This window comes from Corylus avellana, chromosome 8 (assembly GCF_965113065.1).
Source record: "Corylus avellana chromosome 8, dhCorAvel1.hap1.2, whole genome shotgun sequence".
In the NCBI taxonomy this organism is placed as follows: domain Eukaryota; kingdom Viridiplantae; phylum Streptophyta; class Magnoliopsida; order Fagales; family Betulaceae; genus Corylus; species Corylus avellana.
Genome location: NC_142497.1, coordinates 1339158 through 1409549, shown reverse-complemented (window position 1 = coordinate 1409549; position 70392 = coordinate 1339158). Strand labels below are relative to the sequence as shown.

The following is a 70392-nucleotide window of genomic DNA, read 5'->3' as shown; positions in this document are numbered from 1 at the left end:
CCAGCAATGATCCGGCTGAAATCACCAAGATGGACACCAGCACCTATTGAAATTAGTTGTGGGTCTGAAACTGGGTTGATGGCTCTGATAGAACAATGCTTGCCTATTTTTGCACCCGAAAGGCGTAAGTACATGCAGAACGCCTCTGTTCCAGATAGGAGCTTGGTAAATCTGAGGTGGCAGGCTATGGTAATTCGGTGGCGAAGCCAAGTTATCAAGTGGGACTGTTTTGTTTCTTGTTTACAACTTAGCAACCGAGTTAAAGCACTTGTGAGCAGGCTGAGTATCATGCCATGAACTAAGTAAGCACCGGCTATTGTGACAGCAAAGTTAGTCGAGTTTGAAGGGACCTGAGCAAAAATCGAGCAGTATGCAGTGATGGTGAATGGAATCCAGTGGAAGCTTCCAGCTATGCAAAGAAATGTGAAGGATTGAAGAGAAAGAGGCTGTTGAGATAGACAAATGTAGACAAAGTAGATGATAGCTGCTGAGAGAGAGCTGAGAAAACCAACTAAATAGATACCGATAAAGTGGTAAATGGCCTCAGTTTGAGTTTTACTGGCAACATTTGATGGTACTGGACCCTGAAATTATGTTCAAAGAACATGAGTTTAGATCATCTCTTAGTTGTATGAAAATGGTTATTAAACTTGAAAGCAATGCTTGATAACAATGTATTGATGTTGAATATGTAAGTATGAGCATCAGCAGCTTCTTTAGTTTAACATGTTAAAGGAGAAAAGAATTGGAAAAGACCATTAATTGGAATTTATTTATTTGAAAAACTATAGTGTTTAATTATACTCTTAGAAGTAGACAAAATGCCAATGCAAGGTTTTATAATCTAAAAGCACGAAACAGAAAAAGATATACAGTGGATAAAACATGCCAAATTTTTAGATAGCTGCGTATGTTCATGTTTACCACATGTTCGTGCCTTCAAATTGAAAGATTTCGTAGCAAGATAAAAAAGTGAAGGAATGAAGAAAGTAGAAGTCTGTTGCTCTAACATTTCATGTTCTTCGCTTAAGATGCCCCTGTAATGGTGTGATGAACGATTTCATATTTTGCTTATTCATACTTTGTTGAGGTGCCTTATTGGTGAAAAGGAAAAAAAAAAGAAAATATATCTAGTAATACATACAGATTTGAGAAGAAAAACAATGACAAAGTGCGTGTATACAATATTTGCTATGTATGAGAAGTCACTGGAAAAGTAATTAAAACCTAGAACAATTATATTACATGCAGCCAACTGACATGAAAACAAAGAGATGAAGATTATCAGATTATTTAAAACATATGCATCTAGTGTAATATAGCATGTGTTGTCATCTACTTGGCTACCACAAGTCTTTAACCTTTTAGAATAATCTACAGTAGTTAACGCATATTTTTTGAAGTCTATGCTAATGTCAGATGGAGAATCCAAAATAGCACTTACCTTCTGAACATTGTTAGCTTTAGCAGATTTAAATAGAGGTTTGCCTCCTTCAATCTTTTGCAAAGGTTGTACCTCAGCCTCTTCTCCCAAAACACTTCCTTTCTGGATAACAGCATAAGGGCCAATCGAAGAATTTCGGCCAATTCTGATTGGGAGGAAGCTCAAGACTCCATTCTTTACCTCATGGCTTTGAACCAAAGCCCCTTCTGCAATCACAACCCCATCTCCAATGGAAACCAAAGATGGGTCTGTGATGTCAACAGTATCAAGCAACACTGAGGATCCAATTCTTGCTCCAAGCATCTCAAACCAGTAATTGAGAAACACTGTTCCTCTCAGATGTACTGCCAGAACTTTGGAAGAAACTTCTTGGGCCTTGTAAAGTGCCCACCACTTAACAAAATCCATTGAGCAGATGGGAATTTCAGGGGTCAAGGCATAGTTTGGTCTTAAGAAAGAATTTCCAAAGAAGGCAATGCAAATGCAGGTGGATAATATGCAGAGGATCCAAGCAAGAGGAGCTAAAGTCAGGGAAATCAAACAATGCAACCAGGGAATTCCATCTATTGCTATATGGATCGCTGAAATGGAGCTTATAAAGGCAGATATTGATAAATAAGCAGGAAAGATCAGCATGGCAGAGACATATATAAGAGCCAGAAGTTGGAAACACCAAATACCCAATTGCCGGGACTTCGATATCTCCATCACAAGCTCGGTGGAATCAATCTCAGTTTCTGGAGTCTGAGATGGACAGCTCATGAGTTGTGGTTGAGACTTAATTAGTAAATTTTCTGAGAAGCTTGCCAAGTCTGAAATGCAGGTTGCAGTGAAGATATCTATAGCCCCAACTGGCACTCCTAGAAAATCTGAAAGTTTTTGAGCTGCTCTGACCACTCCAACCGAATCAATTCCATAAGACACCAGATTCTCAGTGGCAGAGATTTTCTTAATTGGAATACCAGTTTGCTCGGAAACTAAGCCTTGCAGGAACTCCACTATCTCCTTGTTACAAAGCTTTGGGGGGCATGGTAGAAGAGAACTCCTCACTAGCTCAGGCCGAGGTGTTTTTCCCTCCTTACAAGTTCCTGTAGTGAAGGAGCGAACCAACGTTCTTTTTGACAATATTGGTTCTGGTACTAGGTTTAGAGTTCCATCAGCAAACTGTTTCAGACACTCAAACCTCTTGATTTTTCCAGATGTTGTTTTACTAATGGTTCTGGGCATGATCAGCTTGACTGAGGCAACACTGATTCCATGTTCTTCTGCAACACGAGCTTGAACTTGTTCCAAAACTTCCTTGCTGACAGGTTTACCATCCTTAACCTCTGCAATCACAACTAAACCAACCTGGTCAGACCCATCAGGAACTGAAATCCCTTTTGCCACTAGGATTTCCTCAGGAACGCCAATGACAGCGCAACAACCTGGGCGTATAAGTTCAGATGAGCTTTCAACTGTCTTTTCTACATCTACTGAGTAAATGTTTCTTCCAGCTACAATGATAAGATCCTTGATTCTTCCAGTGATGAACAACTTTCTGTCAATGATTCGTCCCAAGTCTCCCGTTCTAGTGTATTTACGTCCGGGATGATTCTGAAGCTCATTTCTGAAAGTTATGTGGCTCAGTTCTTCCCTACCCCAGTAGCCAATTCCAGCACTTGGACTACTAATCCATATCTCTCCTTCATTTCCATCTTCTTCAAGTTCGTCACCGGTCTCCGCATTGACTATTCTGATGTCAACATCTACATCATTTGGATCCACATACCCACAACAAACTCTTCCTTGCCAGTCTATGAAAATGGATTTCCCTACCCCAAATGCACAACTTACAAAAACACAATTTTCTGCCAAGCCATACCCAGGAGCCATCACCTCTTGAGAGAGGCCAAAAGGACGGGTAAGTTCAACAAATCTTTTCAGGGTTTTCTGCCTCACTGGTTCAGCAGCAACCATGAGAAAAATCATGGAAGAAAGGTCATATTTTCGAACCTTATCTTTGTCGGAGTACTCCAGTCTTCGAATCACTAGCTCGAAAGCAAAATTGGGGCCAGCAGTGTGAGTAGCATGATATTTGCTAATGGTTTCAAGCCATAAGAGTGGGTTCTTGATAAATGTCAATGGTGAAAATAGAATTGCACATCCGCCACTAACAAGAGCTGTAAATAGTCCTCCAATCAATCCCATGTCATGGTATTGGGGAAGCCAGCTTACTAGTACAGTCTTGGAGGTGCTCTTATATCTCTTTCGCATCAACTTCACATTATGAATAAGCCCACCATGAGTTATCATGACTCCTTTGGCATCATCAGTTGAACCTGAAGTGAATTGAAGAAAACATAGATCACTTGGCTGAGGTTCAGATTGATCAGCTAGATCTTCTGAAACCAGGTTCTTGGAGTTTTTAGTCCAAGAATCTGTGTGCAACCATGGAAGATTAGGCCAGCGAGCTGTGGATTTCCCATTCTTTCCTGTCAAAGAGATCAGATTCTTCACAGAACCTGCCCGAACTGCTGAGTGATAACCAATGGTTGACAGAATTGCCACTGCACCACATGATTTGGCAATGTTTTCAATTTTCAAAAGCGCTTGGCCGCCTCTTTGCAACGGATCCGGGGGAAGAACTGGGATTGGTAAGATTTTAGCTCTTAGGCATCCAAAGAAGGCATCAATGAAGTCCAGACCTGGGACATGGATTAGGAGAACTCTGTCACCAGGCTTGATAACTGGTTTTCGACTTGTCAAGAGCTTCTGAGCAATGCAAGAAGCATTGGCATGAAGTTCTCCATAAGTCCTTTGGCACACCACCGCCCCTTCTTCATTAATCCAGGTATAGAGGGTTTTGTTTTGAGTGACTCCATGAGTTCCCCAGTGCTTCAAATAGCCGTCAAGAGAAGGCAAATCAGGAAATTTTACTCCTGGAAATTCTTCTAATTCAATTGGACTCTTCAAGCATTTTTCTTGCAAGGGTAAGAGAGACTGCAAAAAAAAAAAAAAGAGAAATGCTTCAATTCATCATATTTGGATTGTTAGAAATTTATTGATCAATTCAATTATTTGGAATGTCAAACTACCTTAACATAAGGAAACATTGGCAAGGGATTGTTATTTGCAAAGTGCTTGCAGATTAAAGCCATGGCATATGATGAATTTCTCTCTGTAAGCTCAAATGCCATGAGCCCACCTACATAGTATGTGTTCTTCAATCCCTGAAGTTCAGATTCCAGTTTCTCATAAAACCCATCCTTCATATCTGCATTTGAATTTTATATTTAAATTTTAGAAATTATTCCAATTTGCAGGGACAAACTACATAAAAGCAAGTCATTGTCATACCTTGGCTGCAAACATGAGGAAAGTATTTAAATCGCCTTTGTAGAACCACCTTCTCTACTTCTCCCCCCATATTTTTAACTGCATTGATTGCAAGCTCAGTGACCATTGGCCCCATAATATCAACGGAGTTGCCATAAGACCAGAACAAAAATATATCAGTGTCAGCATAGAATCTCTGCATTGCAACCGGATGGCCAATTGTTGCAGGGTCATCCATATATTCACCAAAGTAATAAAACCCGAGAGGCATGTGTTCTAGCCCTTTTATCTTCAAAACAGTAGTGTAGTAGTCAATTGTCTGTACTTTACTGAACAACTCCTTTTCAAGATCACCCATATCCATTACTTCTGTTTCATATTCTGCTATAAGATAACATAATTAGCATCTCCCCACCTCAAAAAAAAAAAAAAAAAAAAAGGAATAAAATCAACAGACCTGTAATATTTGAGATTGGTGATCTGTAAGTGCTTCCATTTTTCCAAGGAAAAGAACCAGAGATGATGATCTTATCAAACTCCATCCTTTTGACTTCTCCACAATTTTTAACATTAACAATGACACCATTAGAGTGGCGTCTGACTTCCAATACTTCAGTGTTGCAGTAAACTTCTATTGGAAGTGATTCACTGATCTTCTCCCACAGACTTGTATATCCATGTTTGAATCGCCTAATCTTCCCAGCCATGGAAGTACGAGTGAACTCATGAATGTAGGCATAAGGCATGTCCTGAACAAATCCATACCCAGAAGCAGTGTATCCATAAGCCACAGATTTAGGAACAGATTTGAGTCCATGACCCTCCAGGTATGCAGGGGTTAACTCTGAAGCAAATTCACTCACAGCATGAACACCAATTCGACCAGAGTCCTTTGCCTTTTCCTATTGACAGAAAAATGGAGATTCAATGATTGCCAAGCAGGAAAATCAAGAAATAATGTATACACAAAGCAATAAAGACACTGACCTGAAGTTCCAAGGTCAGTGTAATCACAGATACGTAATCATCTGCCACTTTAATATCTTTAAACTCCCCTGTAGAGCTGTCAATGAGGGCAAGCTTGTGAGAATCCATTTCTTCTAGTTCTGAACCCGTCTCTTTCCCCAAGTGAAAGATGAAAGGGGAGCTGTTTGCAGCAAGAACTTGACCACCCAGATCATAGATTTTTCCTGTAAGAATAGTATATGTATATTTAACCTTAATCCATGACATAAGAAGCCAGGTTTAGAAGACAGTACATACAATTCTGAACTTTTTTACCTTCAATCTTCACTGATTCACACATGCCTCCAACATTATGGTACTTCTCTAGCACAGTCACATTATTGTAACCAAGCTTGGCCAGTGCATAAGCAGCTGATATGCCACTTGGACCAGCACCCACAATCCCAATTCTTGTGTTGACAGGCAGGCATGGATGCAGCTTGAAGAATTGATCTTCTATCAAATTTTTTGGGTCCATCTTCTCTCTCTCTCTGTACTTCAGTACTCCTACTAGAAGTACCTGCTTAATTAGATCAACTAAGAAAGTAAGTTCAAGTTCCATCAATTATGACTACGAGTAATTCAAGCCTTGAATTCAGAATTCCAAACCAAACCCAAGTGTAAGATTATGCAACCAAACTCTTGCATGTCTTATTGCCCCTTATTATATAGAGAAAGGATTTCTAAAAAGTGAAAAGTTTAGTCAAGCCAAGAAGAACAGCAAAACCAGACACTGATATAACAGAAACATACCTTATACCAAACATACCAAACATGAAATACACATCAAAAGAAAGGGAAAAAATTTCAGAGCTACTCTCTCTTATACCAAAGAAATTAATCAAGTATATCAAAGAATATGAATTCCCCCCACCTTCCAACACAAAAATTAACAAATCTTTCTCTCTCTAGCTCCCTCTCTTAACTTTAGCTAGCTGGTTATACAGGGACAATGAAAGACTAACCTGAGAGCTGAAATGGGCAAATTTGTCGGATTGGACGCCAAGTGGCGAAAAAGAAAAGAGAAAAGCGTCAGTGAGGCCGTTCTCTGCACTCTGAACTGGGAGCTGCTGATCTTCTTATGTTTAAACAATAAGTAGACGACAAGTCCACACTGTTCCTTAAACAATCAGAAGACACTCTGTCGCATCCTTGGTGGCTCCGAGCATTTCCTATCCAATATCCCAGATATTCCCTTTTAACCTCGGCCTCGAAAACTTCGTTTTTGCCTTGACAACGTGGGATTTCGGCAAATCTTATACAATTTTTACATTCGCACAAGGTAAAGAAAGACAATCACAGATTGTTTATAAAAACGAAGATGAAAAGGCATATTTTGGATTATGCATTGATAACTGGGGTCTTGGATCCAGGGATTTGCCGTGGCGACACGAGCAACGGTGGTTGGGTTTTCAGGGGAAAACATTTGGATTCATGCTGGACATACATAGCAAGCTACGACGGTTTTGTTTCGTTGTTTTTTTGTTTTTGTTTGTACTATTTGAAATATATATAGGTGCGCGGGAGACAGCCTTCAAGGCTGGACTCTTACAAACGGCCACGAAGTTATTTAATATTCCTTATTAAAACAAATGGACAATAGATTGACCACTACACTAATTATTTATTTACTTTTTTGAGAAGAATCAATACACTAATTACTATATAACTATATACAGAATCAACTAATAGAAAAAAAAAATACTCCATTATTAAAATAAGTACTCCACTAGAAAATTTCTAAACAAGACAAATGAAGCAAAATTATATATATATATATATATATATATATATATATATATATATATATAAAAGTTATAAATCACATTTTTATCGCATAATTATTCCATAAAATTAATATTTAACTATATATATTGGCAAAATAGTGGCATGTGGAATGTGACATTTTAAGCTCAAAAAACGTCTCTATTTAGTTAGGGACGTTCGAATGGTGATATTTTACAAATGTCTTTAAGCATAGTGACTAGAATAAAAATTAGAGGCATTTGAACAGCGAAAATGTCACTTTGAAAGGTGACACTTTGCATTGTTTAAATATAGCTACTCTTTAAAAAAATTAAAATAAAATAATTTTTCCCAAAAAAATATTTATAATAAAATATATATAAAAAAAAATCAAATTATTATTTTTAAATAAAACAAATTCAATTAATTTTCTTTTCTTTTTTTTTTAAAAAATAAAATCCCAAGGAACATCTGGGGTGGCCTGCGGGCTGCGAGGCACCCTAGACAGGGGTGGAACTAGACTTTTAGGTTTGGGAGGCAAAACTATTAAAAAAAAATCGGAGGGCAAAAAAAAAATGTTTTTAAAGGTATATTTTTTAAAAACAAAAAATTATGTGGGTTTTACAATTTTGGAAGGGTTGTGGCCCCCCCCAAAGCTTGCCCAGGGTCCGCCCCTGACCTTAGAGGTGCCGCCGTCACCTCTGGCCACCTCTAGGGTGGCTTGCAGGCCACCCCCTCCCCTAGGAGTGGCTGCTGGTTTGGCAACAAACCGGCAACCACCCAACCTTTTTCAGAAAAAAAAAAAAAAAAAACAGTTTTATGTGTGGGTGAAAGAGGAGCAATTTTAAAGTTTTTGGGTGTGGGTGATTGTTATAAACGCAAACTTTAAACCCCCAATATTTTCAAAATTAGAGACGTTTGAATAGTAACATACTATTTCAACGTCCCTATTCATAAAATAAAGGTGTGAATAGTGTTACTATTCACGCGTCGTTATTCAAGCACGAAAGACGACGTGTGAATAGCATTACTGTCCATGCATGAATAGTGATGTGTGAATAGTAGTAACACTAGGTGGATATTATTTTCGAGAAATGGAAAAAAATAAAAATAAAAGTTGCTCTTATATATATCTCTCACTTGGTATTTAGAAAATAATATCCACATAAGAGTAGGAGAGAACCTAGCATTTTTCCTATTCAAATGTTACTATTTTATTAATATAGACTTTTGAACGGTAAAACGTCTCAAATTAGTGACATACGAATCCCAAAAATGTCACTAATTGGACTTTTTTGTAGTGTATATTTATTTATAAATATTTTAATCATATATATATTTATAACTAGAAGGCGAGCCTTCGCCGGCCCCTCTAGTTCCGTCCCTAATAGATGACATAATTTAAAGAAAAATAAATAAATATAAGTCAAATTACGGGAATTAGTAATGTTGTGTTGGATGCTTGCCATGCCATGAGTTACTTGATGAAATTTAATTACGGGGTTATGGCCTAGTTGTCAACGCTTATTACAGTACGTCAATTTTACTTTAAAATAAAAAGAGAAACTTTTTATTGAAAATGGCATTCCTATTCCTATACAAGTGATATCAAAATTGGTATATATTATTGGTTTAATCTGTAAAATAATAACGGATATGTCATGTTATTTTCAGTCACCAAGGTTTTGCCAAATGTCATTATGCTTCTTGCTCGATCCGCATGTATTTGAACAAAGTTACTGTTGGTGTTATCGTCTACTTCCAACCTAAAATGAAACCAAAATAGTATTAGAACTTAGGATCTTCATAGGAAGGCATACATTTTAAAACATAAATTAAGCAGACATATAATTATATTGCATTGAGCATGTTTTTAGACAAGAAGAATCATGTAATGGTAGCCTAGATATATAAAGGAAGAATTAGATGATAAAGAACAATGGAAATTGCTTTTAGAGATAAACCTCCCAAACTAAATACAATAAGCAATGGGAAATATATGGCATTTGTTTAACCACATATATAGGAAGTAGTGGTGTGATGTTAATTCGTGTTTGTGTGTATGTTTCACGTCGTATTGACATATAAAACAAATGGGTTTGATAATGTTAATTGAGAATATGACCTAATTAAACAAGTGATATACCCTAGTATATGACCTAATTGATAGTTTTACTTGACAAATTCGAATGATGTTCAAACGGATTTTCTCGTTATTTTGAGTCTTGTTCGAATACGGTTTGGGTCGTTTAAAGTACCTAATTTAAAATTCTAAATGTTTTAAACCCCTTTTTTCTTACATTCCAACCACATCTCATCTAATCCTTTTTTAATTTGTTAAAATGTTCTTAATTTATTTATGATTGCCAGGGCGAAGTGTTAAACTAATATTGTGACATTAACCCTAAAAAATAAAATATATTATGTATTATCTCATCAAAATCTATATATTCAAAATGAATAGTGATTTTTGGCATACCGGCGTGCTTGAACAGTAAGCACGCCGGTGTTAAAATATTATAAAATATTATTAAAATAATATTTGAACAATAAAAATAAATAAATAAATAATATTTTAACACCAGCGTGTTTATTGTTCAAGCACGCCGGTGTGCCAAAAATCACTACTCATTCAAAATATTTAAGGTTTGGAATACAGCGATGCAAGTAACATGTGAAGTAGGTAGAATGGTTGCAAACTTTGGTTTCAAATGATTGTCTATGTGCTTACTACATCTCTTATTTCGTAGATCGCTTGCAATTAGCATTAGTGGTAACATCAAAAGAAGTTAAGAAGTTATCCTCATTCATCTATTCTTTTTTTCTTTTTCTTTTTTTTTTTAAAAAAGGACTTCTATTGTCAATATGTTTATGCTTCAAGCAAGCTTAATGAAGAATTGAAGTTTGCTCAATCTCTTACATTGACATGCAACATTCTTATATCTTTCCTAGGGTGATATTCGATTGAAGGATCTTCAAGCTTCAGTACCTGCTCTTCAAGTTTATTTTGACAACTTTCTAAGTCTACCCCTTTTCTATGCATGAAAATTGGGATATATAAAGTTAGCATTATATGCATATTTATAATGCTATCAATATATCAGCATATATAAAGTTTATACAAAAAGAACCAAATCTTTGTCGGCAATACAAAACTATATATGCAGAATCAGCAAAAAAAAAAAAAGTATTTTCCGTTTGTAGATTCTCTATGCTCAATATTAACATGACATTCTTAGCTGTTTCTTTTTTGCCGGCAACAACGCATGTGATAAACATATGTTTCTTTTGTTTCTTTTGCTTTTTTTCATTTTAGCTTTTAATTGCTTTAATTTAACACATAATATATTCTATTTGTTTAACTAATGATTTAATCAACTAGCATATGCTATTGTTACAAGTAACATAAAAGTAATCGAAGATTCTCCCTCACCCCCATCTAATTCCCTCCACTTTTACCATCCCTCCTCTCCCATTGTTAGATTTTCTCACTTATAAATTTCAACGGACAAAAGTTTTATTAAAAGAGAGAAAATTGAGAAACTCCTTTAACCCAGTTTGAAAGAGAACTCAGTCCAATTCAAAATCATTGCGAACAAAAACATTATAAAGACTAAAAAAGCTCCAAAGGAAAATGGCGACAGATTTTACATATTGCAAGAGATAATAGTTTAGATGACAATCTGGAGGGAAAAAAAAACATATTGTAAGGGCCATAAACCTGCACCAACTAAAATTAATGAAACAAAGATCTACTTGAGGCGGCTCTTGCTGCAGCAACATCTGCAGAACCATGGCATATAGGGAAAATGATAGGGAGGAGTCAGCAGCAGCTATGAAGGCCATACTTGCTTACAACATGCTGTCTGATCTTGCAGGCAACCTTCTAAAGAAGTTGAGTGGAACTGGGGGAAGTTTGTGACGGAACCTGGGGTGCCTTAAAACATAAATTCCTGTGAGAAGGGCCACAACTTGGAAAGGGGTAACATAGGTATGGCTGCTGGTTTGGCAACAAACCGGCAGCCACCCAGTCGTTTTTTAAAAAAATAAAAAATAAAAAATAGTTTTATGTGCGGGTGAAAGATGAGCAATTTTAAAGTTTTTGGATGTGGGTGGTTGTTATAAACTCAAACTTTGAGCCCAAATATTTTTAAAATTAGAGACGTTTGAATAGTAACATACTATTCCAACGTCCCTATTCATAGGTGTGAATAGTGTTACTATTCACGCATCGTTATTCATACACGAAAGATGACGTGTGAATAGTATTACTATTCATGCGTGAATAGTGATGTGTGAATAGTAACACTATTCAAAGGTATCCTGGTATTCTTCTAGTGTTTTCCTAGTCCTAGATAGATATTATTTTCAAAAAAAAAAAAAAAAGTTGCTCTTATATATATCTCTCACTTGGTATTTAGAAAATAATATCCACGTAAGATTAGGAGAACACAAAGAGAGCACCTATGATTTTTCCTATTCAAATGTCCCTATTTTATTAATATGAACTTTTGAACAATAAAACGTCTCAAATTATTGACATACGATTTTCAAAAATGTCACTAATTGGACTTTTTTGTAATGTAGATTTATTTATAAATATTTTAATCATATATATTTTATAACTAGAAGGCAAGCCTTTGCCGGCCCCTCTAGTTCCGTCCTAATAGATGACATAATTTAAAGAAAAATAAATAAATATAAGTCAAATTACGGGAATTAGTAATGTAATTGTGTTGCATGCTTGCCATGCCATGAGTTACTTGAGGAAATTTAATTAAGGGGTTATGGCCTAGTTGTCAACGCTTATTACAGTACGTCAGTTTTACTTTAAAATAAAAAGAGAAACTTTTTATTGAAAATGACATTCCTATTCCTATACAAGTGATATCAAAATTGGTATATATTATTGGTTTAATCTGTAAAATAATAACGGATATGTCATGTTATTTTCAGTCACCAAGGTTTTGCCAAATGTCAGTATACTTCTAGCTCCGTATGTATTTGAACAAAGTTAATGTTGGTGTTATCGTCTACTTCCAACCTAAAATGAAACCAAAATAGTATTAGAACTTGGGATCTTCATAGGAAGGCATAAATTTTAAAACAGAAATTAAGCAGACATGTTGCATTGATAATGTTTTTAGACAAGAAGAATCATGTAATGGTAGCCTAGATATAAAGAAAGAATTAGATGATGAAGAACAATGGAAATTGCTTTTAGAGATAAACCTCCCAAACTAAATACAATAAGGAATGGGAAATATATTGTGACGTCCCACATTGCTTGAGCATAAAAAAGATGATATGTTTATATAGAATATACTATCTTTAAATGGTATGAGGTCTTTTAAGGGTAAACCCAATAATAAAACCATGCGGGCTTGACCCAAAGCGGACAATATCATACCACTTGAAACATAGGTGTTACATATATGGCATTTGTTTAACCACATATATAGGAAGTAGTGGTGTGATGTTAATTCGTATTTGTGTGTTTGTTTCAAGTACAATATATATATAGTTTAGGGTAGGATGTTTAAATTTTTTACTATGGAAACAAACGGGGTCGTATTATTTGAGTTTACTTTGTGGTCATAACTGGTGCAAGAGTATAACTATCTATTAGAACAAAACAAATGGATTTAATAATGTTAATTGAGAATATGACCTAACTATCTATCAACTATAACCTAACTCATTTAATTAAGCAGGTTAAACCCCTCAATTCTAACCCGCTAATTTCATGCAGGGTTCAAAAGTCGTGTCAAAAATTGACAATCTTAAGAAAAAGTAAGGATAAAGATTAATATTCCGTTATTTCTTATAACTTTTTTCTAGCATAGAAAGCATTTTATCAAATGACAAACTAGACAATCTTAAAGTAGAGAGCAGCATTGTACCTGGGAATTGAAGTAGAAAAAGAAAAAGAAAATGTTAATATTTGGTCTTCCTGAAAATTTCCAATCAATAGAAACATATATCCTTTTGTTTAACCTAATATACTATTTTACCTTCCCTATACTAATGTATCTTATTCAAAAAAAATAAAGGGTAATATTATTCTACTCATGCAATGCATCTAGACCCCATTTATACAGAGATGGAGTGTTTGCTGAAATGCAACCGAAGGTTGATCAATTCAAACATATATAAAACGAACGGGATCGTATTATTTTAATATACTTTGTGGGTGTCAGAATAAAACAAATGGGTTTGATAATGGTAATTGAGAATATGACCCAATTAAACAAGTTATATACATAAATATCTATGGATTCTGAATTAATCTAGGAAAAGGATATGCGGGGGCGTTTGGTACGCGGATGGCTATTTCATTACGGAAAAAAATAACTATAACTTGGAGTTAAAAAGCTAGAAATATTGAATAGCTATTTCTATTCGTTAGTATGGTTTTAGTATTAGAATGGAACCTTAAATATGTATTCAACTGTTTGACATAGAACAGTACACTGGTGAATTGAATTATATTTTAATCAAATTTCGTAGAACACCCATATAAAAAGCTTGCCTCTGTACAGTGCCAAACCCAGTTGGGAGCCCAAACCCCACAAAAGTTCCACATTTTCTCTTAAAGTTTGGGTTTTTCTTTGTAAAAAAGCCCCCCCTCATTTCTTCCATTTTCCCCCTTCAAACAACCAAAACTCAAAATTCTAGTTATTTCGAGTCTTGTTCGAATACGGCTGGGGTCGTTTAAAGTACCTAATTCCAAATTCTAAGAGTTTTAAACCCCTTTTTTGTTACATTCCAACCACATCTCATCTAATCCTTTTTTAATTTGTTAAAAGTTCTTAATTTATTTATGATTGCCAGGGAGAAGTGTTAAACTAATATTGCAGCATTAATCCTAAAAAATAAAATATATTATGTATTATCTCATCAAAATCTATATATTTAAAACGAGTAGTGATTTTTGGCACACTGGTGTGCTTGATCAACAGTAAACACTCCGGTGTTAAAATATTATAAAATATTATTAAAATAATATTTGAACAGTAAAAAAAATAAAATAAAATAATATTTTAACATCGGCCTGCTTACTGTTCAAGCACGCCGGTGTACCAAAAATCACCACTCATTCAAAACATCTAAGGTTAGGAATACGGCGATGCAAGTAACATGTGAAGTAGGTAGACTGGTTGCGAGCTTTGGTTTCAAATGATTGTCTATGTGCTTACTACATCTGTTATTTCGTAGATCGTTTGCAATTGGTATTAGTTCTATTGTCAATATTGTTTATGCTTCAAGCAAGCTTAATGAAGAATTGAAGTTTGCTCAATCTCTTACATTGACATGCAACATTCTTATATCTTTCCTAGGGTGATATTCGATTGAAGGCTCTTCAAGTTTCATTATTTTGACAACTTTCTAAGTCTACCCCTTTTCTATGCATGAAAATTGGGATATACAAAGTTAGCATTATATGCATATTTATAAGGCCAGCAAATTTATCAGCATATATAAAGTTTATACAAAAAGAACCAAATCTTTGTCAGCAATACAAAACTATATATGCAGAATCAGCCAAAAAAAAAGTATTTTCCGTTTGTAGATTCTCTATGCTCAATATTAACATGACATTCTTAGCTATTTCTTTTTTGCCGGCAACAATGCATGTGATAAACATATGTTTCTTTTGTTTCTTTTGCTTTTTTTCATTTTAGCTTTTAATTGCTTTAATTTAACACATAATATATTCTATTTGTTTAACTAATGATTTAATCAACTAGCATATGCTATGTTACAAGTAACATAAAAGTACTAGAAGATTCTCCCTCACCCCCATCTAATTCCCTCCACTTTTACCATCCCACCTCTCCCATTGTTAGATTTTCTCACTTACAAATTGTATAGGACAGAAGTTTTAATAGACTAGGTTGAAGGAAAGGAAATTGAGAAATTCCATCAACCCAGTTTGAAAAAGAACTCGGTCCAATTCAAAATCATTGCGAATAAAAACATTATAAAGACTAAAAAAGCTCCAAAGGAAAATGGCGACAGATTTTACATATTGCAAGAGATAATAGTTTAGATGACAATCTGGAGGAAAAAAAAAAAAAAAACATATTGTAAGGGCCATAAACCTGCACCAACTAAAATTAATGAAACAAAGATCTACTTGAGGCGGTTCTTGCTGCAGCAACATCTGCAGAACTATGGCATATAGAGAAAATGAAAGGAAGGAGTCAGCAGCAGCTATGAAGGCCATACTTGCTTACAACATGCTGTCTGATCTTGCAGGCAACCTTCTAAAGAAGTTGAGTGGAACTGAGGGAAGTTTGTGGCGGAACCTGGGGTGCCTTAACACATAAATTCCTATGAGAAGGGCCACAACTTGGAAAGGAGTAACATAGAGGACAAGGGCAGCAATGAAACAAAAGGTAACGAACAGAGTGGTTGCTCTTGGGTCTCTCCAGCTCAGAAGAGACTGAAACCTTTCCCCTTGAGTAGCCATGTCACCAACCACAGTCTGAACCCTCCCTCCAATACTTCTCAGTCGATCGTATCTCATCCTAACCATATCAGACGACTTGGAAGTAGGGAATGTATCAAACTCTTCATCTAGTTCATCAGGATGAGCAGCATCAGCATGGGACAGCCGGGTGTCCATGTGAGGAGGGTGTCGTGATCGCCATCGGTAGTTCCAAATTCCAATCAAGAAAAGGTACAGAAAGATAGTTGGAAGTATAAGCTCAGGATAAAGGACCAATATAATGAAAAGGATGTGAATCAAAATGGTTGTGAGAGGATTCTTCCAATTGCAGATAGAATCAAACCATTTTCCAACTGCAATCAACCCACTTAGAACTCCCATGATTCTGAAAAAGTTTGCTTTGCTCCTCCTCATACTCCACATATGTGAATCCACATCCAGCATATATGACACCACCTCTTTCCTCAAAGGCGGTTCTGCACGGCTCAGCCTCATGGAGACAATTTGCATAGCCTGGTGCCTCAAGCTATCAAGCTGAATTACAGACAGGGGATGAATGTAGTGCATTTTTGGCAACAATGGGTGTGAATACAGATGCAACATGTTAATCAAAGATGAACACGTGAATCTCACTGCCAACTGAATTTCACCCGTTTTCTTCACCCCTGAAGATTGTAGGACCAGAAGGGGATATGCATGCGTGTAAACTCTATCGGTTTCAAGGGTTGATAGCCGAATCCTTACCTTCCCAATTTTTGAATCTTTCCCCCCTCCAGCTTTATCTCCCCCATGTATATGACCATTATCAAAAACTCCAATTGTAATGACAGTACATGGGTCGTAAACCTCCCAAATGTATTGTTCATTCCACTTTGGCAAAAAGCTATCCACAATTGTCCTTGTTCGGACCCATTTCTGCCCATATTTAGCTACACAATAAGCATCTGTGGTTCCTCGACCATCTTTTGTCTTCATTGGCATCAACCCATGAGCGCTAATAACCCCCAGTTCCAAAATTCCAATGTTGGACTTCCACAATTGCTTTGCTGTTGGCCTAAGATCACTACTGTAGTGTGTAGATTCATCCAAAACATGGTACCCACCATCCAAGGAGATCCTCAAATGAATCCTACTGGCAAATTTAGTCTCCTTTTTCAGCTCCCCTTCTACAACCACATGCTTCTCAAGATTAAACCACCTAGTGTTTACAGGCTTATGGTCTAACCTCCTCTGTACATTCTGTAAAGGAATCATACACTTCCCCAAGGTCTCATCCTTGTTTGATCCCACCCTATCTTCCACAGTCAGAATCAAGGGTTCCTCAAACGGTTCCGCAACAACAAACAACAAGTCCTCATTCCACATGGGATTGATACTCTTACTTTGTGATGTCCTAGTCCTCAATGCCTGGTTTCCAAGTATAACCTTCACATAAACTTCTGGGTACCTAGTTTTATCGTTAGGTACCAAGTCCTGAGCTTCAATCACATTGACCCTCACATACCAAAGCTTCGGGGAAAGATACACCTTTGATCTAATGTTTGCAACACCATCAGGGCCAACAGTTGCAGCATCTGAATGCCATGCATCAGGAAATGCCTCATCCGCTTGAGTTCCCATCCAAACAGCAAGCATCAGCTCTCCCTTAGCCTTATCCGCCCTCCGGTCCTCCAGTCTATACCACTGTGGCGCCAATGGACTATCCGGTGGAAAACGTTTTGGGATGTCAATGATATCAAACATAACCCTGCCTATTAAATCATCTAGCACAACATCCTTATCTTTCACCACCACTTCCAAAACCGAAGCTTGAATTCGTTCTTTCGAGAAGGCAAAAACCTGATTCCATTCAGGGTTGGACTTCTTCTCAAAATGTTTTGTAACTCCCTTGTAATTTCCAAGTTTCACTTCAACATAGGGATCACAACTACCAGTAACATCCTTTCCAGGTAATTCCTTCGCTTTGACAACACGGACATAAAGGTACTGCATTTGCTCAACAAGGTCATAGGCGCAAGAGAGCTTATCACCCGTGATTGAACCTGCGCCAATCTTGGGTGAGGTCTCCTTAAGAGCAAAGTCTTGAGGTTGCGGAGGCTTCTGCATTTTTCTAGTTCACACTATAGAACCAGGCGGGATGCCAAAAGACTGAAGTGTAGAAGACAGAAAATGGATTTTGAAACCAAACTTTCGAAACAAAATAAGGATTTACAGAGGTGATATCACTACTACTGAAAACGTCAACTTTTTCTTCATAGACCCAAAACCCGATTGTTAAAAGCAATCTTTAGTCCTTTCACACAAGGGTGACTTCAAAAAAGATGCCCGAGAGCTATGAAAAGAAAGGAAGGAGAAAAGAACCTAATCAATTCTAGCACACAAGAAGTAGAAGAGAAACACTTGGCACGCTTCCGTGAAAGATTTAAACCAGAAAGCGCAACCACCTGCAAAATCAAAGCAAGAAATGATAAGTTACTATAATTACTCCTCCCTCCATTTGATTGCTGCTAGGGGGCCAAAGAAAAGCCTGATATTAAATCACTTTTTCCTTTCAATTTTTTGATTCACCATAAGACAATCACGGCAGCTTAATAGGTAGTATATAGGTTCAGCCAAGAGTTGGGGTTAAGCTCTATCAAGTGGAAATCCAGTATTATGACAGATACCAGTATCAATGTTTGTATATTTTTTTTTTCCCTATTCATGCATTTTCTTGGCAACCAAACAGAGAATAAAAGAAAAGAAAGCATACATTTGTTAGGATGTACTCTGAGACAACAGGGTGAGTAGCTGATATTTGACAACACAGATCTAGCTCAAAACCCACCATTAAAGATACCAACTTGAAGAAGTAAGCTCAACGTACAAAAGTAAACTTGCCCATTAGCTTCAACAACTACTTACTCTGAAACAAACAGAGTTTTTCAACAACTACTCCAACCAACTTGAAACAATATCTATTACATCATTTACATGCATTGCTGATTGCTGAACAGGTCAAAGAAATGCAAAGTACTTCTGGTTCACACGCACAAACACTCACACTCACACACCAGTTAACCACTGACCTGAAGCACAGTTGGCGACAAAGAGCTTTCTTTAATGTGCTGCAATGAAAAATTTAATTTTTTTTACACAAAAATTATGTAAAGAAAGATGAAAAGTGAAGGTAAGGAAGCTGAAGAGTGAACTACTATAGAAAGTGGGTGTCTATGTATATGGGGCTTGGGGGCTGAGAGATCTGTGAATCTCCATAAAGGCATAAAGAAGACAGACGACCACCAACAAGGTTCCAACTTTTTCATCTTTTTTTCTCTTTGGTATTGGGGAAACTAAGCCAGGATTTATGTATGTGATTTTGTTTAATTTTTTAATTTGGTAAATTCGAGACTCGATTTTTCTTCTTGTTTTTTTTAACGTTCAATTTTGTAAATTTGAGACTCGAATATATATATATATATATATATATATATATAAGCATATGAAAAGACAATTATACCCTTTAGATAATTTCTTTTTAAAAAAATGACAATAAAACGTTAGACAAGTTCACATGTCCAACTTCAATTGAGCTACCCACAAATTAGGACGCGATCGTAAGTCATCCCTTACCAATGAGGTGTTGTGGCCACCTCAAGTTAGAGGCCACCCCTTAACACATTGGGTGGGTCTTGGTTACGCCCAATGTGTTAATAAAGGAGTGGTCGCGACACGCCGACACCCATGTTATTAGTGATTGGATCATGTCACCTACAACAACCGTTGTCGTTTAGCCGAATGAGCTTGTCTAAAGACTTTTTTTTGTTTTATTTTTTTTTTTTATAATGTTTTGTCAAGGGCATAATTATCCTTTTAAGTACATTTTTTTTTTGTTTTTTTTTTTTTTTTTATCAATTTGACAAAAATGTTAACAGAGGTTTTCACGAATTCATCAAATTAAGAATTAGGATATTAAAATCAAAATCAAAATGACATAAAGCATAAGAGATCCTAAAATTGGAAACTCATTTTGCACAAGCAACCGAGGCACACGTGCGAGGATTGTAGCCGGTTTTGGCACATGCTGGGACGGTTGGTTTGGTTGGAGACCGGTGATTCTTGGAGATGAGAAATTATTTTTATCTTCTTGGTTTTCCCAAAGTTATATTATGAAGCATTTGAATTTACTTCACAGTGGGTGGTTCCCCAATCTAGCACGCAAAGACTATCATAGTAATATTTGGAATCTTAAAAGTTTAGGCACACCCAATAATAATAGATGTCCTTTTTTATTTTTATTTTGTCTTAAATATTTATTTAGAGCAGATACACACCTATAAAGTGACAACTAGCCCCTTCCACAATTGATGTGGGATAACCTACATAATCTTCCTCTCATACATCGAGTCCTAGGTCGGAGCAGCGACAATCCGTTTCTCCCGTGAACTATTTGGGCGAAACTTGTTGGTAAACTTGGGCTCTAATACTAATGTTGGATGGTCTTTGGCCTATCTTAACCCCAAAAGTTAGCTCAAGACGTGAGGCTTTTCCTCACACTTATAAAGTGACCACCAGCCCTTTCTGTAACCGATATTGGATAATCCCAACACTTTTTACTCTCATTTTAACATTCCAATCAGCCAAATAACTAGCCAAAAGAGAATGCTCTAATAACAAAAAAATAATTCTTACCTTCATGGCACATATTCAAAACTTCTTTTCAAATAAAATAAATGAATTAAATGTTAACTGCATTAAGCGGGCAGTCTCAACTAAAAAATTAAAAATTAAAAATTAAAAATTAAAGACCGATGAACATTGCCACATCAGCTTGATAAAACCAAAATTGAGTAAATTGTTGCAGTGAAACTGAAAGCGTACCAAGAAGGCTTATATATATTCTTTTGCATGATGCATATGGCATCTCTCTCTTTAATTCTACTTGTGCATGTGACTATGTCATAATGTCTTGCATGAGTGTGTTTTTCTTTTTCTTTGTTTTTGCTAAAATGTCTTGCACGAGTATTTTGTAAGCCCAATGGAAATCAACAACTTGTATGATTGGCAATATTTGTGGTAGATTTGGACCATTTGGTACCATTATTGTGTTGAAAGTTGATTTGGTAGGTTGACTCCCGGTAACTCGGCTGAGTTAACAACACGACGAGAGAGTGACAGAGTCATGGGGGGCCATTCTCTAAAATAACATGTAACGTCTTCTACACGTATATCATCAATGGTATTTATTCGTTGATAGCAAAATTGCCTCTCTTTGGTCCATGCTGCTGCTTTCAATGGCGGTTGAGAAAATAATGAGAAAGAATTGGTGTTAGGTATGGTTGGTTTGGAACCAAGCCATCCTCTAGAAAGAATTATTTTTTTATTTTTGTTGTCTGAAACTTTGTTATAATTTCCGAAGAAAGGCCATTAATGGTCCTTGTGCGCCGCAGTGAAGCATTTCCAGAAGTTTGGTCGGCCGTAGGAATTTTCAGAAAGTATTGCAGTAAAACTTCATTGAAAATAGCCTGATTTATTTATGATCAATTCATCAAATGTCCTTTTGTGGCTTTATTAATGTTGTTTCATTAAACCACTAAAAGATCCTGAAAGAGAAGGAATGCCCTCCCGACCAAGAGAACAACTTTTATCCATTTTCTTACATGGCATTTAATGTGTGTGTATACCTTAATTGAGATTTTTGTTTGGTTCTACATCTAAGCTTGCCTAGAATTAATGCATGGTTCCACATCAATGTGCATAATTGAACTGAAACTCACTAGTCTCATAGGGAAAATAATTCATCGGGGAATTGAGATCCAATGGTATTGTGCTGGTGTGACGGGTCTCAAACCGTTTCGTTTTGAGTTAATATAAAATGAACGGCCCAAATAAGAGTATTTTACGCCGAATATTAACTCGTTTTGTTTTTGAGTTTAAGTTGTAAGTTCAAACTCTCGCTAATATATAGGACAAAGCGAAAATAATTGAGAATGGGCTAAATGAATGATCCGGCCCATTGAATTGGCTGCCAGAACTGACGGCTTGAAAAGGCAAAGCTGAAGCAGATCTATCGACACAACACCTACTGCAGCAGCCGAAGAAAGAGAATCACAGCAGGAAATTAATAACTTAATGTCCAAGTATAGTGACATCAAGAAACCAAATACAGACCAAGTTTTCTTACTGTTAATGACTTTCCATGACTTTCCAACATCCAACTAAGTTGACTGAATTGGAGATAGCAAGTTGCAGAAGGTCGTTTGGGTAATAATGGATTCCTAGCTGCTTTTTGTGAGGTGCCATGCTACTATTTAATGCCTACATGTGAAGGGTTTGTCATCAAAATCGCCCAGGAAACGGATCCTTTCCATTTCAAAATCACTCAATTTCCTCTATTTAGTGCATTTTGAAGGGTAGTATTGTCTAAATATTTTAATGATGGTAATGCATTAAATGCAATACTCTTCAAAATACACTAAATTGAGGAAATAGAGAGATTTTGAAATGAAGGGGATCCTTTTCCAATGGCCCATACACCCTAATTGGCTCTGACAGACTATCCAGTGAGGTTTTTGGTGAAATTGAACTCCACAGGAGACAAATATAGAGTTCAAAAATATCATCACAATTTTTATTGATTTAATTCAATTACAATGGAATGAAATGGTCCCTAGATCCCTTGAATACTCCCACATGCATATCCCTGGACTATTTATTTTGACTTAAATCTGTTTAATATGAAAATGTCACAACAAAACGATCATGTCACTGAAGAAGAAATCCCATCAGAAAGCTAAAAAATTTTCACTTTAACTAGGGCCCCTTGTTTTGTTCCAGATTCAATCATTGCCTCTAGAACCGCAACGTCTCTAGCACCTTCTAGATAAGAGAGGCGAGGATCAGCTTCGTAGCCGCTCCCCTTCTGCAAAATAATAAATAGGAGGAGTTACAGATCAGTCGCTGCAGCACATTGGATTTTGTTTTATTATTGTTTAATTGCAAAGATTTCTCAAATGAAGTTACGAAAACCAATATAAGTTTTCCAACAGCTGGTCTCCAGAAAGTCCAAATAATTGAATGAGAGAATAGACAGAATTATGCAAAAGAAAGCTATGAAAATGCTGTCTAGCCAGTGCAATTGAGAGGTAAGTTTAAGAATGAGAAGATGTTGCAACAAATTGAATGCCATCAAGATTTGTGAACTCGTTTTCTTTGCAGGAACCAGAAATATATAGCCTCCATAGTCAATACATTAACAATGCCAATATCACCATATTATAGAATATTGAAACCAACCATGTATACATGCTTGAGAAGTAACATATTCGACTACCTTAAGCGTCGCCAGCGATATGTCATGTATAAAAGTTTTTAATTCGTCATTTACTCCACTGAAGGTGAAAAAGGAGCTTTTGCTTTGCCCGTCGGAATTATAGAAGGAAACCTGTAATGCATGATTGGACATAATAATAGGTTGCTACTATCACAAGCTAATATAGTAAGTCAAATTGCGAGTCAAGATAATAATCAAGTATTTTTAGTCTCTAAAATTTAAATACATGAGTTTACAAAGAACACCAGGCTAGTAATTATATGTGAATATCTATACTACAATAAAAATTTGATTCTCAATATACCAGGTAACCATGTCGTCCATCTATATTTCCACGCTCAATTTGCAGTGTTCCCTTAAAGCCAACAACTCGCCAGAATATCTAAAACACAGCAACTACAATGATTAAAGTATCTTCATATGTGCATAAGATTACAGTAAATCTATCATTTACCACATGCCTTGGGAGATCTTGAAGAGACAACCATCACAAAAACTCCGGAACATCCATTCTCCAGTTGACTAAGGCAAGGAAATTCCAAAAATTCACCTTCAGTCTTCCAATTGTGTCAGGAAAGAAAGAGTAAAAAAAAAGGACTTGAGATTCTTGGAAAGTAAATTCCATGCACGCAAACTTACAAGAGAGAGGATATGTTATCTGGTGGGGGTAAGGTTGCATCCACATGAGAAGTCATAGCAGACACTGAGACTATCTCACTGTCTACAAGCTGTTCAAATGAAAACAAGAAAATCACATTTATTAGATAGTGTACTAGAAAAAACACACTCCATGTTTATAAGGCATCTTTGAGTTGATAAGGCAATGTTTTAATACAAATTCACATGGTAAGTGTTCAAGGATGTTTCTTACAAAGAAAAATCAAGTCAGCTGTTTCAATCATTTTAAGACAATTCGTAAAGAGTCAACCATATTAAGAGCTATCACAAAATTCTTGTCCCTTTTTTGGTAATCCTTTTGGGAAAAAGGACTTCTGTGAAACTTTTTGAAAGAATAAGCAACTTTAAGAGATGTAAAAAACTCCCTTTTTTTTTTTTTTTGAAAAAAAAGGCATCGAGAAAGTAATACCAGCCAATGGCATAAGAAAGAAGACAAGAGTTTGCTAATGCAATGTTCGTCACTGCAGAGTTAGCAAAAATGAACAACGAAAAAAAAAAAAAATCCTTTCGAAAGCCATGCTAAAAACCATATTCAAAAGATTTGTTAAACTACCCTATTCAGGATATGTCAACAATATAATATTCTAGGTCATGTTATTAACCCCTAAAATAATTAAAAACCAAGATGTTCACTGCCATAATGCAACAGCTTGGGAGGAATCACACTTTCATTTCTGCTAACAAATGAACCCAACACTTTCTGCTTTTAGTATCAAAATTGGGCAGCATTATCACCAAAGCGCCTTTTGGTTGTTTCTGCATCATGTTTGTACCATATTATCTTATTCTTGCCCGCCACTCACAAGGCAGTAGGGGACGCTCTTTCACAAGAAGTGGGAAAACGTTTATTCATCAACATAAACACAAATGGTGCTGCAAGCATGCAGAAAGAGTTATCATGGTTTATTTGTGGTTAGTATTACACCTCTCTTTTTCCCCAATCCCAAATCAAAAGATAAATAATATCTCTTAAAACTCTGTTTGATGCGCAACCTGCTTCATAATACATATGTGCCCAAACAGAGCACTTCCCAGTTTACCAAACATGACTTCAGTAATTCTGATCTTAGATACTGAAACAGCCCCAAAAGTGGTAAGACTTTATGTTAATCGTCAGTTTAGCAATACTGCTACAATATAATGAAATTTCTTAAATTTAAATTTTATTTTTTTCTCAATAAATACAAATGGGACTCTGGAAAGCCGGAGTCCAATAGTCTTAAATTCCATATACAACAAAGAGAGTAGTCAAACATGAAAAGGAGGTTCAAATGAGAGTCTAAAGAACACAATTGAATATTAGTATGACTATAATTCTAACACAGAATTCTCTCTTTTTCTTTTCTTTTGATAGGTAAAGTAAATTATGTAAGGGAAAAAAGGGGAGGAGGAGGTCCAAGTACAGGTAGACCATTCTAACATATGGAATTCAAATAACAATATTTCTTTAAGTTGATTAGGAGAATAAAATCCTTCACAAAAAAAAGGTGGACATGGTTTTTAAGCAACACTTCTGCCATTAATTAATAGGAAGTTTGAGATTACCATCCTCAGTCCTGCAATGAAATGGACCCCCATATCCAGGATGAAACCTCCCTGCCATAAGAATATAAACTTGTTAGAACTAGACATTAAAGGACTAATTTAAGTGTGATAATATGGGAAGAGCGCTGGCTACGTTAACAATCAAGCATGGCATCACTGAAAATCCAGAATTCATAAACAAGTAAATCCTTTACATTTTCTCTAAGGATGAGAAGAATGAAGTCTTGCTATTTAACATCGCATCATGTTGTATAGGCACCTGAGAATCTTTTGACCTCAAACTTCAATGGCATATTGAGAACTAGCTTACACTAAAGGTTATGCAAAGCATATGTTTGATGCCAAGTGCTCTTGTGAATAAGAAAAAGTAATGTTTGTTATTCAGCTTTATTATGGAACACATACAGTAAAGTTTCGCCTCCAAGTGCTTGAGAAGTATGGGTTTGAACTACTCATTGATCCTTCAACAATAACTTGGACACTCATCATATCCCCAATGTCAGCCATTAGTTTCTTGCACTGTGAAAGCAACAATCAGTGTCTGCCAAGCCAAAGCAATGGAAACCATTTCAAATATGACAGAAACAAGTACCTCAAGAAAAGCAGGTTCAAATCGATAGTTTTCTGCCACAGCCCAAATAGGATGGCTAGGGAGATTGGCACAAATAGATTTGTAGCTTGAGAGTGCAGTTTCCAGTTCATTAGTAGCTGCAATATTAAATTCTTAACAATTAAGTTACCCAAACACACCTTTGATATCAAATTCTGCTGATACCAGATTGAATGCTTCCACATGATATCAATCCAAAGAAAGAAGACCAGAAATTTCATTTCAATTTCATAATGAGAAAGATTGATTGACATGTTAAAATAATTAGTGAAATACACTCACACACCCATATATAAGAGCCAAATGAGACTCTTGACTGCAAGGTTGAGGTTTGATGAATACTCAGATACAGAGATACACTCTTCCCTCCAGATGAAAGCTGACTCACTAATATAGTTTGATAATGGTTATAATTAGGTGGCATTGGCACACTGGCCTTTACCTTCTGTTACCACCCAACCTCCAACGCAAAACTGTGGCTACATTGACACTCTCAACAGATTCAAAATCAGGTGACAATGCCTAAATTGATAACAAGTTTCTACCAGCAGCACACTTTAAATTTGGGAGAGAAGGGCCAGAAATTCTAGAGAATTAATTATTTTTTTCATATATTATGGAGTTTTGGGAAAAAAGAAAAGGACATGTGTTTGACAATGATATAACTTGGGCCAAGTTACAGAAGACGTGGGGAAGCTCAGAGATATTATACTTTTAGCTTCATTTTGGCGTTCTTCCCACTGAGAACATTTCTGGAGTCCACGCAGTTGATTCCATTGACAAGTGAGACTTAATGTTTATATGCACGCAACCTTGTCCTCATCAATATGGCTCTGATACACCTTTACTCTAGCCCCTTTCTGTAAATTTAAACTTGCTATTTCTTGTACTTATCTAAAAGAGTTTAATTGAAGTAACTATATAAGTTTTCAAGTGGACAAATCAAACTTTACAAAGAGAATTTGGGTTACAAAGAAAGAATATGGAAGACATTACCTAAAAACTGTTCTACAAATAAATATCAGCTCCTGGCATGATTTGATTATAGGTATAGTTGGTAACCCATGAACAGATTTAACCGAAAACGAACAAGAAACAACTAGTAGGAAATGACCACAATATATGTCATTAATCAGTTATACAGAATGATATGATAATGCTTGATTTGATTGAAAATGCATCATACTTACAAGCTGCTGCCGGTTTCTCTTCAGATTCATCAAGTTAGCCGAGCAACACATATGGCATGTCCAAAAAGGGAAATTTTAGTGCATTGTACAGAACAATAAGCATATATTATTTCCTACTATAATAGATTCAGTTAAACTGCCATCAGTTTATGGTTATTTTGAAACATAAGTTACCTTGAAGGACGTGCTTCCCTGCCTCTAGCAGCCTCAGTGAAATATCAACCTGAGCAAATTGCTTCACATGTAAGACACATCTAACCAATAATTACAAAGTTTAAAGCCATTAGCCTTCACACCTTGGACAATACAGAAACTGAACAGGGACATGTGAAATGGCGTGCAGAAATTTTCTCTAGAGTTAGATTAAACAACTTAAAGAATTTCAATGTCTATATATTTGATTTACTGATCTTTTCCGTAGTCAACTAACTATGCTTCTTACTTGTCATTATATTTAGTCTACTTTTCATTTTCTACTAAGCAAAATTTAATCTTCCTAACATAATTCATTGAAGATAATTTTGAGATTTACTTTAGCAATTCAGAGGATAGAGGAGAACGGCGATTAAAACAATGGTTAAGAAAGAAAAGAAATATATTTCTATCTTGTATGTACCAGAACATATGTTAACACTAAAACGAAATACTTCAGAGCTATTTCTTCTCTTGTATGCACATATCACCAAATGATTGTAAAACCAATAAAGCAGACAAACTTGAATTTACAGTGAAAATCAGCATCCTAGAATTTCTAAAAATTTACTTGAAACGGAAAGAGTGCAACTTTAAATCACCTCAGCACCAAAATAAAACCCAAAAGAAAAAAAAAATAATCAAAGAAAGGAATCTATAAGTCATAAGCAAAGATATTAATTACATGAGAATTGATTGATGAGCCAAATTGTATATACGGAAGAGAGGACAAAAAAAAAAAAGGGAATGATACCTGAGCTTGTCCGGCCAAAACGACCGCAACGCCAATTATTGAATCATCATGGATGATCTCATCAAGACCTTTATCACCCCACTTACACACCACTCCTGGAAAATATTTTTGAGCTATCTCAACGGCACCTCTTGCCGATTCCTGCATATGAACACACATGAAAACACAGAATACCCAATAAAATCTTTCTTTTCCCCAAGTCCTGTTTGTTTATAAAGAGAAGTGGAAAAAAAAAAAAAACAGACAACGCAGATATCCCACTACTATATTGTTTTTCCCCAACGTCCACTTGTTTCTACAGGAGAAAATACAATCCACAAGAATTTTCGCACACGTACACACAAATAGACACGCAGATATTGCATTGTTGCCTTCCTTATCCCCAAGTTTCTTTTTATTTATTCCCAAGATTGAGCATTTTCTCATATAATGTACTTCTTAATTCAAACATTCAACTCCTAATTAGAATGTAAAATTGGCTCCAAAGACTATGGCTTTGCATTGTGATGGCAGTTTCCTTATATGCTAGATCTTTACTAGAAAAGTTAATTAATTCACCAAGTATTAAACTGTAACTTAATCATAGTATTCTAAAAAGAAAGCATAATAAAAAGAACAAAAAATTGTAAGCACCTCAGAACGGCTCCAAATGGCTTTGAGAGTAAAGAGCTCGGAGATCTCAGCGAGCCTGGGAATGTACTGAGTCCTCACGAAGATCCCAGCTCCAATTATGGCAATCTGGGTCGCCTCCTTTTCCATTCCTGAAGTTCCTGCAATTGGGTTCTTCAACCTCCCTGCACTTCCTCAAGTCCCAAGTGGGTTTCCTTTTTTTTTTTCTTTTTTTTTTTTCTGTTTTTCCCTGTGTCTCCTTGCTTGTTTTGGAAGTAATACAATAAATCAGCAGTAATACATAAGATTGGGCAATGGGGATTGTTTTACATGTGCTCACTGCTCAGATGGAGAGGGACGGAGATTGATGGTTAGGTTGATGGAGCTTGGCCCTGGTGTCGATGTTTTCTTTTTCTTTTTCTTTTTTTTCTTTTTTTCTTTTTTTTTTTCTTTTTTTGTTTAAATAGAAGAACTTTTATTTCTTAATAAAAACAATGGAAATTGATAATTTTTTTATAAAAGAATATTTGACATCGATTAAGATTTGGTCATTGGGGGATTGTTTTACATGTGCCCCAAGAAGGATGGAGACGGGGTTTTTTTATATATACATTTTGTCGAAAATAGAGGAACTTATATATATATAATGAGAAATTGATAATTTTTTGATAAAAAAATATTTTGGTAGAAAGAAAATGGATTTGACTTAGGTGTGTGCAATAATTTTTTTTAACTGTCTAAATTTAATTTTACTCTTTTTTATTTTTTATAAAAAATTTCAAATTAAATTTGAACCATATCATATGAGTAATTTTGTTTTTAACCTAAACCGAATTCTAAAGAAACTTCACAATGCCCCAATTGCATAAAATTTGGACAGTTTCATGTAGAGCGGCCACGTGACTTACATGTTTTATAGGTTTTTAACTGTTAATTTCAAGTTGAATTTGTTTCCGTTCGTGAGTCGTATGAGGCGGAGCCCAACTAGTGCAATCCAAGCTTGGCACTAAGTAAAGAGATTATGAACACAATTTTTCTCTAAACTAGTTTAAAAGAATTTCATTCAATCTAATTTATTAAATTGATGTGTTCAAAATGTATGTGATTCACACTCACATGCATTCTTAACAATGCATGCGAGAGTCACACATTCTTACATGTATTTTGAGCACATATCAATTTAAAAGATTAAGCTAAAAGCCCAAAAGAATTTTCTCTGCCTAATTTGGAAGAAACCTATGTTGATAGGTTATACTCCTGTGTCTAGTAAGAACGATATTAGGCTACATGTATTTTCAAACCAAAGATTGAGCGAAAGTGTTGTTCTTCTCCTCCTTTCTGCTCAAGTACAACAGAAGATATACGTAAGTAGGATGACTGGATTCCACTGTAGGAGGCGCTATAAGAAGATTGACCAAACCAAACATTTACAAGCTGAATAAACTCAGAGCTTCCCCATTTTGTCTGTGTTTGTATTTGACAGGGAAAAAGGAAAAAAGAAAAAAGAAAAAAAAAAGTTGCAAAAAATTGCCCTCTAGTTAATGGCTAAGGTGATCCCTGGCAGTGGCTCCAAAAATTTGTCTATCTGCTGCCTCCTGAAGCAGTTGTTTCTCCTCAATTGACTTCTACCATGCCTTGATTTATTTCTAGTGCGCCCCTGTTGAAACAGTCAGATGCCTGTGATGTTGACCCATGTCTTTGTTATCTATAGCTCTGTCTATTGGCTTTGATTCCTCCCACATCCTTGAGCAACCCTTAACCTTTAGAAGATCCTGTTTCATTTGGTGACTATGCAGTATCTTTCATGCCCTGAGGGAGCCATCTAAAGCAAATAAAAATAGGCTTGGTCTCCTCTCATGTAAAAGCCCATGCATCTCATCATTCCATTGAACACATTGCTCTTTGTCGTCAACCCGCTATGCAAAAGGATACTGCCACATTCACAAAGAAAGCACGGTTGTATTACCAACTCAAATTGTGCACCTTTTCAGCAGAAAAATAGCTGACAGAATGTAATGCAGAGGAGCCAAATTCTTGAAGATTTGGCAGGAAAGGAGGAAAACTTGCAATTTGAGATCAGCTTCGATTCATCACAAAGCAATCTTCATTCTACCAGTAGTCTTTACAAGAACAGATTCCATTTTTAAAATGGTGATACCTAATCCTGTCCCTGACAATAATCTCTCGATCATAAACCTTGGAGATGAACTTTGTTGCTTGGTGGCAATCCCCACAAACTCTTAAGTTCTTCACAATTCGAATTGGGGTTCCAGGTGCTGTGTTCATCAAACCAAAAGCAATGGCTAGCTTCTCACTATGCATTGACAGGGCTGTCTCTTTATCTTCCTCGTCATCAATATCAAGCAGAACTTCTCCAAATTCTGGAAAATACCCAGCAATTTTCAACTTAGCTGTCATCTCATCCAAGAACAGGTAGAGCTGCTTAGTTTGGGGATGTGATCTATCTCCAACAAGGAATTGATGGAACATACCCTTTAATTCGATGGAGCTGCAACCTGGGATTTTCTTTCTTCCATTTAATTTGATATTCTCTCTTACCATCTTTGCTTCATTCCATCTCCTGGAAGCAGAATAAATATTAGCCAATAGAACATGACAACCGATATGGTTAGGATCCAGTTCTTTCACTATCTTTCCTATTCGCTCTGCCCTTTTCATATCCTTATGAATTCTACAAGCACCAAGTAATGCTCCCCAAATGGCAGCATCTGGAGCCATTGGCATACTAGATATGATCTCTTCAGCTTCCTTCAAGAATCCAGCACGGCCCAGTAGATCTACCATACACCCATAATGCTCTATCTCTGGCTCAATTCCATAAGAAGTTGCCATGGACTCAAAATAACCTCTTCCCTCATCAATCATATTTCCATGGCTGCAAGCATTTAATAAGGCAACAAATGTGACTTTGTTCGGAGAAACTTTTTCAATCTTCATTTGTTCAAAAATATCAATCGCTTCCTTGGATTTTCCGTGCATTGCAAAACCACCAATCATGGCATTCCAAGGCCAAACCTTCCTCCTCAGACCACGTTCGTTGAAGAAAACCTTTGATGCAGATTCTATCTGTCCACACTTTGCATACATGTCTATGAGGCTAGCTAGTAGTTTCTCATTCATCTTGATGTCACATTTATCAATGTAAACATGGATCCACCTTCCTTGATCCAATGCCGCTAGATTTGCACAAGCAACAAGAGCACTTACCAGGGTAAACTCATTAGGTTTAGGACCTGCTTGCAGCATCTTATGGAAGAGATCCAAGGCCTCCATGAAACAACTCACCTACAGATAATAAACAATTCCTTTTTTTCATAAAGCCATCAGGCACAAAAATACTATATCAAAAGGAAATTTTGGACTGATAACTCCGTTTGCTAATTCGAAAATAATGGCATAATAATGACCGATATATTTTTTTGAATGAAAGGGAAACAATGCCTTGCCACAACATTCTTGACTGGAGATTGAAGAGTAAAACAAAAAAGCAATTGAAATGTACACAAATGTCATATTCATACTTTTATATACACTTTTACCTGAACGTAACCAGCTATTACAGTAGTCCATGATACAACATCACGTTCACGCATTAGGTCAAAAACCTCCATAGCTCGATCCATATCACCAGTCCCCACATACCCACTGACCAAAATATTCCATGAATACATATCCCGATTCACGCTCGTATCAAACACCCTTCTAGCCTCCTCAATGAAATCCCAATTGACATACATCCCAATCAACGCATTCGTAACAAACACATTGCTCTCCAACCCAGCTTTTATCGCGTGAACCCGAACTTGCTCGCCCTCCAATACCACCAACCCGTTACCACATGCTTTAAACACAAACACAAAAGTGTACCGATTAGGCAAAAGCCTCAAACCCCGGATCATTGACCGAAATATAATAAGAGAATTACGGGAAGAAGTGGGTGAGAGTGAATGAGCTTTGATCATGGTGTTGTGGAGGAAAAGGTCAGGATAGGGAATTTGATCAAACACTTGATGGGCATAATGGACAGAAGCAAAGCTTGAGAAAGTGAGCTTCTCGAGGAGTTTATTCGCTGGGATAGGTTGTTGGATGAGGCCGGTGGTGATCAGTTGGGCATGAGCTTGCTTGGCTTGCTCCATTGATTTGCATGAATCAAGAAGAGAGAAGGGTTCGTGAATTGAATTTAAGGGCTTTCTGAAGGTGGAGTAACAACGTCTCATTTTAACGGTCAAAATTTCAGAAGCGGCGGGTGCTTTTGGCTAATGCCACTCCTGAGAAAGTACTCTTTGATTGTATTAAGCGCGGGAAATTGGACTTAATAGGCCAACGCGATTGTTTTTGTTTTTCTCAGATAAAAGAAAAGAATATAAGATCCTGTTGAAAAAAATATATATTTGTTTTCTATTTTCAAATATATATATATATATATATATATATATATAAACGCAAACACTCCTAAAAAAAAAAAAAAAAATTACATTTATATCACATCAAAACATTTAAAAAAAAAAAAAAAAATTACATTTATATCACATCAAAACATTTAAAAAAAAAAAAAAAAAAAAACACTGTCAATGCAACTTAGTGTTTTTTTTAAAAAAAAAAAATATTTTGATGTGATATAAATGTGAATCTTTTGTTTTTTTTTTAAGAGTGTTTGCGTTTATATATATATATATATATATATATATATATATAAACGCAAACACTCCTAAAAAAAACAAAAGATTCACATTTATATCACATCAAAACATTTTCTTTTCGTTTTTTTTTTTTTATATAAAAAAAGCCCTAAGTTGCATTGACAAAAAGAGCCAATGATCGGGGGCATATCTCTTTGCTATTAAAAAACAAAACGACAAGTGACCATGGCATTAGGACGAGAATTCAACTTTTCACAATGGAGAATCACTTACACAAGCCTAATTAGTATTAGCTGCATAGATAGACTTAAGTCAAACTATGATTCAATTGGTAAGGCTTCAATTTAATCTATGGTGTTATAATTTCGACAACATTTACTTCCAATATGTACCTGTTTTTCAACTCTTAAAAAGCATTTTCACTTCAATCTTTAAATGGTATAAGAACTTAATTATTGTACCAATTATCGACGGTCCCGTTAAGCTTGCAAGAGAATTGTAATAAAAGTTGTAATACAAATGAGCTGATCCCACATTTATGACCTACCTCATTTTTATTTAGCTAGACCTACGTCGGTTAGTTGCCAAAAGTTATAATCGTTTTACTGCACACACTGTGTCATTGCCCCAATTAAGTCTAATCATGCCAATTCTTGTCATCATCTCCATCAAAGTATACCGGCGCCCTCAGCTTCCCAGCATTAGCCAACTCAGCATCAGCTATGGCTCCTGCATCACAAAAACATGAAGTCTAAATAATAAACAAATAACTTGAATGCACTAATTTACATTATTTCATAAACCGTTAGATGCAACAACATTAAATTATGACCATGAAATCGTTCATCTCCATTTCAATTAAAATCGAGAAGATCCTTGTCCCCAATTCAAATATGTGCTTGCATTTGAAAATGTTCATGTAAGAGAAGATGTGAGCCGCATAAAATAAGAGAGAAATTAGCTGAATGTAACTTAAAAAGAATGGTAGAATGTAAGTCATTAACTAGTTTGGCACAAACTTCAGAAGTCAACTAAATGTCAGATAGATGAGGATGCCTAAAGACCGCAGAGGCATGATATTGGAATAAGCTACATACACAAATATCTAAGTGAGCAAAGAATGATGCAACGTAGGCCATTTAAGTTGGTTGTGAAACATATGCATAAGCCTTTTATTGTATTAGTAAACATACTGCATAAGGTATCAATAATAGAAAAACAAATCCAAACAAATGATAAATCCATATGCATGATTCTTGAACCTAACTAGACCAAGATCTATGTTGAGAAGAAAAACCTAAGGTATCACAGTCCTCTCTATAGTCACTTTGTCCAAGAAGAATTGGAAGTAACAGGGTGAAAGATGGCTTCCAAGTACAGGAACACTACTAGTAAGGATCATATTTACGCGATTAACATACCTGCAAGGAGGATGTGGTCAACAGTGAAAGTTGTGTTAGGCACTAGAACTTAAGGTCCAAAATTTCAAATTTCTGTGCTTACTCACGGTCAAGGGTACTCCATGGAACATGTGTCATTGCAGCCATTTCAGCATCAAATTTACTTTCCAGGCCATGCATTAGGGTTGCCAATTCATCCTGCACAATAGAATTACTTCTCTAAACATGAAGAGAAGAATAGCCATGGCATGATTTATTTATGAGGTAGTCAGTGCCTGCACTTTGACTAGTGCATATTTATTATCAAGCATCTCCTCGAGCTGTTTCCTGGAAAGACAAGACCATTATATCACAATCTCAGGTTCTACACAATATTATCCAATATGTGTAGAACCTAAGAGTAAAGCATTACACCTTATTTTCACCCTTTCTCTACTTTTCCAAGAATATTAAGGAAACGAAATTTGAAGATAAAAATTAAAAAGGAACAATGAAATCGAGAAAGATGCAGACTGCATTGTAATTAAAAAAAAAAAAATGTGAACCAAGTGTGAACCATTTGGATTTGGTTCCTCGAATAGAATTCCTATTATACCAAGCGTGAACCATTCTTAATCCTTTACCACATTAAAACAAACCACTTATTTCTAATACTATGCTAAGATTCATATATCCTGAGTCAGATCAGAAGAAAAGATGTCCTGCATCATATAGTCTGTTACAGATTGATGACAAAACCAAAAGATCGATAATCATAATTCCATTTCCAATTGTATAAAGGAAACCTGAAAGTGTTGGCATTCAAGAGCCGCAAAAGACTTGGGCCATTAGAGAGTAAAAAACAACAGGAGTGACTACATATGATCTACTAACAGATAAGCTACCTATAGCTGTGCATCTGCCTTGTTATGTTGTCGTTTTGAAGCCATAACTTGAAGCTGCTCAACAGCAGAGACTGACATAGCATGGAAAAGGGTGTTAAAGTGAGAATTTACATATGAAGATCACCATCATAAGTACCCCAAATCCATGATAAATAGCTAAGATGATTGTATGCACATTAAAATGTTATATTTCAATGCTAATTCAGGGTATATATATATATATATATATATATATATATATATAAAATGATAAAGAGCAGAAGCAAAGAGTGATTTAAAGTCTAATACCAAGAGTTAATTTAATCACTTCAAGAGGATCCTTGCTTCCAATTAGATGAAAGGTAAATTTTCATTCATTCCTTGATGAGCCATACGGCATCTACAAGCTTTTAACAAGACACAGGAAATAGAAAATGGGAGCTTAACAATCTCCATTGTTTTCGACACTAGAATATCAGACTCGGCACGACTAGTACAAAAGCAGGAAAGCATGAAATTGATGACAAATAAATAAAAACTTAAAATTAGGATCATATCAATGCGCTTAATCTTTACTTTTTTCCCTTTTTTTTCCCCTGTACAGTAGTAGCTGTTCTCACTCTTCGTTTCCGTGTCAAAGCAAACTCTCCAAATTTATGACCAACCTTTTCTTCAGTGATCTTACAACGAATATGATTTTTTCCATTGTAAACTCGGAAGACGCAACCAACGAATTCCGGCAAAATAGAAGATCTACGGGACCAAACTTTCCTGTTCATAAGAAGATCTTTCTTCTTCTTATTTTTCAGCAGAAATGCATCAACAAAAGCGGGCTTCCATATGGATGATCGTCCTAGCTTGTTGTTAAGGACCTCTCTTACAGCCTTTTCATCGGGCAAAAATCCCTCATTCTTCATCTCCTCCAGAAATTCCCTTGCCTCTTCCAGCTTCTTCTCCTTGGACAAGGCCTCAAGCACGGCCGTGTAGGTCGCCGCATTGGGCGTCATCCCTTTGCCCAACATTTCCATCACATACTTCTTGGCGTCCCCAGTGTATTTAGAATCCGTAGTTAGCCCCTTAATAAGAGCCGTGTAAGTGTAGGCATTGGGGGCAATCCCTGAGGCCAGCATGCGCAAATACACCCTGAGAGCCTCATTGGGCTGGCCGGCATTGACATAAGCCTCCATGACGGAGGTGTGTGCCACCACGTCGGGTATGGGACCATTGTCCTTGATCAGAGCGGAGAGTTCCGAGGCCTCATGGGTGAATCCATCTTTGGACAAACCGTCGAACATCTTGAGGGCATTGCTGAGCATGCCTTCTTTGGTCCTCGCGTTGCTGAAAATTTTCAGTAAGTCTTTTGGGTCCTCGGTACTGATCTCAGTGATTGCTTTTGGGGTGGATAATCTGGTTTGTACGCTGATCTCGGCGGTTACTTGGGCGGAAAATAATCTGGCTTGTCTGTGAATCGAAGGAAATGTTATTGGAAGCACTGCTCCAGAATGCCCTCTGCTTGGAAAAGCGGAGCTTATGCTGCGTGCTGATGCTGGCAATAGGGATGCCGATGGACATGGAGGTGAGGCATGGAATGTTGAGAGGCGCCTACAAAAGATCAGAGGGAGAGAGGGAGTAGTGTTTGACGCCCGCAAAAAGGCCCGAGTCCGACGAGATATCAATGTTGTGCCCGCCATTGAGAATCCTACCTCACTGTTGTAGCAGTAGAAACAAAAGTTTGCAGAAACAAATATTGCAAAAAAAAAAAAAAATTATGATCTTGAAGATGGGGGGAATTAGGAGTGTACTGGGGAAGTGCGCGTAGCGGCGGCCGGCGACGAGACGAGGGAGAGAATAGATGGATGAAGCAGACGGCTGAGATTTCTCCGAGGTATTTTAAGGGAAAAATTGCTTGGTACACGTGGTTTGGCACATGACAACTAAGTGTCTTAACCATTTCCATTACGAATGGAAATGGTTTAATTAAGAGAATTTAAACATCCGGTTTAATTAATTAGAAAAAAAAAATCCGGTTTAATAAATTTATTTTTATTTTAGTTACCTTTTTTATTTTTATTTTTTTGTAAAAAAGAGCTCTTACATCTCCCAGCCTATTTTAGCTATTTACTTTTACTATTTTATTTAAATATTATTTTTAATAATTTCTTTATTCTTTATTGAGAGAAAAAAAAAAATGTTAGAGATTAACAAATGCTTTGTTTTTACATTTAGTAAATAAAGCAGCTCACAAAATATTTTTTAAAAATTGTTGAGCCTAATAATCTTACTTTACTTTCATTTTAACATTCCAACTTGCCAAAATAACATTTGACTAGCCGGATGATAATGGTCTAATCTACGGGGTAGCAAATTATCCAAAATAATAAGCAGTTGCAACCTTCTCAGAATCATAAATCAAAACCTGCTTTTGCTTAAAAATGGAAACAATCAAAACATTTTCTGGTTCTTGATACAATACAGATTTACAATCAGTCTCCAACATTTAATTCTATTTCTTTTAATAATTTGATACAAGAAAAATAGTTGATGAGAGTAACCTGTATGAAGACAATAATGAATTTTCTTTGGCTACCTTACAGAACTAAAAAAAGGTTAAAGGTTAGCAGGAAATGACTACTGGAAGAGTCTAAAAACAAAGATGGGACTATGTAAGTCAATGAACTTATTTTCAGCTTCCAGTGACTGTATATACATAGCTTCTCTGGGTTCTTCACTCACTCCACTCTGTGTAGCATACTCCAATGCCATCTCATAGTCCACCTGCAAATATAAGTGAAAATGTCACTCCAGAACACATCATTGGATAGGTTTCCAGAAAACCCAATTCTCATACAAGTTGAGAGCTCACCTGCTCAACATGTTGAGCGAGCTTTTCCCTTAATGTTTCTTTTGTAATCAAACGAGAAGAGACTTTCTTTAATAGTTCAGCATCCTCATCATCATAACGCTTCTTCTTTGATACATGAGACTGTGCCATATCTTTCAAAACATCATACACAGCACCTGTAGCATCAGGGATATACCTGCCAACACATAGAAATTTGATTTCGGTTCATGCAAACAGGAAGAATAAAATCATTTAGTAGACTCATGCATAGAGGACAGACAAGTATTGGATTTACCTGTTTAAATTTCGTTTTCTCTCCTGCTGCTCCCGTGCCTGCATCTTCTTCATTATTTTGGATTTTAGCTGGATGCAACATTGCTGAATAGCAGACTGGAGAAACGCTGCTGTTAGTTTACTTGATCTTTTGTTTTTTCTCTGGAGATACATGAAAACAGAAAAATCCCCACCTTGACAGCAGTAGCTATTTCACTTATGTCATCTCCAATATACTCTTTCCCTGTGCCTTTAAAGGGGATTTTTGTGCTCACAACGCTCACAAAAACACCAATTTTATCCTGTGTATGATTGATCTTGTAACTACTCCAACTGAAAAAAGATATTTCAGTGAAATTCTGCAACTTTTCTCATTGCCAGACGTATCATGACAAAAACTGACCCCCACATCTCATTCCCCGCCACACACACACAAAAAAAAAAAAAAAAAGGAAGCAAAGAAATTATTCATTCAACTGCTGAGTACATCTTACTTGATTCTCTTAAGGGCAGTCCTGGTGACAACATCAGCACCTTGCTCAAAAAGAAGTGGAATGCGGTTTGCAAATCGGAATATGTTCAAACCCTGCAATTAAAACTGGCATTATATGCTTCATAAATATTGAGTCATTGATCGAATGACTAGAGAATAAAGAGTATAACCGTCTGACTAGCTTTTCATTGGACCAAATTAATGGTTAAGCAACATACCATGCTCAAGATAATAGCAAGAGTTAGGATACACTTCCATATTTTTAGTTAATCACGTCCCACAGTTACTGTCAATATGTGCAAGTGTGTGTGAGTAAAGTCTTACACTTTTTATTGCTTCTCCTGCCGCTTACATTGTCCACTGCTAACAACAGATTAACTATACATCATAATAAAGTTCTAAGAAGCTTGCCAGAAGAATGGTATTCTATGTGCTATTCTTACTAGGATCATAAACATTCCTCAATTGGTTAAGCTTCATGTAGGTAAATAGCAAAGGATGGGTGCAGACCTGTAATCCAAGTGAATTTGTACAAGGACCTTCTCCACATACGAATTATTGTCAACTTGAATTATATACGCATACAGTAAAACGGTAGACTGTATTCACACACGTTTAAGGGCAGAGTACATGCCGCATCAACAAATAGAACCTTGTTGTCAAGAGTATACCAAAAATTCTACATTTATACACTACACCAACAACTCCTTTATTGTCGTCTGAAAAAAAAAAAAGCCTTTAGGAATCATAATAGAGGCAAAAAAGAGAACAGTGCCTCCTTTTCCTCTATTTTTATCAATTAACTTTTTTACTTACTTAGTTCAACTAGTGTCTTTAAGAAAGCAACACACCGAAGAATAATATCATATCTAAAACTCTTGCAGCTTCTGTAATTTATTTAGCTATTTGTGTAGAGTGTCTCACGCACATGCTTAACATCTTTTCCTCCCACACTGACACCAGCTTCCACAATGAATGGGTGGCCTTCAAATACTTGAGCACTGTATGTAACAGTAAACGAGAAAAGTCACATTTATGAAAAAAAAAACAATTAAAAAACTAAAAATAATTAGCAGAAGAACGATCTGACTCTAACAACATATATTTTACTTCAACTAGAAAAGAAATATACTAGCATACTATTTGTACAATTCATTTTCACAGAAGAATGAAAAAGAAGCAGATCTAAAAAACATTCAAACACAACCTGCCTGAATAAGTTGCAACAATGTCTGGATGCAGCTCCTTTATAATGCCAAGACGAAGATTGTATTCGCCTGCAGGACTAAGACACTGAAAAAAGGTTGTAAGCAATGTGCCAAACTAGAAAAATAACATGTGAAGGACTATGAATGAGAAAGATACGTAGAAATCAAAACAAACTTGAAAATGAAAATGACATGGAAATGAAACGAACAGAATAACTTAGGACCATAGACCAAGAGCTTACATCACCACTAGGGTCATCAAACTTAGCTTGACGAAACAACTGATGGATGCGAACTATTTGTTGAGATGTCAGAGACTTGGCAGCCATTTTTGGGCTAAACTCTGGGCCCATTTCTCCTACAAAAGTCAATAGAGCATCACTACCATGAATCAACTTCAGCGTCTAAGAAGGAAACCAACAATAACAGAGGACACAATCAAATGTATTCAAAATTTGATGGAATGACTGTTCAGATTTAAGCAACATCTCAACAGTTCAAACTATCAAAATGAAGCTTCAAACTTGTCCATAGCAAGATACATATCACTGTAACATGCTATGGAGGGAAAGAACATTAGCTTTCTTTTTCCCTTTTTTTTTTTTTTTTTTGTTGGTTTGTATGGGGGGACAGACGACATAAAGCTGAATGACACTTTTAGCACTACATTTTAGGGGTGAAAAACTTGTGTCAAACAAACTAATGATACATATGATACGGAAGTTGAAGAGTCGTGAAGACATGAAACAATTTTAGGAAATATGAAATTTCTAAAATGAAATTCACTTCTATCAACAATTTTAGGAAATATCCCACATATTCTCACTTCATTGTGTGAAATCTGGTATAGGGAAGCCATGTAAGTTTGCATGACACTTTCAAAATTGAACTAAGAAAGTGAACCTTTATGTGGTAATTTCCATATAAACATTTGTGACAGTCCGCCATTTGGTTCCATGTTATCCAGCAGCCTACCCTTTTAAGGGTTTATAGAGTAAATTCTCTGATTTTGGTTGAACTCATAGCAACTTAAAGTGGTACGGCAGCAAAGCGTTTTATCAGCTAGGCTTAAGATCTAAAATCTAGATGGTTGTTTTCTTGTACAAAAGAGAAGATCCATACTGAATTTGATCTCAATCTGGATGACCCGGAAAACAGCAAAAGGTAAGTGACTATCATGAAGTAGTACATGAATGGAAAGTTTGGAAAAGGTATTCACATTCTTGTCACCCTAAATAGATAGAAGGTGGTCAACATCTTGGCTTCCCCGCAAAGAACCACTCAGACAATTATTTGGGATGATGATATTCCTGAATTAGATGCATAAAAGTGAGGCTCTTATTAATCTGTACGACTATATAAGAGTTGGCAGTAATGAACTTCTAAAATATTGATTTCCAGCGTCTACTATCAATCATGTTTAGCAGGTGGGGTTGATCATTATGCCACATCCAATATTATCTCTTTTCCCTTTTCCCAATCAAAATTGGAATATACTCAAAAAGCTCCTTCAGTGCACGTAGAAAAGAATAACAAGAAAGATGAACTTGAATCTAGTAGCGAAGGCAACAGAAAAGGCATCATTTGTTTTTGATAAGCAGAAAAAAGCATCATCTGTTCGTTTCACCAGCAAGGTAAATTATTGAAGCATAAGATGATTATTGTTCGATATCTTTTTTCAAAAGCAACACACAAATTTCTTTATCATGCCAAGGCATATGTGATCCTGCCTGAGGGGTTGTATTATTTTATGACTTTTAACGTGGGGAACTGGTATGTATTAAATGAGTGTTGCTCACTGAATTTTTTTCACACTTATAATCCTTATGTTGTTATATTAATGACTGTTTCAAGTTCTCCTGCCACTTTGCCAACTATCAGTTTCTCCAACATACAATTATACAGAATATGCTCCTCTCCACATTCATCATAAAAGTTGGACACTATGAAGTTCTATTCTAACTGATTATAGAAACAAAAGGGTATCTTTTTCATAACTTGTTTGATTATCAATGTAACCATAACAATACAGCAGTGGGCATTATATGCTAACTTGCTTAACTGCTTGACTGATAAAATTTAGTTGCCAATTCTTACCAATCAATCGTTCAGCATATGATTTAGGTATATTCACAAACTCATGCTGCAGAAACTGCAAAAGGTTCTGTTTGGAAGTTTCTGTGATCAGGCGTTTGATTAGCAGCAAATCAACAGAGGAGGGATGGTGCTTTGTTTCGAGAGGAACTGGAGGCATTACATCTGTTCTCCTGGCAAATCTTATTGTGACATTCTTCCTACACAAAAAGCAACATGGCAAGTAGAACCCAAAGAGGTGAAGACAATTATGTGCATCTGTGATGGTTTTGGGGAGAGAGAGAGAGAGACATACTCGGGTACATCTGAGACAAATTTAAAAAGGAATTGGGCATAAGGGGTTATGACAGCTATTTGTCGCATGTAATGCAAGATCTTGGACTGCACAAGCCCAAAGAAAACTTTTTAGTTAACAAAACATACCCCCATCAGTTTGTTCTCATGTATCATTTCAAACATGATGAAAATGTGGTGCAAAACTTTAAAGCGTTACAGCAGTTCCGGAGCTGCAATGATTGATTACATACGCGGTAAGTTGTCCAATTTCCCTCAATGACTACTTGAATTTCAGCTCCATGCCACCGAACCTTGCTGTCCCGTTTTTCATGTACATGAATGTGAGGAATATTCCTGAATATTTAAATGAAGCTATCTTTATGAGTATGAACAAAAGTCAAACCCTAGAGCACAATTCTGTAATGGTTAAAGCTTATAAAATGTTCCAGAAATCATTCATAAAGAGTAGAAAAAAAATTCCAGAAACAATACATAAAACTTCATATAAAATATCAAGATGCCCTATAAAACATATCTATATATACACATAAAAATATGAAAATTTGTATATGCATATGTGGAATACATATATACTTTGCAAAAGCTTTGTGTCCTTTAAAATAATCAAGTCATACCGATGAATATCTATATCCAGTCTGCAGAATGAAACATAATTTTGGCCCTTCATTGATGACAAGATCTCTATAGGAAGTCCTGTACTCATCTTAGACCAAATCAATGCCTGCATAAGTGAATACGAGTCCAATTACATTACATTCTGCACTTCGATTATCAGGAGGACAAGCATAGAAACTACATTATGCAAATAAGCTTCTGTTTGTGGGGCTCTGTAAGCTAGAAGGTTCCTTCACATTGCATTCTGTACGGGCACATTTGGATGTCCTATAAATAGTCTATCAACCCTAATATCATTTTATGTAGAAAATTTCATCTTCATAGGGACATTAGAGAAATGCACTTATATAACTGGTATTAAAAAATAATAAAAGTTGGAATTTTTTGATATCCTAAAACAGAACATATACCCAGATTTGGTGAAGACTTAATTTTTATCAAGGTCCCATTCAAGGTGATTTATCCATACCTTGAAATTCTATGAAAAACACAGTGCAGTTATTCAATTTCCATAGGTTCATGTGTATAACAAATACAACTAGAAAAGATGCAGAGCCATGCATGTTGGCAAGATAATGTCAAAATATTACCATCTTTGCACCAAGACCAAACTTTCCCCGCGTTTGCTTTAAGCCATATTTTGTCCCAGACAGAACTGCATGAATAAATATGCCATACCGTTGCAACTAGCTTTAAGAAGTCTAAAGAAGTGTATATGCTCATCTATTTAAGAAAACTATTCAAATCCATTTGTAGACAAATCTGTAATCAAATGGAAACTGGAGCTAGCAAGAGTGGAACCTCGTCCAAACATATTTGGGATGTCATCGTGTGGCATTCCTCTCCCATTATCCTACAGTTAAAATCATTTACGGACATTTAAGACTTCAGAGACAAGTTTGAAATTGGTCCATAGATCAGACCAATATAATCAGCAAATCAAGACAGTGAAAATTACAAACATGGTAGAAGGTCAAGATGGAAAGTTGGCACACCTTGCATGTCACCTTGTAAAATGAAGCCTCAGCTCGACCCTTCATACCCTTTGATACTGGAGGTTCTTTGACTTTCTTCCCAAGGGAAGCATTCTTTGTTTGTATTTCTTGAGCTCGAGCTTGCTTGGACAGTCGTTTCTGATGCCAGAAAACAAATGACAACATAGTAAATACATAGGATTAAGGACCAAAAAAAAAAAAAAATTGAAGAAGAAGAAGAAGAAGAAAGAAAAAAAAAAGACAGAAACAAATTGTTCACATTTTCCTACTTATTTTCACAAAATTTAACAAAAACGAACACCAAAACAAATTCACATCAGACGCATACATACCTCTCGAGCCTTAGCTGTTTCATAGTCATCATATAATGCCTCATCAACACGTTCACGATCAACAAGACCAATCATAGAATTATACTTGCTTTTCCCTATCTCTTCGCTGCAAGGGCCAAACCAATTTGAAAAACAACATTACATAGATCCATGCTTACGTATTACTGTCTGGAACAACACCCCACTGAAAGCCACACTTCTTATGCATATCATTTATCCTTGACAAAGTGAATATACATTCCCAAGTATTATGTATGCATAATCATATGGTTTTGCATGCTCTCTGTTCATAAACATACTTACATTGTTACTTCCACCACAGGAAGCTCAGATATGGACTCTGCAGAATCAAGTGAGTTCTCAACAAGTTCTCTAACAGTAGTGTAAAGGCATTTCCCAGGCTGAAATCCAAAAAATTACAATGCGAAACTTCAAAAATCCGAAACAGAATTGGAGGAAACAAACCAAAATAACATAAGAAACAATAGAAACGCATTACTTCAAATTCCACATTTCTTAAATAGAAATGTAAATGCAGAATTATTCACGAACCCCATCCAATTCGCCCAAATCTCTGAACACTTGGCTGTTAAGAAACTACAATCTCAAACTGTTTTTTTCTTTTGGCTAAAAATTTAGTAAATTCTCAACTGAATTATTGAGAAACTATCAAAATTCGGATTCTGAATTTCCCACCTTCATAATTGAAATTTGTTTCGAGCAAAATTCACCTCAACTCAATTGCCACAAATCCGATCGACATAGAGAAAAACCAATTTCCATCTTTACATCACTCTTAGCACAAAAATTGCTTAACATCTATTAAAAAGCAAAAGAAACTGCAAAATTATTCAAAAATTAAGTAAATAAAACTCACATTATCAAACCCAGCAATGTTCTTGTTCTCTGCGAAGAACTCAGCTGGGGACTCTGCAAACAGAAAAAACAAAAAATCATTCCTATATATACATACACTAATACATATATATATATATATATATATATATAGAGAGAGAGAGAGAGAGAGAGAGAGAGAGAAAGACTGACTCTGCTTGAGAAGGCTTTCCTTAGCTTTTCTAGGGGTTTTCGATTTGCCTTTCTTCGGCTCCGGTGGACTCTCGCTGCTACCTCCGGTGGTCTCCATGGAAATGCCGCCAAAAATTTCAGCTCCGAGAGCTTTGAAACGAAGAAGAAGTAGAGCACGCAAACGGAACCGTAGCTAGGGCTTGTACTGGCGAGTTTCGCTTGGGTGTTCTCCTTCGCGTACCGGATGATTTTGTTGCTGGTCAGCTTTAGGCGATTTGTTTCTATCGGACGGTCAGGATTTCTCCTAACGCGATATAATTGTTTCTGAAGTTGATTGACGGTGTTCGATCCACGATAAAGAAAAGTGTAACTAAAACGTTCTATAAACTAAAATCGTACGCCAATTTCCCGCCAGCTTATATGCCTTTAATGCATTGCAAGAGCATTTCCATTGGCGCCATTGTTATATTCAATTTAATAATTTATATAGAACCTCCAAAACCGACATAAACTTTAACAATTATTTTGATCGATAATCTCGGATAAAGATTTCAACAATTTTGTTGTTTGATTGCTAGCAATTCGAGTAACAAATGTGAAAGAATTCTTACGAGCCTCATTTGTTTAAATAAGTTTTAGGCGGTCCGTTTTACTGCTCAGGCAGATGAATTTCATGTTCTCATAAAAGCCTTCTAACGTTTACTACCGAAATTACAAATCGCTGAAGATTCAGATTTCAAAATCCCATGGTGAAAGAAGAATTGGGTGTGGTGTTAAAGAAGATGAAAAAGCATCCCATCTATTTTTTATGCTCATTCACACCCACTATCAAATATTGAGATTCTCTTGTGTCGAAACGCTCATAGTCTCATACAACATTACCCTTTCTTTGTCATTAATTGTCAACAATTGACAAAGTCATCCAGCAAAGTTGTTGGTAGCATCCAACTGGAATTGGCAACTTGCCATGGCAATAATTTAAGCAAGGCAAGAGTTGCTGTACGGCTTCGATTCTTCCAACTCAATCGAGCGATCGAGAGAAAAAAGACATTAACAGTGAAACTCTCTCAGATTTTGGTTTGGGCAAAACATCAAACACTAGGAGGTTCTGCCGTCCGGGCATGGGCAGCTAGCTAGCTAGCGTGGTTTGATACAGACATCAAGACATCCCAGCCAATGAAACCGTGACGCAAGTTTGTCCGATTCGTACGTGGTGCAGCAGAGATCTAGATCGATCGACACCAATGTGGTCCAAGATCCGTGTGATTGAAGCCCGTTAAACAAGATTCCAAAATACATTTTTGGCTTTTTGAATTAACAAAAGTTGCAGACGGAAACATTATTTCCACACTGTGGTACCAAAGCATGGCCATTGGCCGGTGTCTTGTGCTTTATTACAATTTGTTGTTGTTGCTTTGTAGTTTGTACTTATTCATCACCTTGTGTTGTCACTTTCTGAGAGTGCCAAAAATCGCATTATTTTGGTGATGTGCTATATCTCTGCTGCTTCTGTAAGCACAAATTCCATAAACAAATAGGAGAATAAAACCACTCAGGCATACCCTACAAAAGTACTATAAACCTACAACATAATAATTCCTGTAAACTATGATTCAATCCAACTTAAAATGAGCTTATGCGGTTCTCCCCTTCTTGTAATTGGTTTTTATAGACAAATGCTATTATAGTCACGTTCAAATAAAGTAGTCGGAAGTACAAAAAGGCCTTATCATTCTCTGAAGCTAAAAATCTCCAAAACTCTAACGACAGTCTATTCTTTTGGAAAGAAAAAAGAAATAAAACCACTTACGGCCTACCCTCAAACATAATAAAATTCATGAGGTGCCAATCAGCCGCCAACATTAATATATATGATGCATGTCTTATATATATATATATATGTTTTTGATAAGTGCATGGCTTAGCACTAATTAATCAAAGTGGAATATTATAATTAGGTGGCACATCGTGAGGAATCATCTATCCATTTTTCAACGGGGAAGGGTATAGGTGAGGTGATAGTGACGGGAGTGTTGAAGATTATTAAATGCACGGCTTTAGAAGCAATTGACTATTGGCGTTAATTAAGGCGTGTAGTATTGTTAATTTTGACTTAATTAACCTTATCTCCTATATATATATCTTTCTTGAATACCATGGTTTTCCTTAAATGAGTAATGGGTATATATATGGCATGGACGTGTTAATTAATTATACGACTTTTCACGTTATCGCGTGGAAACATTGGCTCAAATATTATTTAACTTTCATTTGACTGCAAAATAGAGCTACCAACACCGTACACGTATTATATATTAACAAAATCAGGAGGATAGTATGCTATGCAGGTTTCCTTTTTTTGGATATATTTGTACGTTATAAGCAGAATAGGGCACAAGTATACGTTAGATACAGAGAAGTACTCTTAATTGTCATTTGTCAAATACAATATTACATTGCTGAATTGTAGAAGAGTTTCCTTGTAAAGTCTAATATTCCTATCCATGATTATACGCAATTACGACGCATGCATGAGCTGGTTGCAATCGTTTCCATCTTGGTGCAGGCAAGGATAATATTTCCCTTAATGGTTTAGGCATATCAAATAAAGTTAATTTTCATTTGTCACCAGCTCGATAATTGGTTAACAAAAACGACAAGACAATGAGGTGAAGGAATGAATAATCAATCTACACTCGCCACGTACTAACTAGAATTTGATACTATCACGTTTTCTCTTTCTTAATAATTCATATATACATTTTTTTTTTCTTCTAATTATTCGAAGAAGAAAAAAATTCTCTTTTTTTTTTTTTTAAACGTGTGAATATATGTGATATATCTCGGAGTACTACGACGCCAATCATTAAATGATGTTGGATGTTTCAAGCAAAAGAAACAAAAAATAAATAAAATAAATCAAGTGTATATTTATTTATTTATTTATTTGGAGGTAACGTGCAAACGATTAGCAAGAGCCGAGGAGTATTATATGAATATCAAGCTCATATTTCTCCATGTCCTTTTCAATAAAGATACGTGCAATAAAATAAAGAAGCTAGCATTATAACTATTATATAAACCCTAATAAGAGCTGCTGTATTTCCACAACTCAAGTATATATCTCTCCCAAAAAGTTCACCAAAAAGATGATGAAACCACAGATAACTCAACTCTCGCACTCCACCAAAACCCCCTTCCTATTGCACAAGCCCTTCATCCATGGTGATGGCAATATTGCTTCACTTCCAATCATCTCAAGGCACTCATTCCAGAAAAAGAAGAAAAATGTTCGAGTCGGCTTCATCCCTACCACCAACGTTAACATAAAAGCTGTGGCAAGCACTACCGAGAACGAGAAGCCCACTTCTGTTGAAGCCATTGTCACTGTGAAACTTACCGTTGGTGGCTTCCTCTCAAACCTTGGATTAGATCGAGGGCTAGATGATATCAAACATTTACTTGGTAAAACACTCCACTTGGAGCTTGTTAGCTCCGAGCTTGATACTAGTAAGTACTACTTCAAGATCAAAAGTAGTATACCCCCACTATTTTTTTTTTTAATAATTAATTTCTGTAAATCTGTATTATTGAGACAAGAGTTACAAATAAAAATTAATTTTATTGTTGTTAATGTAAAAGTAAAAAATATTTATAACGTTCATAACTATTGTATACAATCAAAAATATCAAGAAAAAATATAGCCTTTGATGTATAGATATACGGCATAGCTGAACCACTTAATTCTCTTAATCTTTCTTTCTTCTTTGTTTTGATTTCTCTTCTCTAAATTTTAAGTTATAATATGTATGTAATATATTTGTGTATTTTGAAGGGACGGGACTAGAGAAGGAGACAATTAAAGGGTACGCACAATGGACGAGCAAAGAGGAGGACGAAGTGAAATACGAGTCAAGTTTTGAAATTCCAGAAGATTTTGGGGAGGTTGGGGCCATTTTAGTGGAGAATGGACACCAAGAGGAGATGTTCTTCAAGGATATTATCCTCAATGGCTTCCCTTATGGCCCCCTTCATATCAACTGTAATTCATGGGTTCATTCAAAGAATGACAATCCCCAGAAGAGGGTGTTCTTCGCAAACGAGGTCAGCCTACCACCTTGAAGCTTCCATTAATTTGCCTGTTTAATTTCTGTTTCCTGACAATATTTACACTTACATATATACTTATGCATGCATACATGCATATGTAAGTACATATAATATATATATAGATTTTTTTTTCTTTCAATTTGGAGCTAGCAGTCATACTTGCCATCCAAGACACCAAGTGGGTTGAGGAGGCTAAGAGAAGAAGAGCTTAAGATTTTGAGAGGCAATGGACAAGGAGAACGCAAGAGCTTTGAGAGGGTGTACGATTACGATGTGTACAACGATCTAGGAGATCCTGACACTAATGAAGATCTTAAAAGACCAGTACTCGGTGGCAAACAATACCCTTATCCTAGACGTTGCTGGACTGGACGCCCACGCTGTGACACAGGTGCCATATATTGCCCTTTTCCTTTTTGTTTTTGTTTTTTGGTTTTTTGAAAATTAACCCACACACGAACATGGAATAATGGGCTTCCATATATATTAATTTCCATTATCTCCTCGTATTGGACGTTGAATATATATGTACAACCCTATCATGTTAATTAGTTGAATTTGTTTTTTAGTGGTTGTCTTTTATTTTCTTTTTGTGGAGTCTTGACTTTTGTGTGTAATCAAATATTTTACCCAAGACGGGTCGAAAATGATAGGGTTGTACTAGCCACTAGGGGCCCTTGGTCCTTGTTTAGAAAAAGAGAAATGGTATATATATATATATATATATATATATATATATATATTTGCTCTCACATTTTAAAATATATTCTACAATTCAAAATTTAATAATGATTTATTTAAAATTTAATGAAAAAAATAAAATAAAATTTAAAAAATAAAAATAAAAAATTTGAAGGCAAGGGGAGCGGAACTCCATCACCTCTACCACCCTCTTCAAGGGTGGAGGGAAAATAGTATGGGTAAAAGGTAGGCGATTACTAATTGTCTGCGAATCGCATATATATATATATGAAACGGTGTCATTTTTATGTTTAAAATTTTAAATATATATACAAATATAGAAAATTATAGAAACTGTATGTGGTATGATATTATCGTAAAAACAACATCGCTTTGGTTTGTTTTTTTTCTTCTAAAAAGCGGTTAACGGTTAGTAACTCTACTAACCGCTAACTCTCAGTTAACCGTCTAGGCGCTTAACAGAAGTGGTAAGTGAATTTTACTAATTAACACCTGTTCACCCTTAATAGACTGTGGGACGAGGATGCATATGCGATACCCACAGGCCACATGGAAATTTTTATTGAATTACGTGAAAAATGGACAATTGATACTTCTTTCATAAAAAATTAGACGGAAAATATGACCAAAACTCAAAATTTTAATTATCAAAATTAGAATCTTATCCATCTATCACGGGATCAAAACTTAAGGGATATGGGACAATTTCCATTATTTGTTTTCTAAAAGTTGCTCACGAAGGCAACTTGCCAAACGTACGTGTTTATTAATTGGAAGAAAACATTTTTTATTTTGATCAGCAAATTAACAATCGATTAATTTGTACACATGCAGATCCATTGTCGGAGAAAAGGAGCAGCGGCAGCACCTATGTTCCTCGTGACGAAAGCTTCTCGGAAGAAAAGAGGCTAACGTTCTCAGCCAAGGCAATATACTCAGTGCTGCATGCGCTGGTACCTTCCTTAGAGACGGCAATCTTTGACTCCGAGCTTGGATTCCCCAACTTCACCGCCATAGATTCTCTTTTCAACGAGGGTGTTAACCTGCCTCCCTTTGAAAACCAGAAGAAAGGGTTCCTCAGCACCCTCCTGCCCAGGCTGGTCAAGGCCATCGCTAATACAGGAGAAGATGTGCTGCGGTTTGAGACCACCGACACAATGGACAGTGAGAAAACAACACATCATGCATTAAACAATTTGTCCTTAATTAATCATCTATATATATATATATATATATATATATATATATATATATATATATGCCTCTTTGATCTCTAAATGGTAGTGTTTTTGAACATGCAGGAGACAAATTCTTTTGGTTTAGGGATGAGGAATTTGCTAGGCAAACTCTTGCCGGTGTCAACCCCTATAGCATACAGTTGGTCACGGTATGATTTTTAAGATAAGAAAGTCGAAGAGTATTAAAATTTTCAGGCCACCCCCATGGCCAAAAGGGGTGGCCGAGCCACCCCCAAATGGCCTGAGCCACCCCCAATTTTTTCCGTTTCTTTTTTTTTTTTTTCAAAAAAAAAAAAAACATTTTTTTAATTTTTTTTTTTAAAAAATACATTTTTTTTTATTATTTTTTTTTTAATTAAAAAAATTTTAAATTTGTGCCACTTGTCAACGTCTAATTGGTCCACGTGTCAGTCCTAACGGTCAACTAACGGATTGACTAATTTGGTTACTTATCAAAACCACAGAGACCTCCTGTGATAAAAATGAAACCATAGGGAGAAAAAAATTAAAATTGAGAAACCCTAAGGGGGTATGGAGTATTTAACCCTTAATTTAATTAGTTAGTCGCTTCACCAATAGTGTTGCTAAGAGTACTAGTACTATATAAGTTTAGGGAAATTTCAGAAAATCCCCCTGAACTTTAAGCCGATTTGAAAAGCTCCCCCTAAATTTCCAAAACTCTCACTTAGGCCTCCTGAACTTTGGTTTTCTCACTTTGGACCCTTTTAACATTAAACTACGTCGTTTTGGATGTTTTATACCCGTTTTACCCTCAACCAAAACTACGTCGTTTTGGACTCCAAAACTCCACCGTTTTGGGCTTCAAAATTACTTCACCACCCAACCCAAAACAACGTCGCTTTTTAGCATAATAATAAATAAAAAATAAAAAAAAAAGTAAAAGCAAAATAAAAAAAATAAAAAATCGGGGTGGCTTTAGCCACCTCCTTGGCCAAAATGGGGTGGCCGGACCACCCCATTTTTGGCCAAGGGGGTGGCTGACCTTGGCCGGTCTGGGGGTGGCTGGACCACGCCCTTGGCCATAGGGGTGGTCTGGCCACCCCCAAAAGGCCAAAAAAAAAAAAAAAAAAAAAAAAAAAGGGGGGGGGGGGATGGGATGGGGTGCATTTGGGGTGGCCGGACCACCCCCAAGGAGCTGGGGGTCGTTTCGGCCACCCCATACGGCCAGTATGGAGTGCCCGAAACCACCCCAGCTCCTTGGGGGTGGTCCGGCCACCCCCAAATGCACCCCATGCCCTTTTTTTTTTTTGGCCAAGGGGGTGGCCGGACCACCCCCTTGGCCATGGGGGTGGTTTGACCACCCCCAAATTGGCCAGGGGGTGGCTCCATCCACCCCCTTGCCAAAAATGGGGTGGTCCGGCCACCCCATTTTGGCCAAGGGGTGGCTGAAGCCACCCCCGATTTCCCCTTCTTTTTTTTTCTTTTTTTTTTTTTGTTGCTTTTAAAAAAAAATAATAAATAAATAAAAATAAAAATTAATGCCTAAAATAACGTCATTTTGGGCTGGGTAGGTGTTGTAGTTTTAGGACACAAAACGACGTAGTTTTAGGGAAGGGTAAAATGGGTATAAAAAGTCAAATTATTTGACTTTTACGTTAAAAGGGTCCAAAGTAAGAGAAAATCAAAGTTCAAGGGGCCTAAGTGAGAATTTTGAAAATTTAGGAGGGGTTTTTTAAAATGACTGGAAGTTCAGGGGGGCTTTATGAAGTTTCTCATATAAATTTTTTATAGACTGATGTGGCAGTCCATAATTTGTAAAATAATTAGTAACGGACTTGTTAACCATATATATATATATATATATATATATATATATATATGTGTGTGTGTGTGTGTGTGTGTGTGCCATTAATTACTTTACCAACTATAACATTTTTCTTCACTAATGTTAGTTTGTTCAAAGTAATTACTATGTGTTTTTTTTTTTATTATAATATAAATTAAATGATTAAATTTATCATTTTCAATTAGTTTAAACTTTTAAGATAAGTGGTGATTTAACATTGTATCAGAACAAAGGTTGAGAGTTCAAGTCTTATATCGGTCATTCTCCTCCCATATATCCTCACTTATTAAGTGAAAGTTTGAGCATACACATGAGAAATAGTGTTTTAGAATATAAATAAAATTATTTAAACTTTTGAAATAAATAATAACTTTACACTATATATACCTACTAAATATTTGTATGAAATTAATTATGTAGGAATGGCCATTGAAGAGTAAACTCGACCCCAAGATTTATGGCCCTCCAGAATCAGCAATCACTACAGAATTGATTGAACGAGAGATCAAAGGCTTGATGACCGTCAACGAGGTAACAATATCATATGTAACATATAATCATAAGTAGTAAATCCTATGCCGACCATTTCTCTAGCTCTAACATGCACATGATAAACATTGATGCAGGCCATAAATCAAAAGAAGTTGTTCATACTAGATTACCATGATCTATTTTTGCCATATGTGAGCAAAGTAAGAGAGATTAAAGGGACAACTCTGTATGGATCAAGGACTCTGTTCTTCCTAACCCCAGAAGGCACTTTAAGGCCTTTGGCCATTGAGCTGACGCGGCCACCAATGGATGGGAAGCCTCAGTGGAAACAAGTTTTCATGCCTTGTTGGAATGCTACTGGTGTTTGGCAATGGAGGATTGCAAAAGCTCATGTCCTTGCCCATGACTCCGGAGTTCACCAACTTGTTAACCACTGGCTAAGAACTCATGCTGCTATGGAACCTTATGTAATTGCGACAAATAGGCAACTCAGTGTGGTACACCCAATCTATAGACTATTGCATCCTCACTTCCGGTACACTATGGACATTAATGCTCTCGCCCGACAAATACTTATTAACGGAGGGGGAATCATCGAGTCCTCATTCTCACCTGGCGAATACTCCATGGAGCTCAGCTCCGTCGCTTATGACCAGCAGTGGCAGTTCAATCTGCAAGCATTGCCAGCTGACTTAATTAACAGGTGATTCATTTGACAACACTTATATCCGACTCAACAAATATTTAGTTAAAAAATATATTTCTCTATTTTAGCTATCTACTTTTTCAAATCACATACGTTCAACATTTTAACTATTCACTTTCACTTTTTTGTTTAAAAAGTTATTTCTTTATCTACTTTTCATATTCCTAGGGAAAAGACAGAGCAAAATTACTTTTATTATTAATATAAATAAGGAGTTGTTGATCATCTACAGTGCTCAGCATAACGGCCCAACAAATCTTTAGTCATTTTATTGAGCCGGATGTGAAGCATTTTTTGTTACATTGCTAGTTAAAATAGCCAAAAAATTGATTTGTTTCCCTTTAAGGTAATGTGAATGCTCTTACAAACATGTAATACAATCTTATGTTATTGTCTGACGACTAGGATCGGATCGGAATCCCTACAATTGGCCCTATAGAACTGATTCTTATTCTCCATCATAGAGAAGCAATATATTTCCCAATTAACATGATCACTAATTAAGTTGTTGATTTTGCTACTTGCTAGGGGAATGGCTGTTGAAGATCCAACTGCTCCACATGGCCTAAAGCTCACAATTGAGGATTACCCATTTGCCAATGATGGCCTTGTCCTTTGGGACACAATCAAAGAGTGGGTGAGTGACTATGTGAACTACTATTACCCGAACCCAAGCCTCATAGAGTCTGATCAAGAGCTACAAGCATGGTGGACTGAAATTCGAACAGTAGGCCACGCCGACAAAAAGGATGAACCATGGTGGCCGATTCTGAAAACCCCAAAAGACCTCATCGAAATCATCACAACGATTGCATGGGTGGCGTCCGGACACCATGCAGCCGTAAACTTTGGACAATACTCTTACACAGGATATTTTCCTAACCGACCTACCATTGCCAGAACCAACATGCCCACTGAAGACCCTTCCGAGGAATCTTGGAACAATTTCTTGAGAAAGCCGGAAAGTGTGCTCTTGGAATGCTTCCCCACAAAAATTCAGGCAACAAGAATGATGGCGGTGATGGACATCCTATCAAATCATTCTCCGGATGAGGAGTATCTGGGGGACTTGGTAGAGTCTGCATGGGATGAAAACCTGTATATAAAAGGAGTCTTTGAACGGTTTAAGGGGAGGTTGATGAAGCTTGAAGGGATTATTGACGAGAGAAATGCCAACAAGAATTTGATGAATAGAAGCGGAGCTGGGATTGTGCCGTATGAGCTTTTGAAGCCATCCTCGCCACCTGGAGTGACCGGAAAGGGAGTTCCCTATAGCATTTCCATTTGAAGTTTAGGAAAGGCAATTAAGTTTTAAGGTTTAGGGGTATTTTTGTAAATTTATTTTTACATAGAGAAAGCTCTAAACTTGACTTATATTCAAATAAATTCTACAATAATTTTCTTTATCTTTTATTTTTTATACTATTTAAACATTCTTTTAAATAAATACTAGAGAAAAGAAAATTCTATTTAAATAATATTATTTCAAATAAATGTTAGATGAAAGAGAGGAGAGAGAAAGCTCTTTTATATTAAAATAATGTTAAAGAAAGCAAAAGTACTATCTTACATTTAGGGTTTAGTTCTCTTGGTATTCCCTTAATTTAGGGAATACTAGGAGAGTTCGTTTCAACTTCTTTTCTTTTTTTTTGTTGGAATTTTCTCTATATGTAAATTAGTGAATGTTGCTAGTTTTCTGAATTATTTTTTTATTCAAACTCGACAAAATAAAAGTTTAACCACTAAAACTCAGCCTTCGGATCTTTTTTCATGGAGAATATATAGTTTTCTTGAAAGTGTGGGCTAGGGCCGATGGCCATGCCCAACAATGCATATCAAGGTGAACAAAAGTCATGTTATGGATCGGGTCGAGGCCTGTGAAGGCCCAATTCACAGTTTGAGGCATGTCATAAGGGAACATGGATATTGGGATATAGCTGCAGCCGGCATGTGGGGATGAAATGAAATTGTACCGTCTCTAAGAGCATCTCCAGGAGCATCAGGTATTTTACCTAGTCAAAATTCATTATTCTTTATTTTACTTACTCATTTTTCTATACAAACTCCAACGGTTTCTTTATTCCATTCTCTAATTTTCTTTAAATATTATTATTTAATCTTTTTTTTATTATTATTTTCATTTTTCTCTCTCTCACTCTGACTCAACCCAAGCCCCCTATGGCCAACCTCTGCAATTATCTCTTCTCTCTCATCTCTTTCCCTCCACACCACCACAACCCAAAAAACTTTAAATTTTGGAGCTTAAACAACGCTACCACAAAAGATTTTATATTAGAAGAAAAAATGATTTTATACAGTCGGCCTATAGTGGATCTAAACCTCATCTGCAACGATGGGTTCTGGTGCTCATGTTGGGAAAATTTTTGTTTGGATTTTGGATGAATTTAGGTGTGGTTAACTTGGTCTTGAGGAATTGGGTCAGTATCATGGTTTGTAGGTGAGGAAGAATGATTTGATACTAGAAGGAATTGTGTCCAAACACTCATAGTCTCATACGGTATTACCCTTGCTTTGTCATTAATTGTCAAGAATTGACAAAGTCATCCAGCAAAGTTGTTGGTAGCATCTTACTGGAATTGGCAACTTGCCATGGCAATAATTCAGCAAGGCAAGAGTTGCTGTACGGCTTCGATTCTTCCAACTCAATCGAGCGATCGAGAGAAAAAAGACATTAACAGTGAAACTCACTCAGATTTTGGTTTGGGCAAAACATCAAACACTAGGAGGTTCTGCCGTCCGGGCATGGGCAGCTAGCTAGCTAGCGTGGTTTGATACAGACATCAAGACATCCCAGCCAATGAAACCGTGACGCAAGTTTGTCCGATTCGTACGTGGTGCAGCAGAGATCTAGATCGATCGACACCAATGTGGTCCAAGATCCGTGTGATTGAAGCCCGTTAAACAAGATTCCAAAATACATTTTTGGCTTTTTGTTTTTTTTGTTTTTTTTTTTTTTTTGGCTTTTTGAATTAACAAAAGTTGCAGACGGAAACATTATTTCCACACTGTGGTACCAAAGCATGGCCATTGGCCGGTGTCTTGTGCTTTATTACAATTTGTTGTTGTTGCTTTGTACCAGGGCGGCTCAATGTATTTTGGGGCCTTAGGCAAAACTTTGAAATTGGGCCTAAAAATTTTTTTTTTTTAAGTAACAATTTTTTTTTTTTGAAATTGGGCCTAATTTTTTTTTTTTTTTTAAGTAATATATATATAAATTCCTCTTCTCGCTTTTTGAGAAGCAAAATTTTTGATTAAGTTTTTATATTCAAGATTTTCTAATATCTTTTTTTTCAATTGATAATATGGCTAATCCATTTAATCTCTCTTGTGACATTGTTGATCTTAGGTAGGATTTTATCAATTTTAATTTTGAAAAACTTCTTTCTGCAGAAGCAACTGTAACAGGTATTGTCAATAAAATTCTATAAGCGATACATGCATTTGGAAAATAATCAAGTCTTTTTATATAATTTAATATGTCAATTGGAGCACTTTCTTCTATTTGTAAAATTTCTTTTAAAACTTTTAGTTCTGAAAATAAATCTAAACCATCAAGATCATGTTTTAGGAAATATTCTAGATTAAGACATTTATTTAGCACTAAGATTTTTCCAGTCATTAGTTCCTTCATTAGTTAGTTGCATTCTATTAGGTTTTGAATTAAACAACTTGCAACAAAAACAAAATACTCTATCTACATCTTTTAAATAGACTAGCCATTTTCTATTATGTTGCTCCCCATTTGATAATTTTCGTATATAATATGTATTAGAAAAATGCCTAGAGTTCTCATCTTTAGGAAAATCTATAGTATTGTATCATATTGGACCATTTTCTACTAACAAATCCCTTAATTTTGCATCAATATTTTTCCATTGGCCAGGGTCATAAATATTTGTAGCAAAAGAATTAGATACATCAATAACATTTTCATTATCTCCTAATTCTTTTTGATGAGTTTCTTGTTCATTTATGAGTTTTTCACCTAAATTATCCTCAATATTTTGTTTATTGCTAATAACAAATTTATTTAGAGCTCTTCTTTGAGATTCAATCAATTTGTCTACTTTTCTCTTCTTCTTTTTTAAGTTTTTCATATCCAGATGCATATTTTCTAGTAGACATGTTTAATTAAAAATACTAACAAATTAAACAAACACGATTTATCAAAAAAAAAAACTATGACTAGAATAAAATAAATGACAAAAATAGAACAATAAAACCTGATTTGGCAAAGGAATTATGAAGCAATTCTTGGAGATAGGACAGGAGACTTGGTCACTCAGAGTCGGAGAGGAAGAGAAAATGAGATAGGCAGAGAAGAAAAACTCATAAAAGAGCAAGTAAAGAGGAGAGGTAAAATGGCAAATAGAGAGATTCTGATATTTAAAATGCTCATAGTAGATTTACTAGGCTGACAGCAGTTTATATTTTTTGCTGTTGGCTTTCCCTAGATGGCTAAAAAATAATTAGGAAATAAATGACAATATTTTATTCTAACGTATATATTTTCTCACGTAAAACAAAAAAGTGGCTAAGAGCATGACTACAATTGTAGGCGTGAATCAAATCAAAAAATAAAATAAAATAAAATAAAATTGTAGGCGTGTACTATATGCGTGCAGAGGCTGTAGAGCTCTAGGGAATTGGGGAATTGGCATATAATGATGAAGGCCTTTAATGCTTTGTCTCTTTTTTTATTTATTTTTTATTTTTTTTTAAATTATTTTTAGAATTTATAATGGGTTTATTAATTGAGGTTTTATTAAATTGAGACCTTAAATTTTGATGCAAATTTTTTTTGGGCCCTATTAAAAATTTTTTTTGGGCCTTTAATTTCTTTTTTGGGTCAAAAATAATTTTTTTTTTTTTTTTAAAAAAAAAAATTTAACTCAAAAAAATTATTTTTGGGCCTTATTAAATTGGGGGCCCTAGGCGAGGGCCTAACTCGCCTAGGGCCTGAGCCGGCCCTGCTTTGTACTTATTCATCACCTTGTGTTGTCACTTTCTGAGAGTGCCAAAAATCGCATTATTTTGGTGATGTGCCACTCAGGCATACTCTACAAAAGTACTAAAACCTACAACATAATAATTCCTGTAAACTATGATTCAACTCAACTTAAAATGAGCGTATGCGGTTCTCCCTTTCTTGTAATTGGTTTTTATAGACAAATGCTATTATAGTCACGTTCAAATAAAGTAGTCGGAAGTACAAAAAGGCCTTATCATTCTCTGAAGCTAAAAATCTCCAAAACTCTAAAAACAATCTATTCTTATGGAAAGAAAAAAGAAATAAAGCCACTTACGGCCTACCCTCAAACATAATAAAATTCATGAGGTGCCAATCAGCCGCCAACATTAATATATATAATGCATGTCTTATATATATATATATATATATATATATATATGTTTTTGATAAGTGCATGGTTTAGCACTAATTAATCAAAGTGGAATATTATAATTAGGTGGCACATCGTGAGGAATCATCTATCCATTTTTCAACGGGGAAGGGTATAGGTGAGGTGATAGTGACGGGAGTGTTGAAGATTATTAAATGCATGGCTTTAGAAGCAATTGACTATTGGCGTTAATTAAGCCGTGTAGTATTGTTAATTTTGACTTAATTAACCTTATCTCCTATATATATATCTTTCTTGAATACCATGGTTTTCCTTAAATGAGTAATGGGTATATATATGGCATGGACGTGTTAATTAATTATACGACTTTTCACGTTATCGCGTGGAAACATTGGCTCAAATATTATTTAACTTTCATTTGACTGCAAAATAGAGCTACCAACACCGTACACGTATTATATATTAACAAAACCAGGAGGATAGTATGCTATGCAGGTTTCCTTTTTTTGATATATTTGTACGTTATAAGCAGAATAGGGCACAAGTATACGTTAGATACAGAGAAGTACTCTTAATTGTCATTTGTCAAATACAATATTACATTGCTGAATTGTAGAAGAGTTTCCTTGTAAAGTCTAATATTCCTATCCATGATTATACGCAATTACGACGCATGCATGAGCTGGTTGCAATCGTTTCCATCTTGGTGCAGGCAAGGATAATATTTCCCTTAATGGTTTAGGCATATCATTCGTGATTTGATCAAATAAAGTTAATTTTCATTTGTCACCACTAACCAGCTCGATAATTGGTTAACAAAAACGACAAGACAATGAGGTGGAGGAATGAATAATCGCTCTACACTCGCCACGTACTAACTAGAATTTGATACTCTCACGTTTTCTCTTTCTTAATAATTCATAAATACATTTTTTTTTTCTTCTAATTATTCGAAGAAGAAAAAAATTCTCTCTCTTTGTTTTTTCCTTTTTTTTTTAAACGTGTGAATATATGTGATCTCGGAGTACTACGTACGATGCCAATCTAAGCTATCAATGCCAATCATTAAATGATGTTGGATGTTTCAAGCAAAAGAAACAAAAAATAAATTAAATAAATCAAGGATATATATATATATATATATATATATATATATATCATTCCAACTCAATGAGGATAAAATTTGGTTGGACAATTTTAGCTTCATTTTCCATTAATTTTTACGTGCAAAAGACTTTATATTTATTTATTTATTTATTTGGAGGTAACGTGCAAATGAAACGACTTAGCAAGAGCCGGGGAGTATTATATGAATATCAAGCTCATATTTCTCCACGACGTCCTTTTCAATAAAGATACGTGCAATAAAATAAAGAAGCTAGGCTAGCTAGCATTATAACTATTATATAAACCCTAATAAGATCTGCTGTATTTCCCCAACTCAAATATCTCTCCCAAAAAGTTCACCAAAAAGATGATGAAACCACAGGCCACTTCTGTTGAAGCCATTGTCACCGTGAAACTTACGGTTGGTGGCTTCCTGATCTCAAACCTTGGATTAGATCGAGGGCTAGATGATATCAAACATTTACTTGGTAAAACACTCCACTTGGAGCTTGTTAGCTCCGAGCTTGATCCTAGTAAGTACTGCTTCAAGATCAAAAGTACTATACCCCCAACAATTTTTTTTTAATTTTTTTTAATAATTAATTTCTGTAAATCTGTATTATTGAAACAAGAGTTACAAATATGAAAATTAATTTTATTGTTGTTAATGTAAAAGTAAAAAAGACTTATAACGTTCATACTATTTTTATATAAATAGAGTATTGTACACAATCAAAAATATCAAGGAAAAATGTAGCTAAGCTTTAATGTATGGATATACAGCATAGCCGAACTACCTTAATTCTCTGAGTCTCTCTTCCTTTCTTGTTCTGATTTCCCTTCTCTAAATTTTAAGTTCTAATATTTATGTAATATATTTGTGTATTTTGAAGGGACGGGACTAGAGAAGGAGACAATTGAAGGGTACGCACAATGGATGAGCGAAGAGGAGGACGAAGTGAAATACGAGTCAAGTTTTGAAATTCCAGAAGATTTCGGGGAGGTTGGGGCCATTTTAGTAGAGAATGGGCACCAAAAGGAGATGTTCTTCAAGGATATTATCCTCAATGGCTTCCCTTGTGGCCCCCTTCATATCAACTGTAATTCATGGGTTCATTCAAAGAATGACAATCCCCAGAAGAGGGTGTTCTTCGCAAACAAGGTCAGCCTAGCTCCTTGAAGCTTCCATTAATTTGCCTGTTTAATTTCTATTTCCTGACAATTACACATACATATATACTTATGCATGCATACATGAATATGTAAGTACATATAATATATATATATAGATTTTTTTTTTCTTTCAATTTGGAGCAAGCAGTCATACTTGCCATCCAAGACACCAAGTGGGCTGAGGAGGCTAAGAGAAGAAGAGCTTAAGATTTTGAGAGGCAATGGACAAGGAGAACACAAGAGCTTTGAGAGGGTGTACGATTACGATGTGTACAACGATCTAGGAGATCCTGACACTAATGAAGATCTTAAAAGACCAGTACTCGGTGGCAAACAACACCCTTATCCTAGACGTTGCAGGACTGGACGCCCACGCTGTGACACAGGTGCCATATATTGCCCTTTTCCTTTTTGTTTTTGTTTTTTGGTTTTTTGAAAATTAACCCACACACGAACATGGAATAATGGGCTTCCATATATATTAATTTCCATTATCTCCTCGTATTGGACGTTGAATATATATGTACAACCCTATCATGTTAATTAGTTGAATTTGTTTTGCCGCTTCTCCTCATGGGAATGGGGCTTCCCCCAACCTTCTCAATAGGCTTGTCACGGCCGGGGCTATTGGTGCCGGTTGATCAGATAGGCAATGAATAATAGGGGTCAACCAACCTAAGAACTACTCCCATGAACTATAAGGCTCTCAGTCCTCCCCGACTGAGCGGAGGCTGCTCCTAGGTTTCTATCTTGGCGGTAAGTAAAGAATTTGACCCGGAGTAAGATGAGTGTGTTTGCCCCTCCAGTATGTTTGGTTGCGTCTCTGCTGGAGTTCACTGGTCGTTGTCTTTTGTTTTCTTTTTGTGGAGTCTTGACTTTTGTGTGTAATCAAATATTTTACCCAAGATGGGTCGAAAATGATAGGGTTGTACTAGCCACTAGGGGCCTTGGTCCTTGTTTAGAAAAAGAGAAATGGTATATATATATATATATATATATATATATTTGCTCTCACATTTTAAAATATATTCTACAATTCAAAATTTAATAATGATTTATTTAAAATTTAATGAAAAAAATAAAATAAAATTTAAAAAATAAAAAAATAAAAAAAATTTGAAGGCAAGTGGAGCGGAACTCCATCACCTCTACCACCCTCTTCAAGGGTGGAGGGAAAATAGTATGGGTAAAAAGGTAGGCGATTACTAATTGTCTGCGAATCGCATATATATATATATGAAACGGTGTCATTTTTATGTTTAAAATTTTAAATATATATACAAATATAGAAAATTATAGAAACTGTATGTGGTATGATATTATCGTAAAAACAACATCGCTTTGGTTTGTTTTTTTTCTTCTAAAAAGCGGTTAACGGTTAGTAACTCTACTAACCGCTAACTCTCAGTTAACCGTCTAGGCGCTTAACAGAAGTGGTAAGTGAATTTTACTAATTAACACCTGTTCACCCTTAATAGACTGTGGGACGAGGATGCATATGCGATACCCACAGGCCACATGGAAATTTTTATTGAATTACGTGAAAAATGGACAATTGATACTTCTTTCATAAAAAATTAGACGGAAAATATGACCAAAACTCAAAATTTTAATTATCAAAATTAGAATCTTATCCATCTATCACGGGATCAAAACTTAAGGGATATGGGACAATTTCCATTATTTGTTTTCTAAAAGTTGCTCACGAAGGCAACTTGCCAAACGTACGTGTTTATTAATTGGAAGAAAACATTTTTTATTTTGATCAGCAAATTAACAATCGATTAATTTGTACACATGCAGATCCATTGTCGGAGAAAAGGAGCAGCGGCAGCACCTATGTTCCTCGTGACGAAAGCTTCTCGGAAGAAAAGAGGCTAACGTTCTCAGCCAAGGCAATATACTCAGTGCTGCATGCGCTGGTACCTTCCTTAGAGACGGCAATCTTTGACTCCGAGCTTGGATTCCCCAACTTCACCGCCATAGATTCTCTTTTCAACGAGGGTGTTAACCTGCCTCCCTTTGAAAACCAGAAGAAAGGGTTCCTCAGCACCCTCCTGCCCAGGCTGGTCAAGGCCATCGCTAATACAGGAGAAGATGTGCTGCGGTTTGAGACCACCGACACAATGGACAGTGAGAAAACAACACATCATGCATTAAACAATTTGTCCTTAATTAATCATCTATATATATATATATATGCCTCTTTGATCTCTAAATGGTAGTGTTTTTGAACATGCAGGAGACAAATTCTTTTGGTTTAGGGATGAGGAATTTGCTAGGCAAACTCTTGCTGGTGTCAATCCCTATAGCATACAGTTGGTCACGGTATGATTTTTAAGATAAGAAAGTCGAAGAGTATTAAAATTTTTACTACAAATTTTTTTTATAAATTGATGTAACATTTTATTATTGGTAAAATAATTAAGCAAAAAAATTAACTTATTAATTTAATTAGTTAGTCGCTGCACCAATAGTATTGCTAAGAGTACTAGTACTATATAAGTTTTTTATAGACTGATATGGCAGTCCATAATTTGTAAAATAATTAGTAATGGACTTGTTAACCATATATATATATATATATATATATATATATATATATATATGCCATTAATTAATTCACCAACTATAACATCAATATGTATGAAAATTATAGGATCGAAGCCAAGCATTTTTCTTCACTAATGTTAGTTTGTTCAAAGTAATTAATATGTGGGTTTTTTTTTTTTTTTTTATTTTTATTATTATATAAATTAAATGATTAAATTCATCATTTTCAATTAGTTTAAACTTTTAAGATAAGTGGTGATTTAACATTGTATCAAAACAAAAGTCGAGAGTTCAAGTCTTGTATCGGTCATTCTCCTCCCATATATCCTTACTTATTAAATGAAAGTTTGAGCCTACACGTGAGAAATAATGCTTTAAAATATAAATAAAATTATTTAAACTTTTGAAATAAATATTAACTTTACACTATATACCTACTAAATATTTGTATGAAATTAAATTATGCAGGAATGGCCATTGAAGAGTAAACTCGACCCAAAGATTTATGGCCCTCCAGAATCAGCAATCACTACAGAATTGATTGATAGGGAGATCAAAGGCTTGATGACTGTCAAGGAGGTAACAATATCATACGTAACATATAATCATAAATAGTAAATCCTATGTCGACCATTTCTCTAGCTCTAACATGCACATGATAAACATTGATGCAGGCCATAAATCAAAAGAAGTTGTTCATACTAGATTACCATGATCTATTTTTGCCATATGTGAGCAAAGTAAGAGAGATTAAAGGGACAACTCTGTATGGATCAAGGACTCTGTTCTTCCTAACCCCAGAAGGCACTTTAAGGCCTTTGGCCATTGAGCTGACGCGGCCACCAATGGATGGAAAGCCTCAGTGGAAACAAGTTTTCATGCCTTGTTGGAATGCTACTGGTGTTTGGCAATGGAGGATTGCAAAAGCTCATGTCCTTGCCCATGACTCCGGAGTTCACCAACTTGTTAACCACTGGCTAAGAACTCATGCTGCTATGGAACCTTATGTAATTGCGACAAATAGGCAACTCAGTGTGGTGCACCCAATCTATAGACTATTGCATCCTCACTTCCGGTACACTATGGACATTAATGCTCTCGCCCGACAAATACTTATTAACGGAGGGGGAATCATCGAGTCCTCATTCTCGCCTGGCGAATACTCCATGGAGCTCAGCTCCGTCGCTTATGACCAGCAGTGGCAGTTCAACCTGCAGGCATTGCCAGCTGACTTAATTAACAGGTGATTCATTTTGACATCACTTACATCCGGCTCAACAAATATTTAGCTAAAAAATATATTTCTCTATTTTAGCTATCTACTTTTTCAAATCACATACGTTCAACATTTTAACTATTCACTTTCACTTTTCTGTTTAAAAAGTTATTTCTTTATCTACTTTTTATATTCTCAGGGAAAAGACAGAGCAAATTTACTTTTATTATTAATATAAATAAGGGTTTGTTGATCATCTACAGTGCTCAGCATTAACGGCCCAACAAATCTTTAGTCATTTTATTGAGCCGGATGTGAAACATTTTTTGTTACATTGCTAGTTCAAATAGCCAAAAAACTGATTTATTTCCCTTTAGGGCAGTGTGAATGCTCTTACAAACATGTAATACAATCTTATGTTATTGTCTGACGACTAGGATCGGAATCCCTACAATTGGCCCTATAGAACTGATTCTTATTCTCCATCATAGAGAAGCAATATATTTCCCAATTAACATGATCACTAATTAAGTTGTTGATTTTGCTACTTGCTAGGGGAATGGCTGTTGAAGATCCAACTGCTCCACATGGCCTAAAGCTCACAATTGAGGATTACCCATTTGCCAATGATGGACTTGTCCTTTGGGACACAATCAAAGAGTGGGTGAGTGACTATGTGAACTACTATTACCCGAACCCAAGCCTCATAGAGTCTGATCAAGAGCTACAAGCATGGTGGATTGAAATTCGAACAGTAGGCCATGCCGACAAAAAGGATGAACCATGGTGGCCGATTCTGAAAACCCCAAAAGACCTCATCGAAATCATCACAACGACTGCATGGGTGGCGTCTGGACACCATGCAGCCGTAAACTTTGGACAATACTCTTACACAGGATATTTTCCTAACCGACCTACCATTGCCAGAACCAACATGCCCACTGAAGACCCTTCCGAGGAATCTTGGAACAATTTCTTGAGAAAGCCGGAAAGTGTGCTCTTGGAATGCTTCCCCACAAAAATTCAGGCAACGAGAATGATGGCGGTGATGGACATCCTATCAAATCATTCTCCGGACGAGGAGTATCTGGGGGACTTGGTAGAGTCTGCATGGGATGAAAACCTGTATATAAAAGGAGTCTTTGAACGGTTTAAGGGGAGGTTGACGAAGCTTGAAGAGATTATTGACGAGAGAAATGCCAACAAGAATTTGATGAATAGAAGCGGAGCTGGGATTGTGCCGTATGAGCTTTTGAAGCCATCCTCGCCACCTGGAGTGACCGGAAAGGGTGTTCCCTATAGCATTTCCATTTGAAGTTTAGGAAAGGCAATTAAGTTTTAAGGTTTAGGGGTATTTTTGTAAATTTATTTTTACATAGAGAAAGCTTTAAACTTGACTTATATTCAAATAAATTCTACAATAATTTTCTTTATGTTTTATTTTTTATACTATTTAAATATTCTTTTAAATAAATACTAGAGAAAAGAAAAATCTATTTAAATAATATTATTTCAAATAAATGTTAGATGAAAGAGAGGAGAGAGAAAGCTTTTTTATATTAAAATAATGTTAAAGAAAGCAAAAGTACTATCTAGGGTACCTATCACTTTTAGTTCTCTTGGTATTCCCTTAATTTGGGGAATACTAGGAGAGTTCGTTTCAACTTCTATTTTTTTTTTTGTTGGAATTTTCTCTATATTTAAATTAGTGAATGTTGCTAGTTTTCTGAATTATTTTTTTATTCAAACTCGACAAAATAAAAGTTTAACCACTAAAACTCAGCCTTCGGATCTTTTTTCATGGAGAATATATAGTTTTCTTGAAAGTGTGGGCTAGGGCCGATGGCCATGCCCAACAATGCATATCAAGGTGAACAATAGTCATGTTATGGATCGGGTCGAGGCCTGTGAAGGCCCAATTCGCAGTTTGAGGCATGTCATAAGGGAACATGGATATTGGGATATAGCTGCAGCCTGCATGTGGGGATGAAATGAAATTGTGCCGTCTCTGAGAGCATCTTCAGGAGCATTAAGTATTTTACCTAGTCAAAATTCATTATTCTTTATTTTACCTACTCATTTTTCTATACAAACTCCAACGGTTTCTTTATTCCATTCTCTAATTTTCTTTAAATATTATTATTTAATCTTTTTTTTATTATTATTTTCATTTTTCTCTCTCTCTCACTCTGACTCAACCCAAGCCCCCCATGGCCAACCTCTGCAATTATCTCTTCTCTCTCATCTCTTTCCCTCCACACCACCACAACCCAAAAAACTTTAAATTTTGGAGCTTAAACAACGCTGCCACAAAAGAAAGATTTGATATTAGAAGAAAAAATGATTTTATACAGTCGGCCTATAGTGGATCTAAACCTCATCTGCAACGGTGGGTTCTGGTGCTCATGTTGGGAAAATTTTTGTTTGGATTTTGGATGAATTTAGGTGTCGTTAACTTGGTCTTGAGGAATTGGGTCAGTATCATGGGGTGTAGGTGAGGAAGAATGATTTGATACTAGAAGGAAATATGAGAGGAGGGGTTGTTGGGTGGGTTTGTCCAAAAAACCAAGAATGCCTCGGTGAGGAAGAGGGAGAGAGAAGAGAGAGAAAAAAGAAGAGAGAGAAATAATATTATATTATATTATATTCAATCTAGTGTGCTACAATGAATAACAATTTGTAGCTATTTACTGTAATAGTTAAGGTATAATAATTAATATGAAGCTATTCTGTTGAAATAAAAAAATGGGCAAAAATAGCTAAATGTAACTAATATCTTCATTTTAGCTACACTGCTGAAGATGCTCGGCATGCTCTATATATATATTTTGTCATTCAAACTAAACAAATAAAAATTTGTTAACCACTAAAAACTGATAGCTTTGGGCTCTTTTTTCTTGAAATTGAGTTCGAATCTTGTTAATTTCTATTGAAGGTTTAAAGTTCGAATCGTGTTAATATTAATTAAATGATTAAATCAACAATTTTTTATCGGTTTAAGCTTTTGAAACAAATTAGTGTTTGTATATATATATAATCCAAAACTACAAATACGTTAATTTTATAAACTATTAAATTACTAGTTATCCAAAAAGTTTAAGCGGATAGGAAAAAGTAAATTTAATCACGTAATCAATACTTTACATAGACTCAACCCACATGATTGATAGATTACTCTTTTCTTTATTCAGTAAATAGAGGGAATCATAACAGATTATACTAAGAATATGTACAGTACTTCACATATATATATATATACCTTTTGAGAATATATATCAATTTTTTTTGCACAAGAGACGGAAAAAAGGGAGAGAGATTCGAACTAGCGACCTCCACCTCATGGTTTCCAGCCGATTGAGCTACCAATTCAAACTATTTTATGGCCTAAATTTTATTTTGTTATATTTAACTATATACTTAGTGTCACACCAACATATTCATCATGCAGTAATATATATACAACCATGAAATGAATTGATGAATGAGAATGGCATTGGGAGTTCTTTATAATTTGGAGTATTGTATAGATTGCCATATATTATCTATCTTCTTAAATTGGGAAATGGTCCATATATAGGGGACCATATACTATTGCCTATTGCCCTTACATGCTGCCAATGCATTAACCAAAAGGGCCACTCTTGTGTACCTTCTTTTCGAAAAGTTCCAAAAAATCGCCCTCATCTACTATTGGGGGATGAACTGCCACTGCATTTGCTTTCTTTATTACGTAACACTTAATAGGATTATGATTTCTCATTCCACCTATGTCACTATCCTTTTTTTAAAAAAAAAAATAAAGAAAGCAAATTACAAGTGAAAAAAAAAAAAAAAAAAAGAAATTTAGACGATTTTAATGCAATGAAAAGTAGAGAAAATATAAACAAAGTTTAATAGATAGTTCGATATTAGACATCCAGACCTACAATTATGATAGATCCCACAT

At 35.8% G+C, this 70392-nt stretch overlaps 8 protein-coding genes across 10 annotated transcripts in view; 2 read left to right on the top strand and 6 right to left on the bottom strand.

Moving 5' to 3' along the window:
- LOC148583950 (uncharacterized) overlaps positions 1–6245 on the bottom strand; it is an 8253-nt gene extending 2008 nt beyond the window's left edge. The window contains exons 1-7 of the mRNA XM_088519337.1: positions 6044–6245; positions 5750–5952; positions 5220–5664; positions 4784–5143; positions 4522–4700; positions 1454–4426; positions 1–584 (exon numbers count right to left, since the gene is read on the bottom strand). The exon at positions 1–584 is cut by the window's left edge and continues 2008 nt beyond it. Coding sequence (XP_088375463.1) covers positions 1–584; positions 1454–4426; positions 4522–4700; positions 4784–5143; positions 5220–5664; positions 5750–5952; positions 6044–6245 — 4946 coding nt within the window. The remainder of the gene's footprint in view (positions 585–1453; positions 4427–4521; positions 4701–4783; positions 5144–5219; positions 5665–5749; positions 5953–6043) is intronic.
- Positions 6246–15519: 9274 nt separating this feature from the next.
- Positions 15520–19272, bottom strand: LOC132164163 (multiple C2 domain and transmembrane region protein 5). 3 transcript variants are annotated; one of them, XM_088519198.1, is made up of 3 exons: positions 19037–19272; positions 18721–18873; positions 15520–18412 (listed from the first exon to the last, which is right to left on the bottom strand). In XM_088519198.1, exon 3 carries the CDS (start codon positions 18072–18074, stop codon positions 15750–15752), a length of 2325 nt encoding a protein of 774 aa, XP_088375324.1. In that variant the 5' UTR covers positions 18075–18412; positions 18721–18873; positions 19037–19272; the 3' UTR covers positions 15520–15749. The 3 variants fall into 3 exon arrangements, with proteins under 3 accessions (XP_088375324.1, XP_059430582.1, XP_059430583.1); XM_059574599.2 differs by having other exon boundaries at positions 18721–19272; XM_059574600.2 differs by lacking the exon at positions 18721–18873.
- Positions 19273–22555: 3283 nt separating this feature from the next.
- Positions 22556–29263, bottom strand: LOC132162977 (NAD(P)-binding Rossmann-fold superfamily protein). The gene is made up of 12 exons (XM_059573184.2): positions 28883–29263; positions 28250–28390; positions 27478–27526; positions 27304–27321; positions 26096–26211; positions 25909–26022; positions 25504–25554; positions 23920–24008; positions 23742–23802; positions 23585–23662; positions 23281–23391; positions 22556–22869 (listed from the first exon to the last, which is right to left on the bottom strand). Exons 1-12 carry the CDS (start codon positions 29006–29008, stop codon positions 22741–22743), a joined length of 1083 nt encoding a protein of 360 aa, XP_059429167.2. The 5' UTR covers positions 29009–29263; the 3' UTR covers positions 22556–22740.
- A 929-nt stretch (positions 29264–30192) lies between these two features.
- Positions 30193–33232, bottom strand: LOC132164260 (pentatricopeptide repeat-containing protein At5g66520). Its single transcript, XM_059574736.2, has 2 exons — positions 32419–33232; positions 30193–32164 (listed from the first exon to the last, which is right to left on the bottom strand). Exons 1-2 carry the CDS (start codon positions 33094–33096, stop codon positions 30968–30970), a joined length of 1875 nt encoding a protein of 624 aa, XP_059430719.2. The 5' UTR covers positions 33097–33232; the 3' UTR covers positions 30193–30967.
- Positions 33233–36138: 2906 nt separating this feature from the next.
- LOC132163924 (uncharacterized) lies at positions 36139–37723 on the bottom strand. Its single transcript, XM_059574301.2, has one exon. It carries the CDS (start codon positions 37471–37473, stop codon positions 36355–36357), a length of 1119 nt encoding a protein of 372 aa, XP_059430284.2. The 5' UTR covers positions 37474–37723; the 3' UTR covers positions 36139–36354.
- A 499-nt stretch (positions 37724–38222) lies between these two features.
- On the bottom strand, positions 38223–46342 carry TOP6B (topoisomerase 6 subunit B). The gene is made up of 19 exons (XM_059573486.2): positions 45979–46342; positions 45809–45861; positions 45235–45332; positions 44932–45037; positions 44600–44737; positions 44406–44457; positions 44195–44259; positions 43604–43710; positions 43220–43322; positions 42988–43073; positions 42696–42892; positions 40841–40956; positions 40598–40683; positions 40319–40391; positions 39392–39483; positions 39092–39230; positions 38920–39014; positions 38646–38820; positions 38223–38557 (listed from the first exon to the last, which is right to left on the bottom strand). The coding sequence occupies exons 1-19, from the start codon at positions 46073–46075 to the stop codon at positions 38411–38413; spliced, it is 2025 nt and encodes a 674-aa protein (XP_059429469.2). The 5' UTR covers positions 46076–46342; the 3' UTR covers positions 38223–38410.
- A 2744-nt stretch (positions 46343–49086) lies between these two features.
- Positions 49087–56389, top strand: LOC132163736 (linoleate 13S-lipoxygenase 2-1, chloroplastic). The gene is made up of 8 exons (XM_088519266.1): positions 49087–49467; positions 49794–50062; positions 50222–50459; positions 51605–51934; positions 52072–52157; positions 54236–54346; positions 54442–55010; positions 55542–56389. The coding sequence occupies exons 1-8, from the start codon at positions 49107–49109 to the stop codon at positions 56299–56301; spliced, it is 2724 nt and encodes a 907-aa protein (XP_088375392.1). The 5' UTR covers positions 49087–49106; the 3' UTR covers positions 56302–56389.
- A 5459-nt stretch (positions 56390–61848) lies between these two features.
- LOC148583949 (linoleate 13S-lipoxygenase 2-1, chloroplastic-like) lies at positions 61849–67827 on the top strand. The gene is made up of 8 exons (XM_088519267.1): positions 61849–62037; positions 62398–62666; positions 62826–63063; positions 64481–64810; positions 64920–65005; positions 65699–65809; positions 65905–66473; positions 67002–67827. Exons 1-8 carry the CDS (start codon positions 61872–61874, stop codon positions 67759–67761), a joined length of 2529 nt encoding a protein of 842 aa, XP_088375393.1. The 5' UTR covers positions 61849–61871; the 3' UTR covers positions 67762–67827.
- Positions 67828–70392: the final 2565 nt, after the last annotated feature.

Excerpts from the sequence above, each read along its gene's own strand:
- LOC132164163 (XM_059574599.2), bottom strand. The coding sequence starts at position 18,074 with ATGCAGAAGCCTCCGCAACCTCAAGACTTTGCTCTTAAGGAGACCTCA.
- LOC132162977 (XM_059573184.2), bottom strand. The coding sequence starts at position 29,008 with ATGGAAAAGGAGGCGACCCAGATTGCCATAATTGGAGCTGGGATCTTC. Across the intron at positions 24,009-25,503 it reads TCATTGCAGGACTGAGGATG|CTTGTAGACAGTGAGATAGT; the intron begins GTAATCTCAAAC and ends TCATTTGAACAG. Across the intron at positions 23,803-23,919 it reads GATAACATATCCTCTCTCTT|TCAACTGGAGAATGGATGTT; the intron begins GTAAGTTTGCGT and ends TCCTTGCCTTAG.
- LOC132164260 (XM_059574736.2), bottom strand. The coding sequence starts at position 33,096 with ATGAGACGTTGTTACTCCACCTTCAGAAAGCCCTTAAATTCAATTCAC. Across the intron at positions 32,165-32,418 it reads TAATAGCTGGTTACGTTCAG|GTGAGTTGTTTCATGGAGGC; the intron begins GTAAAAGTGTAT and ends TATTATCTGTAG.
- LOC132163924 (XM_059574301.2), bottom strand. The coding sequence starts at position 37,473 with ATGGCGGGCACAACATTGATATCTCGTCGGACTCGGGCCTTTTTGCGG.
- TOP6B (XM_059573486.2), bottom strand. The coding sequence starts at position 46,075 with ATGGAGACCACCGGAGGTAGCAGCGAGAGTCCACCGGAGCCGAAGAAA. Across the intron at positions 43,711-44,194 it reads TTGGTCTTGGTGCAAAGATG|GCATTGATTTGGTCTAAGAT; the intron begins GTAATATTTTGA and ends TCACTTATGCAG. Across the intron at positions 43,074-43,219 it reads GAAATTGGACAACTTACCGC|TCCAAGATCTTGCATTACAT; the intron begins GTATGTAATCAA and ends GGGCTTGTGCAG.
- LOC132163736 (XM_088519266.1), top strand. The coding sequence starts at position 49,107 with ATGATGAAACCACAGATAACTCAACTCTCGCACTCCACCAAAACCCCC. Across the intron at positions 49,468-49,793 it reads TAGCTCCGAGCTTGATACTA|GGACGGGACTAGAGAAGGAG; the intron begins GTAAGTACTACT and ends TGTATTTTGAAG. Across the intron at positions 52,158-54,235 it reads ATAGCATACAGTTGGTCACG|GAATGGCCATTGAAGAGTAA; the intron begins GTATGATTTTTA and ends TTAATTATGTAG.
- LOC148583949 (XM_088519267.1), top strand. The coding sequence starts at position 61,872 with ATGATGAAACCACAGGCCACTTCTGTTGAAGCCATTGTCACCGTGAAA. Across the intron at positions 62,038-62,397 it reads TAGCTCCGAGCTTGATCCTA|GGACGGGACTAGAGAAGGAG; the intron begins GTAAGTACTGCT and ends TGTATTTTGAAG. Across the intron at positions 65,006-65,698 it reads ATAGCATACAGTTGGTCACG|GAATGGCCATTGAAGAGTAA; the intron begins GTATGATTTTTA and ends TAAATTATGCAG.